This window comes from Panthera leo, chromosome B4 (assembly GCF_018350215.1).
Source record: "Panthera leo isolate Ple1 chromosome B4, P.leo_Ple1_pat1.1, whole genome shotgun sequence".
NCBI classification, from domain to species: domain Eukaryota; kingdom Metazoa; phylum Chordata; class Mammalia; order Carnivora; family Felidae; genus Panthera; species Panthera leo.
The window spans coordinates 33556346-33628227 of NC_056685.1; the positions used below are offsets into that span (position 1 = coordinate 33556346).

At 39.4% G+C, this 71882-nt stretch overlaps 1 protein-coding gene and 1 pseudogene across 1 annotated transcript; one reads left to right on the forward strand and one right to left on the reverse strand.

Annotated features, from left to right (window-relative positions):
- Window positions 1-7234: 7234 nt before the first annotated feature.
- USP18 (ubiquitin specific peptidase 18) lies at window positions 7235-57846 on the reverse strand. The gene is made up of 10 exons (XM_042948383.1): window positions 57591-57846; window positions 56418-56514; window positions 43346-43491; window positions 17129-17208; window positions 16688-16834; window positions 16207-16302; window positions 15589-15756; window positions 9982-10113; window positions 9106-9155; window positions 7235-7822 (listed from the first exon to the last, which is right to left on the reverse strand). Exons 1-10 carry the CDS (start codon window positions 57646-57648, stop codon window positions 7777-7779), a joined length of 1020 nt encoding a protein of 339 aa, XP_042804317.1. The 5' UTR covers window positions 57649-57846; the 3' UTR covers window positions 7235-7776.
- LOC122225531 lies at window positions 19978-20524 on the forward strand (annotated as a pseudogene).
- Window positions 57847-71882: the final 14036 nt, after the last annotated feature.

Consider the following 71882-nt stretch of genomic DNA (forward strand, 5'->3'; position numbering starts at 1 on the left):
CCTAAAGGAACTAGAAGCAGAACAGCAAAGACACCCCAGACCCAGCAGAAGAAGAGAAATAAGAAAGATAAGAGCAGAAATAAACAAGATAGAATCTAAAAAACTGTAGAGCAGATCAATGAAACCAAGAGTTGTTTTTTTTGAAAAAAATAAACAAAATTGATAAACCTCTAGCCAGGCTTCTCAAAAAAAAAAACAAAAAACAAAAAACAAAAAACAAACAAAAAAAAAAAAAACAAAGGAGAGGACCCAAATAGATAAAACCATGAATGAAAATAGAATTATTACAACCAATCCCTCAGAAATACAAGCAATTATCAGGGAATACTATGAAAAATTATACGCCAACACACTGAACAACTTGGAAGAAGTGGACAAATTCCTAAGCACCCACACACTTCCAAACCTCAAACAAGAAGAAATAGAAAACTTGAAGAGACCCATAACCAGTGAAGAAATTGAATCAGTTATCAAAAATCTCCCAACAAATAAGAGTCCAGGACCAGATGGCTTCCCTGGGGAATTCTACCAGACATTTAAAGCAGAGATAATACCTATCCTTCTCAAGCTGTTCCAAAAAATAGAAAGGGAAGGAAAACTTCCAGACTCATTCTATGAAGCCAGCATTACTTTGATTCCTAAACCAGAGACCCAGCAAAAAAAAGAGAACTACAGGCCAATATCCCTGATGAATATGTATGCAAAATTTCTCAATAAACTACTAGCAAATCGAATTCAACAGCATATAAAAAGAATTATTCACCATGATCAAGTGGGATTCATTCTTGGGCTGCAGGGCTCGTTCAATATTCGCAATCAGTCAATGTGACATATCACATTAATAAAAGATAAGACCCATATGATCCTGTCAATTGATGCAGAAAAAGCATTTGACAAAATTCAGCATCCTTTCTTAATAAAAACCCTCGAGAAAGGCGGGATAGAAGGAACATACTTAAACATCATAAAAGCCATTTATGAAAAGCCCACAGCTAAAATCATCCTCAATGGGGAAAAACTGACAGCTTTACCCCTGAGATCAGGAACATGACAGGGATGTCCACTCTCACCGCTGTTGTTTAACATAGTGTTGGAAGATCTAGCATCAGCAATCAGAGAACAAAAGCAAATCAAAGGCATCAAAATTGGCAAAGATGAAGTCAAGCTTTCACTTTTTGCAGATGACATGATATTATACATGGAAAACCCGATAGACTCCACCAAAATTCTACTAGTACTGATACATGAATTCAGCAAAGTCGCATGATACAAAAATCAATGTACAGAAATCAGTTGCATTCCTATACACTAATAAGCAACAGAAAGACAAATGAAGAAACTTATCCCATTCACAATTGCACCAAGAATCATAAAATACCTAGGAATCAACCTAACCAAAATGTAAAAGATCTGTATGCTGAAAACTATAGAAAGCTGATGAAGGAAATTGAAGAAGGTACAAAGAAATGGAAAAGCATTCTACGCTCATGGATTGGAAGAATACATATTAAAATGTCAATACTACCCAAAGCTATCTACACATTCAATGCAATCCCAATCAAAATTGCACCAGCATTCTTCTCGAAGCTAGAACAAGCAATCCTAAATTTTGTATGGAACCACAAAAGACCCTGAATAGCCAAAGTAATTTTGAAGAAGACCAAGTGGGAGGCATCACAACCCCAGAGTTTAGCCTCCACTACAAAGCTGTAATCATCAAGACAGCATGGTATTGGCACAAAAACAGACACATAGACCAATGGAATAGAATAGAGAACCCAGAATTGGACCCAAAAATGTATGGCCAACTAATCTTTGACAAAGCAGGAAAGAATATCCAATGGAAAAAAGTCTCTTTAACAAATGGTGCTGGGAGAACTGGACAGCAACATGCAGAAGAATGAAACTAGACCACTTTCTTACACCATTCACAAAAATAAACTCAAAATGGATAAAGGACCTGAATATGAGACAGGAAACCATCAAAACCCTAGAGGAGAAAGCAGGAAAAAAACCTCTCTGACTTCAGCTGCAGCAATCTCTTACTCGACACATCCCCAAAGGCAAGGGAATTAAAAGCAAAAATGAACTATTGGCACCTCATGAAGATAAAAGCTTCCGCACAGCAAAGGAAACAATCAACAAAACTAAAAGGCAACTGACGGAATGGGAAAAGATATTTGCAAATGACATATGGGACAAAGGGCTAGTATCCAAAATCTATAAAGAACTCACCAAACTCCACACCCGAAAAAAATAATCCAGTGAAGAAATGGCCAGAAAACATGAATAGATACTTCTCTAAAGAAGACATCCAGATGGCCAAGAGGCACATGAAAAGATCCTCAACGTCACTCCTTATCAGGGAAATACAAATCAAAACCACACTGAGATACCACCTCACACCAGTAAGAGTGGCTAAAATGTACAAATCAGGGACTATACATGCTGGAGAGGATGTGGAGAAATGGGAACCCTCTTGCACTATTGGTGGGAATGCAAACTGGTGCAGCCACTCTGGAAAACAATGTGGAGGTGCCTCAAAAAATTAATAGATCTACCCTATAACCCAGCAATAGCACTGCTAGGAATTTACCCAAGGGATACAGGAGTACTGATGCCTAGGGGCACTTATACCCCAATGTCTATAGCAGCACTTTCAACAATAGCCAAATTATGGAAAGAGCCTAAATGTCCATCAACTGATGAAAGGATAAAGAAATTGTGGTTTATGTACACAATGGAATACTACGTGGCAATGAGAAAGAATGAAATATGACCTTTTGTAGAAACATGGATGGAACTGGAGTGTTATGCTAAGTGAAATAAGTCATACAGAGAAAGACAGATACCATGTTTTCACTCTTATGTGGATCCTGAGAAACTTAACAGAAGACCATGGGGAGTGGAAGGAAAAAAAAATTAGGAGAGGGAGGGAGCCAAACCATAAAAGACTCTTAAAAACTGAGAACATCTGAGGGTTGATGGGGGGTGGGATGGAGGAGTGAGTGGGTGATGGGTACTGAGGAGGGCACCTGTTGGGATGAGCACTGGGTGTTGTATGGAAACCAATTTGACAATAAATTTCATATTTAAAAAATAATAATAATAAATAAAATTAAGTTAATAAATAAATTAATTAATTAAAAGAAAACCAAAATAAAAGACATCACAAATCTGGACTTCAAGCTATACTACAGAGCTGTAATCATCAAGACAGTATGTGGTACTCACACAAAACGGACACTCAGATCAATGGAACAGAATAGAAAACCCAGAAATGGACCCACAAACGTATGGCCAACTAATCTTTGACAAAGCAGGAAAGAATATCCAATGGAATAAAGACAGTCTTTTCAGCAAGTGGTGTGGGAAAACTGAACAGCAACATGCAGAAGAATGAACCTGGACCACTTTCTTACACCCTATACAAAAATAAACTCAAAATGGATGAAAGACCTAAATGTAAGACAGGAAGTCATCAAAATCCTTGAGAAAGCAGGCAAAAACCTCTTTGACCTTGGCTGCAGCAACTTCTTACTCAACACGTCTCCAGAGGTAAGGGAAACCCAAGCAAAAATGAATTATTGGGACCTCATCAAAATAAAAAGCTTCTGCACAGCAAAGGAAACAATCAGCAACACTAAAAGGCAGTTGACAGAATGGGAAAAGATATTTGTAAACGACATATCAGATAAAGGGTTAGTATCCAAAATCTATAAAGAACTTATCAAACTCAACACCCAAAAAACAAATAATCCAGTGAAGAAATGGGCAAAAGACATAAATAGATACTTCACCAAAGAAGACATCCAGATGGCCCACAGACACATGAAAAAATGCTCAACATCACTTATCATCAGGGAAATAAAAATCAAAACCACAATGACATACCACCTCATACCTGTCAGAACGGCTAACATTAACAACTCAAGCAACAACAGATGTCGGCGAGGATGCAGAGAAAGAGGATTTCTTTTGCATTACTGGTGGGAATGCAAGCTGGTGTAGCCACTCTGGAAAACAGTATGAACCAAAAACAGTATGAACAGAAAAAATAGAACCACCCTATGACCCAGCAATTGCACTACTAGGTATTTATCCAAGGGATACAGGTATGCTGTTTCAAAGGGGCACATGCACCCCCATGTTTATAGCAGCACTATCAACAATAGCCAAAGTATGGGAAGAGCCCAAATGTCCATTGATGGGTGAATGGATAAAGATGTGGTGTGTGTGTATACACACACACATACATACGATGGAGTACTACTCGGCAGTCAAAAAGAATGATATCTTGCCATTTGCAACTATGTGCTTGGAACTAGAGGGTATTATGCTAAGTGAAATTAGTCAGAGAAAGAAAAATATCATATGACTTCACTCATTTGAGGACTTTAAGACACAGAACAGATGAACATAAGGGAAGGGAAGCAAAAATAATATAAAAACAGGAGGGGGGAAAAACATAAGAGACTCTTAAATATGGAGAACAAACAGAGGGCTACTGGAGGCGTTCGGCGGGGGGTTAAGATAAATGGGTAACAGGCATTAAGGAATCTACTCCTGAAATCATTGTTGCACTATATGGTAACTAATTTGGATATAAATTTAAAATATAATAAAAATAAAATAAAATAAAATAAAATAAAATAAAATAAAATAAAATAAAATAAAATAAAATAAAATAAAATAAAATAAAGTAAAATAAAAAAGATGTGGTATACAGAGATACAGATAGGCAGAGACAGGGATATAGATTATGGATCTAGATATATGTACGTATACATATGCAATAGAATATTACTCAGCCATCAAAAAGAATGAAATCTTGCCATTTGCAGTGAGGTGGATGGAGCTAGAGAGTGTTATGCTAAGCAAAATAAGTCAGAGAAAGACAAAATACCATATGATTTCACTCATATGTGGAATTTAAGAAACAAAACAGGGGCACCTGGGTGGCTGTCAGTTGAACATCTAACTTTGGCTACTGTGGTAATCTCATGGTTCATGAGTTCGAATCCCAAGACAGGCTCACTGCTATCAGCACGTAGCCTTCTTAGAATCCTCTATATCCCTCCTCCCCCTTGTGCTCTCTCTCAAAAACAAAAAAGAAACATTAAAAAAAAGAAACATCTTTTTTAAAAAAACCGATGAACATAGAGGAAAAAAAGAAAAAAGTGTGGCAAACCAGAAAACACTCTTAATGATAGAGAACAAACAGGGTTATTGGAAGGGAGATAAGGGACATGAGGATTGGGTTACATGGGTGCTGGGTATTAAGGAGGGCACTTGCGATGAGCACTGGGAGTTGTACATGAGTGATGAATCACTAAATTCTATACTAGAAACTAATATTACAATGTATGTTAACTAACTGGAATTTAAATTTAAACTTGAGGGGGGTGAGAGAGAGGGTATTGAGGAGGGCACCTGTTGGGATGAGAACTGGGTGTTGTATGGAAAACAATTTGACAATAAATTTCATATTAAAAAATAAAATTAAATAAGTAAATTAAAACTTGAAGCTGAAGAAGCCTAAAAACAAGTAATTGGTGTTAACTGGAGTCAATTTAGCAGTATCTACGACAATTTTTAGATACCCATCCCCTTGGCTTAATAATTTCACTTCTCAGTACCTACAAAAATATTTATACATGCACAAAAATACATCTAAAGGTGGTCATTCAATGCATTTTTTAAATATTGAAGAAAAGGAAATGCCCTAAACATTCACCATTAAGGGGATCAAAAAAATATAGTGTATCTGTCTATGGAATTAAATGCAACAACTTTTCCAAGGAGATTTTCTAAGACATTGTTAAGTAAATAACTTATTGTGTTATTATGTAAAACTTATATATGTGATATTACGTAAAAATTATGTGATGTATATGAATGCAAAAGCATAAAAATGGCCTAGTGAGATACACACTTTTACTGCATTTAGTGTCCCACAAAAATTCATGTTTTCCTGGAACCCTAGAATGTGAACTTATTTAGAAATGGAGTCTTCACAGATATAATTAGCCAAGTAAAAATGACATCACAGTACATTAGCATGGGCCCTAAATCCAATGACTGGTGTACCTAAACAAAAGCCATGTAAAGACATACAGGGAAGAAAGCCATGTGAAGATGGAGGACAAGACTGTGTGACATTAGCTACAGGTCAATGAACAATAAGGACTGCTGGTAACCACTAGAAACTAGAAGAGAATCATTGGAACAGATTCTCCTTCAGAGGCTCCAAAAGGAACCAACCTTGCCAATACCTTGACTTTGAACTTCTGGCCTCCTAAACTGTGAGAGAGAAAATTTTCTGTTATTTTAAGTCATCCATTTTGTGATAGTTTGTTATGGCAGTGCTAGGAAGCTAGTTATACACTTATTTAACAATGGCTAGCTACAAGGAAGGGACTCTATGTATTTCTATATTGTTTGAATATTTACAGTGAGAATTTATTACTGCATGGCTAATTTTTTGCCAAAAAAATAAAATAATAAAGAAATTATCCATATTTTATGCTGGAAGTTTTGGCTCTGCCACTTATCAAGTATGAAATCTTGAGCAAGTCATTAAACATATGAATGTCTCAATTGCTTCATCTGTAAAAATAGGGATAGTAACATCTACCCTGCTCACCTTGCAGGTTGGTATTAAAGTCTCCTTGGACCCTTTCTTTCACTGTCCATATCCATTCTTCCTCCAAAGTGGCTCTAGTGACTATGAATACCTTTCCTTTCATACTACCATCTCTGTCTCTAATTCATGTTGCCAGCCCCCAGGAGATTTATTGTATCAAAACGCCACTAAATGTTCTTTTCCTTTCTGAACCCCTTCAACAATTCCTCATTACCTGTTAAATTAGAGCCAGTAGTTCTTAGTAGTTCAAGACCTTCTACATTTTGAGCCCCACTGACCATCCATCCTTATCAATCATCGCTGCTTCCTTGGTAGAGGAAAACCAGGTTTGTGGTTTTGAACCTTGAGCCTCACCTTTTCCAGCCATGCCATTGTGTATATTTATCCCTGTAAATGGACTGTCCTCCATCCTAACCTCCTTTCCAGCCTTATGGCTTATCACATGGTCCTAAAATAGAAATATTGCACTTTACTTTGAACTCCTGTAGCACAAGCCCTCAGTATCTTATGCATTTTAATTACCCCCCCCCCATTAAACTGAAAACTCCTTTGGAGAAAAAGAACTTTATTCATTATGGTGTCTAGCACACTACCTTTCAGAGAGTAGGTGATCAATACATATTTGTCAAATAAATGAATAACAATTATAAAACACTTCACTTTTATTAAAGTAGTATGGGTTCTAAAATTGTTTTAAATTATAAACAAAAATAATATTCTGCCAGTACATACCAGTACAGTCAAACTAGCTGTAAAATACTGAAATACTTCCCTACCACTGCCCCTTGCCACCTGAATGCCTCCCATTACAATTGTTGGCCTGGTTTCCCCTCCCCTGTGAACACTTCAACCCCTCTACTCTCCTAACTAAAGGATTCATGCCTTCCACAGCAGGAAGCACTCAGGTCCTGGCTCTAGCCAGTGGAAGTGTCTATTCTGACTGATCAAGACCCATGCAGAGTTACTGGTAAATATTTTGATAATCAACCCTGATTATAAATAAAATTTAACTATACAATTTGAAAATGATCCTTCTTCTCACTGCAAAATCTCTTGAGAGAGTCAGCAGATCCAGGGATAGAAAAGGAAAATGAAACTTTGTCAGTCTCTGACAGTTTAGGGTACATCCATTAGGATTCAATCTTCATGTAAACCAGAAGATATGCAGTTTCCCGCCTAGAAAGAAAAAAAAAAAATGCAACATAACAGAAATGGAACATTCATAGTTAAGTGATATGTTTTTAACTCATGATAGGACAAGCATCAGAAAAGTTTCTAGTTATTGGATAAAGTCTTCATTTATCCATTACCTCAGAGGAGAAGAAAATGGGTAACCTGAGAAAATAGCCATTAAGCTCCTATTAGTTAACATCTGTATCATGGGTTGACAAACTACCTGTCCACAAGCCAAATATAGCCCTGTTTTTTAAAATAAATTTAACTGGAACACAGCCACACTCATTCATTCATGTGTCATCTGTGGCTGCTTTTGTGCTACAAGGGCAGAGTTGAGTGGTTGCAACAGAGACTGTGTGGCCCACAAAGCCTAAAATATTTACACTTTGGCCCTTTACAGAGAAAGTTTGTCAAACCCTGATATAAATAATGGGACAATCACTGACGACCAGAAAGTGACAAAGAGTATGTATCTAAGAGGGATGTTCAGAAGAAAAGATAAAAAGTAGAAGATTGTAAGAGAATTTAAAACACAAATTTCACCTAATTCATTATTTTTCAAGTGATCAGTCCTACTTAGCTGAAATAATTTCAAATATCACCTTTGGTGTACAATGTCACTGCAACCCAGAAACTCATCTGAAAAAACTTACAAAGTCTCTGCTTTAACTTCATCCAGCTCTTTTTTTTCTCTCTAGCTTCCCCTCTGTAGTTGTTGATTTTTTTAAAATATATTTATTACTATTTACTAAATGCAAGCCACTGTACCGGACAAAGAAAAAAGAATGATCCTTGCTCACAAAAAGTTCATGGTCTAATGTAAAAAAAAAAGTTATATATGCAAACAATTACAAAACAGGGAGGTCGTTTCTATAAATGAGGTATGCTTAAAGTGCAGAGCAAGCATATGAGAAGTCCCTACAAATCTGCTGGGGTCAATCAGTGAAGGCTTTATAGAGTAGGAAAAGCCATGAGCAGAGACATTAAAGCATGGTGGGAGTTTGCCTTAATAATAAATTAGGAGAGGGAAAGACAGATCAGGAACTGCATGTGTAAAACCATGGAGGATATGATGTTTGGGGAGCTACTTATAGTTTAGTATTGTTGGAATCTAAATTGTGAAAAAAGCATGGTATGGTAATATGGGTATTCAGAGATGAGGCTTAAAAGTCACTGGGGAGTTACCCAAATATAAGCAGCAGCTGAATTCATGAGAGTTTCATACAGCGCTAAGAAACCTGTGTAAACTCACTGGGTTTCCACCACTCAAACACTTCTCTTACCAGCGGTAGTTATGATTTCCATAAGTACACTGGATGTCTTCCCAGGATACCTGGAAGTACATAAACAGATGAAGTGAAGTATCCAGCTCACATATGTTAAGCATCCAGAGTATAGGGTGCTACAATTTACCCTCTGTCACTTATCCAGACAAACCCCTCCCTGGTACCTCCCAAGACCTGAATCATCCAGTGATAGGATGCCATGTATATGAAGCCTCTTTTAGTACACTGGTCCTTCTATTTTTGGTTATGCTTGGTTCTAACTTACATATATCTAACTCTTCTCGCTCTCTATAAGTTTCCCACAAGCATGAACCTGCAGGGCACTGAGCCTAGAACACCAAAAACCTAGACAATGAGCTAAGTGGATTCTTATAGGGCTATACACCAGATGGGGACTTGATGCAGGAAAGGACTTTAAGCAGGATCAGACCTATAAATACAGAGGACGAACTTATGGTTGGTAGAGGGAGTGGGTGGGGGATGGGAAAAATGGGTGAAGAGGAATGGGAGATACAAGCTTCCAGTTATGTAATGAATAAGTCACAGGAATAAAAGGCACAGCATAAGGAATATAGTCAGTGATACTCTGATAGTGTTTTATGGTGACAGATGGTAGGTAGCTATACTTGTGGTTAGCACAGTATAATGTATAAACTCATTGAATCACTATACTATACACCTGAAACTAACATTGTGTTAACTATACCTGAATTTAAAAAATGTTTTTTTAAAGAAAAGGACTTGTTTAAGGGCTGCACACACAGAGAAAACAGGCCCACAATGTGTCCTGACCTTAAGGACCCATCTAGTCTTGGGTTCATAATTTATTAGAAGTGGCTAATCCAGGACAACATTTTGGACAATGTTCCTCACCCAACAAACATTGGAGTCGTTGAAGCAGAACCATTTTCCATCCACAGAATTCTGGATATAGGCACAGTAATGACCAAAGTCAGCTGCCCCAACATGGGCAACCACAGCAAAGAGCTCATACTGTCTTCCAAGCTGGAGGGACATAAAGCACAAAATTATTCACCTATCATCCCTTTTTTTCTAACCATAGAATAAAGAAACATTATTTCATAATATATTTTACTGCCTACTCTGTGCCAGGCACTGGTACTTCAAGGGGACTAGAAAATAGTCTTTGAACTCAAGAATCTCATGATTAGTTTAGCCAGAATTAAAATGCCATATTTTATACTAGGTATATTTACAGGTAAATTTGGGAAGACTCAACTTTTGCCCCAAAAGAGAAAAAGGAACAATCATCTAAGAAAAGCTCCCCAAAGAAGACATTCTTGAATTGATCTTGAATTGATTCTTGAATGAATAAGATTAGGAGACAAGTTATGGGAAGGAGGTATACTCAACGGACCCAGAAATTGCAAAGGCTTTGCAGTGTAACAGAACAGAGCATGCTGAGGAAATGGAAGTCAGAGAGGTTTCTGGGAAGTCACAAGAGATGAGGCTACAAAAATCAAGGCAGGAACTAGAACTTTATCTAATTTTTTTCAAGTTTTTATTTAAATTCCAGCTAGTTAACATACAGGGTAATATTAGTTTCAGGTGTAAAATTTAGTGATTTTTTTTTATAATAAGAATTAGAATTATTGGGACCCATCAAAAGTTTAAGCAGAGAAAAAGCATCATCAGATGTGTTTGAGAAAAATACTGAAATAATGTGGTTTGAAAAATGGAATGAGAGTTCAAGTGAGGCAGAGGCCAATGAGATCAGTTTGGGCACCACTACAATGCAAGAAAAATGGCTATAGTCTAGACAGTGACTATCAGTAGTAGTCACCAAAATGATAATAATCATTCTTAACATAATAATTATTAGCTAACCTTTGGCATTTGCTATGCACTTAGCTATGTCTTTACATGAGTTATTTCATTTAATATTCATAAAAATCATGTTAAGCTTGGTGGTGATATAAATCCTATTTCACAAAGGTGGAATCTAAGCTCAGGGAGGTAAAGTAATTTACCCAAAGGTCAGAGCTTATAACTAGAAAAGGCAGAATTCCAACCCAGACCTGTCTGGCCTCAAAGCCTAAGCTCTTAATCCCTATGCTACACTAAGAAAGTGAGACTAAAGGTGAGACTGAGGGGGCATATTTGCACAAAATTAGGCATAAATAACCAAGGACTGGATATTGGGGTATTGGGGAAGGGGCAAGTAGGAGGTATCTCTGGCTTGGAAATTAAGAAAATATTGGTACTATAAAGTTAAATATGGAACAGAGCTGTTTGGGAAAAAAGATAATGAATTTGGGGACTATGTGACAACATTCAGTAGAGGTGAATACACTGGTTTGGAGCTCAAGTGTAAGACCTGGACAGGAGATACAAATTTGGAAGTCTTAAGTTTGAGGTGATTACCAAAATCATGAGAGTTAATGAGATGAAATTTGAAAAATGGATAGGAGAAATAATGGAAAACTATATGCTAATAAAATCATGGGCAGGAAAGGATCCACCAATAAAGAAAGAAGTTGTATGAGGAAAGCTTATGGTAGATTCTGAAGGAGAGTAGGATCAATAACAGAATATTACAAAAAGATCAAGTAAGGGAAGGACCAAAAAGCATCCCTTAGATTTGGCAGTAAGTCATTCTACTCTCTCAAATCTTAGAAACTGAAGATAAGAAAGAATTTTCTGTGAAAAGAGAATAGTGGTAGGGGTACCTGGGTAGTTCAGTCGGTTAAGCAGCCGACTTCAGATCAGGTCATGATCTCACGGCTCATGAGTTTGGGCCCCACGTTGGGCTCTGCACTGAAAGCTCAGAGCCTGGAGCCTGCTTTGGATTCTGTGTCTCCTTCTCTCTCTGCCCCTCCCCCACTCAAGTGCGCTCTCTCGCTCTCTCAAAAAAACAAAAAAAAATTTAAAAAAATTTTTTTAAAGAAATGGGAATAGTGGTGGGAGAGATGGAGTTTGGATTGATTGTGAGAAGGATCTCAACATTAGTCATAAATACCTTATTCTTTTATATTAACACAGTCAAATAATATCCCTAATCTGAGACTTTGAAAAACTATCAATATGGGAGATAGGGGTGAGGGTAGTGCAAATGAAGCTAAGTCACCCAAAAGGGAGAACTCAAATTATTCTCTATTTTCATTTGGGAATTTACACTAGACTTTAAAAATGCAGAGCAATACCTAGCTGTAATTGTTTATAAGAAATACAAAGGATAAAGGAACATGTTAAATAACACCAACCAGCAAATTCTGGATATTTATTTTTGAAAACCTTCAACCAAATGAAACACAAGGACAAGAAAAAGAGGGGAAAGAAATTTAAAAGAAACTTAACCTAGGGGCACCTGGGTGGTTCAGTTGGTTAAGTGTCTGACTTAGGCTCAGGTCATGATCTTGCAGTTAATGAGTTCGAGCCCCATGTCAGGCTCTGTGCTGACAGCTAGGAACTCTGAGCCTTCTTTGGATTCTGTGTCTCCCTCTCTCTCTGCCCCTCCTCTGTTGGCACTCTCTTTCTCAAAAATAAACATTAAAAAAATTATAAAAAAAAAAAAAAAGAAACTTAACCTAAAAGAAAGAAAGGCAGGAAGAAGTAGAGGGAAGGAGGGAAAGAGAAGAGGAAGGAAGGATGGAAACTTAGGCAAATGCAAGTGTAGCCTTTGTTGGGATCTAGGTTCGAACAAACCAATGTATAGGTCACAGAAACCTAAATATTGACTGGGCATTAGTGACAATAGGAAATTATGAGATATGCTATTGGTGGGAGTGAAAACTGGTGCAGCCACTATGGAAAACAGTATGGAGTTTCCCCCAAAAAAGTAAAAAATGGAACTACCCTATGATCTAGTAATCATAGTACTCAGTATTTACCCAAAAAATGCAAAAACACTAATTAAAAGGAATACATGAACCCTATGTTTATTGTAGCATTATTTACAATAGCCAAGATATGGAAGCAGTCCAAGTGTCCATCAATAGATGAATGGATACACTTGAGTTAAGGTGGTGGAGCAGTGGGGGGTCCCTATACTTGCCTCAGCCCTCAAAAACAGCTAGATAAATACCAAATCATTCCAACACACCCAATAAGTCAATCTGAATGCTGAGAGAATGACCTGCAGAACCAGAGGGAAAAAAGAAGACACATCATGAAAGGTAGGAGCTGCAGAGATGTGATTCCAGGGATAAAACAACTGCGGGTGGTATGGAGGGGAGAGAGCCTTGATCTTGTAGCGATCAGAGGGAGAAACAGAAAGCAGTGCACAAGGGTCTGCACAAGGGAAACATCTTCACTAAAACCATTGACTAGAAAACTAGAGTGGCTGATTATTGCAGGTTTTTACAAAGAGTGGAGCTCAAAGTCTGAAGTTTTAGAAGTCTGCACCACTGCTAGGCTCCACCTGGTGGGCATAGTAGTGCTCCTATAGGGAAGAAGCCAGAGGCCCAGGAGCAGAAAGCATGGTTTGAGAATCTCCTGGGTCACTGGGAGAGGCAGTTCCCCTTCTTGGAGTGCATTTGGGAGAGGTGGCATGGCATCTCTGGGGACAAAAAGTTGGTGGGCCCAAATGTGCTGCTCCATTCATTAACATAGTGACAGAGACACCTGGCTGAGGGCAGCAAACCTTGGTGCCAGCTTTTTGCTGCACTTTACCATAAATTCCAAGCCTTTGCATGATTCTGTGACTGCTTTTCTGAAACAAACCAGCACAAGCTGCAGTGTGGTGAGACCCTCCTCCATAGGATCAGTGCCATGTCTGTACCACACCGGGTCCCTAAAATTTGGAGTTTTGAAACCCAGCCACATGCCTGAAATAAAACAGAACTATGCTGCCTGGCAGGTAGACAGCTCAGACACGGGGTGAAGACAGGAATTTGACAGAAGCCAGGGACACAAGAGGGGAGACTGTTCGCTCTTCTGTGAGGGATTCCTGGACAGTGGCAAGCACGAACTTCCTGCTCCAGGGAGGAGAGAGCAGGGTGACACCATTTTCGCCCTGCCTATCAGCGCTGACAGACTTCAATGAGCAACACAGTGCCCCCAGTGGAAGCTGGAGCTGCTTACACCTAGCCCAGCATTCTTTTCTAGCTCCGTGGCTAGCTCCTTACACCTTCTGCCCTTTTTCCTTCTCTTCTTCTGGGATTCCTATGGTATTACATTTTATGGAGTCACTGAGTTTCCTAAGTCTACATTTGTGATCCAATATTTTTCTTTTCTTCTTTAGAATGACATAATGAAATACTTTAAATGAAATGGCATGGTGTCTGGGACGTGCTTCAAAATAATCCAGTAGAGGGCTGGAGAAAGAAGAGGATGAGGATGTTGGTAAAGCAAGATTGGGCATGAATCTTGATAAATTTTAAGCTGCTTGAAAGACATGGGGATTCATTGTATAATTCCCCATTACTTTGCTACATATTCAAGATTTTCTATAACAATGTCTTGTTAAGTGGAATAAAATTTTAATATATTATTTCATTAAGATATACTTCATAGTACACAAACAGAAATAAGGAAAATTCAAAGGACAGAAAATAATAATCTTACAAAATGTATATACACTAAATAGGCAAAGAAACCATGTTATATAGGAGCTACTATATTATCAGGCCTCAATTTTTAAAATACCAGGGTTCTAGAACATGAATAGCAAACAAAGCATGAACAAAACAGTCCATAAAAGGATATATAAAGGATATATCCTTTTATGGACTATATATATATATATATATATATATATATATATATATATATACACACATATATACATATATAATTATATACATATCATTTACTAAATGTAGCATTTCAAACCTAAGAAAAGATATTTATGTCATATCTTTTCCTCAGAATTTCCCAATAAGTTACCAGCTCAGGACAACTGAATTCAACTTCACTTTGATTAAATTTGACCTAAATGAACTGGCTCTCTTGTTACTATCCTCAAAGTAGGCATAAACTGTTTCAGGAAGAAAGTTAGGTTGATATTATATTTAGAACCCAAGATGTTGTGTTTACCTATGTATATGTATTACATACCATATTTAAGTGGAAAGAGAGTTATGGGTTCTTTCCCTCTCTCAGTGCTGTGGAGTACATAAACCAAAGCTCAATATTTAGAAATAAAGTCTCTGGATTCTTAAAAGAAAAGCAACCATAAACAGCAAATGTTGTTGATAGTAGTATGGTAGTAACAACCTATCATTGTTATTCAGGAATCATTAAAATACTGTTTTAAAAAGAATATTTCTTGAATGTATGAATATGTTTCTATGAATCACACCAAGTAGCTGCCGATGAGTTTCCCTCCCTTTGTGTACCCCAAGCACAGCCAGCAGAGGCCATGATTTCTGAGATGATACAATGACACAGATGAGATGCCCAAAAGTGCCATCTCTGTTGAGTGGGTGACTTCAAGCACCTTAGGGGAGGAGAAGCAAAATCAAGCAGACAAGGGGTCTGAAGAGAAGGAGAATGGAAGGGAACTGAGGAGCTTCTCACCTGTTCCTCAGCACTGCAGAGGTCTTCCTCAATCAGAAGGACCTGACTTAAATCCAAACTCTGGGGGAAATAAAGTGAGTGGCAGATTTTTTCTGTCTGCGAATTCCTGATGGAGAACCGTAAGAGGTGGATTGTCAAGGTCTGGGGCAAATGGGTCAGCTTCGAGACCTGAAAAACCAAAATTACTGTGGAGATGAAGTCCTAAGGCCCTTGAAATGGGTAGATTCAGAGAAATACCAGAGCTGATCATATATTCTTCCCAAAAAGAGAGGTAAGAATGATATAATACAGAATTAAGGGCCCCCATTTGCTGAATCTGTTGAGCTCTCTCACAGGAACCAGAGCTCAGGGAAACTACAGAGGCTGCTCTAGAGAGCTAGTCTAACCCTGTGGGGGGAACTCTGCATGCTTCCCTTGGATATTCTCCTCTTATCTTTTAAAAGGCTCTGCTCCTCTCAGTGATGGGCCTCTGATAATCAGAAGCCCCAGATCCCGGGCTGCTAGCCTGATATGGATTCCCTCCCTCAACCATCACAAGTTACCCTCAAGGTCTCCATTAGGAAATCCACCAAGGACAACCCCAGAGTAGGGAAGCTTCTGGTTTTAGGGAGCAAGTACCTGCTTCCCACAAGTCTTCTTCCCACAGTTCTCACAGAAGCATTTGCTTTTGCCTGATAACTCCCTGGGTTGGAAGAAACAGCGAAGGGCATCCTCCTGTCCCAGGAGAACAAAGAAAAAGCAGAGTTGGTATTTACCATATACAGTATAACATATCACCCTACAGATGAGGATTTAAGCTTTCCTTCTGATTCTCTCCTTGTTCCCCTTACCATCTGGCCCACTGTGATGCATGTGGCAGGATTTCCAAAAGTACCTACTGACTTGAAGGAAAAACAGGAGGGAGCATTTGTTAAGGTAGCAGCATGAGGAAAGGAAGTAAAAGGAAAGAAAGGTTTTCACCAAATCAAAGGAGAACTTAGAATTGTGCAAAGGAAATAGAAATTATTTTTTAAAAGCCAAAGGTGGATTAAAGAAGCAAGAGCACACTGGCAGCACTGGGTTTATGGGAACAGCAAATTCACCAAGAGGAATTCCTCACCAGGGTTTTCAGGGGCTTTGAGTCCATATCAAAAAGAGGAAGGGGGAGGGTCAGCATGCTACTATTTCTGCTCCTTTCCGTTGTACATTCAAGGCAAACCAAGGACTCCTTCATCCGGATTGTATAAAGGGCCTGCAGCCTCTCTACCTGCAAGAGAGAGGAAGTGAGAGGAAAGAAGGGTACAAAGCCATAAACAAAACAGGTGAGGTGAATTTCCAGAAATTATATCCACCAGACAGAAGCTCCAGAAATGGCAGCCACTGATTCTCTTTGCTCTTCAAAAAGGTACAAAATAATAACAGTAATAATATTATGGAATTGTGATAAGTATTTATGTGGATTTTCTCTTTTAATCTTCTCTATACATTATATTGATGATAGCTGAATGAGCTAAATGAGCAGCATCTTAAACTTCTGAGTTCTTTAGTTCTAACATCTTACCAAGTCCACATCTGTGATTTGGTCCTTAATTAGGTTCCAGACTGTGAGGTAGAGTTGAGCAGCATCATGCTGGACAAACACTGGCCAAAGAGAAAAGTAACAGCTTGATCAGTGAGGTCACCAAGGACATTTCCCATGCCCTTGTGCCCTAGCTACCTAGATACACATAAACACTCATCACTTTGTCCTCTTCTAGCCTTCACTCCCTCCACCCCAGCTTTTCAGGCTACATTTACACTCGATGGTAGGCATTAATTAAAAATGAAAAATAAACTTGTTATTTATTTTTAAGAACTCCTCTTAAAACTTAAAATCCAGTCTGACTGCATCACAGAAGTTTCCCTTCCCCTGACTGGCCACTCACACCTACTGACCTCTACTGTGGGACCCAGCTAGATAAAACCAATATGCAATAGTGCATTCTCTCCTCTCCTATTTTTAAGCCAAGCCAATACCTTAATTGGACTCTAATGGCCACTAATTTCTCTGTACCTTTATTTAATTTCTTTTCTCATTCCCCAGAAATTTAGCAGTTTCCTAATGCTCATATCTGACCCAGGTCTTCCCCAAAGGTATCTAGGAGAACAAAAAAGGAAAGAACCATCTCAGTGTTAGATGATGCTAGCTAAGAGGAGATGGGAACTAAGCACTGAATTCTCCATATGTTATATAAGTAAATGTAAGGCTAAAATATTCTGTACATATATAAATGAATTTCTGTTGTTCAAAAGAAACCTAGGAAAACAACGAATATGAAAAACACACTGAGTATTATTTTACAAAAGGATAGATGTCTGCCAACATGCAAAGAAGACATTGCAAGAAAACATAACATGCAAGTTATTGTAAATGTAGTAAATATTCATGTCAGCTATCTCAACACCAATACTTACTACAATTTGTACTTAATGTTTTTGGATTTCATTTTGTTTTGGTCTGTCTCTTCTCTAAACCGTAAGCACCATGGAGGAGTCTTTACTCTTATCAGTCTTATTCTCTTATCTACAGCACCAGCACAATACCTGCACATAACAGGTGAACACTATATATGAGTTGAATGAATTAATTTAATCATTGGGTAATAATCCCTAACCTAAAGACAGAGTGGAACTAGGGCTGAACCTATGCTGTCCCCAGGGAATTATGGAGGCAACTCTGAACACAAAGGAAGTTAGATCACCTTGCCATTTGGAGACATTTTGCTTTATCTGACCATAGCAAAGCTAAGAGTCCTGATACATCTAAAAAATACAGGGATATTTGCTCAATCCATATTTACTGAAAACCTTCTATGTGCAAGGCATTGTACATGCTAGATAAAGTTACTATCCTCAATAAACCTAAATTCTAGTGGAAGACAAGTATCCATAAAATCATAATTCAAAGAAGAATAAGAAAAATTCCTTAAGGTGTACAAAATATTATGAAAAGCTATATGAAGGTGAGAATACAATTGGAATGGTGGAGTGAGGGTCTCTATAAATCTACTCCTCCATAAAAGCAATTAAAATGCTGGCAAAAAAAAGTGAAAATTGTTTTTTTCAGAACTCTGAAAATTAACCAAAAGTATACAAAAATCTTAGGCATATTTATTCAACAAACACTGCAGAACCTAAGAAGAATAGGATTTGAGACTTTTCAACTTGGCCTATTCCCATTTCCTTCTTCTCAGCTCTGTAGTAGACTTGGAAACAAGAAAACCTGCAAACATGGAAACTGTGGAAACCAGAAGCCTAGCAATGAGAAGAAGGGGCAGACTTTTTGGGTCTGAGGAGACCCTCTCCTTGAGGAGAAGGAGCTCCTCAAAAAGTTCCATACCAAAGCATTTTTATTATCTGACCTGCTTGCAGCTTCACTGAAAAAGCAATGAAAGGGGGAAATTTAAAGTTAAAAGCACAATATTGTTTACATTAGCACCCATGAAAATGAAATACTTAGGTATAAATCTAAACAAATACATACAAGATCTATATGAGAAAAACTATAAATTTTGATGACAGAAATCAGAAGAATTATATAAGTGGAAAGATATACCATGTTTATGGATAGGAGGACTCAATATTGTCAAGATGCCAGTTCTTCCCAACTTGATCTATAGACTCAATGCAATTCCAGTCAAGATCCCAGCAAGTTATTTTATGGATACTGAAAAAGTGATTCCAAAGTCTATTTGGAAAGGCAAAGACCCAGAATAGCCAACACAACATTGAGGGAAAAAATAAAATCAAAGACCTAATTCTGAAACTAATAAAATATCAATAATCAAAACAATGTAATATTGCATAAGAACAGAAAACAGATCAATGGAATGAAACAGAGATCCCAGGAATACACCAACATAAACAATATTACTGCTCTTTGACAAAGAAGCAAAGGCAATACGATGGAACAAAGATAGTCTTTTCACTCAATGGTGCTGCTTAACACCTGCATATCCATATGAAAACAAATGAAACCATACACAGACTTTATATCTCTTAAGAAAACGAATTCAAAATATATAACAGACCTCCTAAATATAATATAGAAGAAAACCTAGACCTTGTGTTTGGTGATTACTTTTTAGATACAACTGCAAAGTACAAACAATAAAAAAAGAAGTGATATACTGGACTTCATTAAAATTAAAATTTTCTGGAACGTCTGCGGGTAGCACATGTTGTGGAGAGGTGTGCTGGGTGAAGCAGAACAATTGGAAGTGCCTGCCAGGGCAGTGGTGGCATCAGAGACCCAGCCTCGAGGCTCAGCCCCTGCATCCTTGCTGAACCCAACTGTGGACACCGCCCCTGGCTGGCATGAGCTGGGCACTTTGGCCCAGGCTGCCACTGCCACAATGCCTTCTTGAAATCATGAATCCTGTTTATAGCCCTGGTTTTGTTGGGGTTCCCCTCTGCAAATGCCAAATAAATTGGTTATTCAGCTGGTTTCCCTGTGGGCTATGCAGCCATAGGTCCTGCCTATTCCACCAACATGTACCCTGGAGCAAATCCTACCTTCCAAAAAGGTTACAATCCTGTCACACCTTACACAGTATTCTGTCCCCCCACCAATGGGGCAGTGCCACCATACTCCTCTTCCCCTACCAAAATGCCTACCCCCAAGAGAGCCCCTATGCACACACAGCCCCAGTAGGCAGTGCCCCCTCAAATCATCCACCACACCACAATTGTGCAGCCCAACTGCATGCTGGTGGCGATTTACCCCGATCCCATCCCTCCACTTAGAGGCAATGGCGTCACCATGGGTATGGTGTCTGGGACCACTGTGGCCATGTCAGCAGGTACTCTCCTGACCTCCCACACCTCAACTCCTGTTGCCCCCATGCACTGTGCCCACGTATCTGGCCCCAGGGGCCCCACTTATAGCTAGGTTCCCCCTCAGTGGTGATCACCCAACAAATGTCTGAGGATAGAGCTGTGCAGTCACATCATGGAGGTTCCACAGCTGTGCTGCAGGCCTGGTGCCTCGAACCCAGACTTTCTTCTTAATGCTCTTGACACTTAGCTAAACACTACTATGGCCCAGCCCAGCAGGTCCCAATGCCATCAGTCTCCAACTGACTCTGTAGGTTGATCTTAAAGCAAATCCTGTTTTGTGGGCTGCCTGGCAATTTTTTAGCTAACTGTAATGATAAAAAATGGAAAATTAATCTAAATAATTTTTTAAAGTTCTGCTCTGTGAAAGATATGTTAAGAGCATAAAAAGGTAAGCCATAAACTGAGAGAAAATATTTGCAAAAAGCATATCTGATAAAGAACTGTTATCCAAAATATACAAAACACTCTTAAACTCAACAATAAGACATACACACAGACACACACACACACACACACAAAACCTGATTAAAAATGTGTGAGAGATTAGAAGGAAGATGGCGGCGTAGGAGGACGCTGGGTTCACCATGCGTCCTGCTGATCACTTAGATTCCACCTACACCTGCCTAAATAACCCAGAAAACTGCCAGAAGACTAGCAGAACAGAGTCTCCAGAGCCAAGCACAGACGAGAAGCCCACAGAAGAGGGTAGGAAGGGCGGAGAGGCAGTGCGCACTACACGTACTGGCGGGAGGGAGCCGGGGTGGAGGGGCGGCCCACCGACCAAGCAGAGCCCCCAAGTCTGGCTTGCAAAAGTGGAAGGGCCAGACGGAGTGTGTTCCGACAGCAAGCAGAACTTAGCATCTGGGAGGTCATAAGTTAACAGCTCTGCTCGGAGAGCGGGAGGGCTGGAGGACAACGGGAGGGAGAGTTGTTGAGCCCTGGACGACAGAGCTCAGCTTGGCGGGGAACAAAGACGCTCGCCAGCGCCATCTCCCTCGCCCATCCCCCAGCCAAAATCCCATAGAGAACCAGTTCCTGCCAGGGAACTTGCTTGCTCCTCAAAAACACCCAAGGCTGTGCTTCTGCGGAGCCACCCCTCCAGCAGGTCTGACTCCCTCCCGCTGCCACAGGGCCCCTTCTGAAGTGGATCACCGAAGGAGAAGCGAGCTAAGCCTGCCCCTCCTGCCCCCGTGCACCTTGCCTACCCACCCCAGCTAATACACCAGATCCCCAGCACGACAAGCCTGGGAGTGTGCAAGTAGCCCAGACTGGCCACACCACCCCACAGTGAATCCCGCCCCTAGGAGAGGGGAAGAGAAGGCACACGCCAGTCTGACTGTGGCCCCAGCGGTGGGCTGGGGGCAGACATCAGGTCTGACTGTGGCCCCGCCCACCAACTCCAGTTATACACCACAGCACAGGGGAGGTGCCCTGCAGGTCCCCACCACTCCAGGCACTATCCAAAATGACCAAACGGAAGAATTCCCCTCAAAAGAATCTCCAGGAAATAACAACAGCTAATTAACTGATCAAAAAGGATTTAAATAATATAACAGAAAGTGAATTTAGAGTAATAGTCATAAAATTAATCGCTGGGCTTGAAAACAGTATAGAGGACAGCAGAGAATCTATTGCTACAGAGATCAAGGAACTAAGGAATAGTTAGGAGGAGCTGAAAAACGCTATAAACGAGATGCAAAATAAAGTGGAAATGACCACGGCTTGGATTGAAGAGGCAGAGGAGAGAACAGGTGAACTAGAAGATAAAATTATGGAAAAAGAGGAAGCTGAGAAAAAGAGAGATAAAAAAATCCAGGAGTATGAGGGAAAAATTAGAGAACTAAGTGATGAACGAAAAAGAAATAATATACGCATTATTGGTATTCCAGAGGAGGAAGAGAGAGGGAAAGGTGCTGAAGGGGTACTTGAAGAAATTATAGCTGAGAACTTCCCTGAACTGGGGAAGGAAAAAGACATTGAAATCCAAGAGGCACAGAGAACTCCCTTCAGACGTGACTTGAATCGATCTTTTGCACGACATATCATAGTGAAACTGGCAAAATGCAAGGATAAAGAGAAAATTCTGAAAGCAGCTAAGGATAAACGTCCTCTAACATATAAAGGGAGACGGATAAGACTAGTGACGGCTCTGTCTTCTGAAACTTGGCAGGCCAAAAAGGAATGGCAGGAAATCTTCAATGTGATGAACAGAAAAAAATACGCAGCCGAGAATCCTCTACCCAGCAAATCTGTCATTTAGAATAGAAGGAGAGATAAACGTTTTCCCAAACAAACAAAAACTGAAGGAATTCATCACCACTAAACCAGCCCTACAAGAGATCCTAAGGGGGATCCTGTGAGACAAAGTACCAGAGACATCTCTACAAGCATAAAACATACAGACATCACAATGACTCTAAACCCACATCTTTCTATAATAACACTGAATGTAAAGGGACTAAATGCACCAAACAAAAGACATAGGGTATCAGAATGGACAAAAAAACAAGACCCATCTATTTGCTGTCTACAAGAGACTCATTTTAGACATGAGGACACCTTCAGATTGAGAGTGAGGGGATGGAGAACTATTTATCATGCTACTGGAAGCCAAAAGAAAGCTGGAGTAGCCATACTTATATCAGACAAACTAGACTTTAAATTAAAGGATGTAACAAGAGATGAAGAAGGGCATTATATAATAATTACAGGGTCTAACCATCAGGAAGAGCTAACAATTATAAATGTCTGTGCACCGAATACAGGAGCCCCCAAATATATAAACAATTACTCATAAACATAAGCAAACTTATTGATAAGAATGTGGTAATTGCAGGGGACTTTAACACTCCACTTACAGAAATGGATACATCATCTAGACACACGGCCAATAAAGAAACAAGGGCCCTGAACGATACATTGGATCAGATGGACTTGACAGATATATTTAGAACTCTGCATCTCAAAGCAACAGAATATACTTTCTTCTCGAGTGCACATGGAACATTCTCCAAGATAGATCATATACTGGGTCACAAAACAGCCCTTCATAAGTATACAAGAATTGAAATTATACCATGCATACGTTCAGACCACAATGCTATGAAGCTTGACATCAACCACAGGAAAAAGTCTGGAAAACCTCCAAAAGCATGGAGGTTAAAGAACACCCTACTAAAGAATGAGTGGGTCAACCAGGCAATTAGAGAAGAAATTAAAATATATATGGAAACAAACGAAAATGAAAATACAACAATCCAAACACTTTGGGATGCAGCAAAGGCAGTCCTGAGAGGAAAATACATTGCAATCCAGGCTTATCTCAAGAAACAAGAAAAATCCCAAATATAAAATGTAACAGCACACCTAAAGGAAATAGAAGCAGAACAGCAAAGGCAGCCTAAACCCAGCAGAAGAAGAGAAATAATAAAGATCAGAGCAGAAATAAACAAGATAGAATCTAAAAAAAATGTAGAGCAGATCAATGAAACCAAGAGTTGGTTTTTTGAAAAAATAAACAAAATTGATAAACCTCTAGCCAGGCTTCTCAAAAAGAAAAGGGAGATGACCCAAATAGATAAAATCAGGAATGAAAATGTAATTATTACAACCAATCCCTCAGAGATACAAACAATTATCAGGGAATACTATGAAAAATTATATGCCATCAAATTGGACAACCTGGAAGAAATGGACAAATTCCTAAACACCCACACTCTTCCAAAATTCAATCAGGAGGAAATAGAAAGCTTGAACAGATCCATAACCAGCGAAGAAATTGAATCAGTTATCAAAAATCTCCCAACAAATAAGAGTCCAGGACCAGATGGCTTCCCTGGGGAATTCTACCAGACGTTTAAAGCAGAGATAATACCTATCCTTCTCAAGCTGTTCCAAGAAATAGAAAGGGATGGAAAACTTCCAGACTCATTCTATGAAGCCAGTATTACTTTGATTCCTAAACCAGACAGAGACCCAGTAAAAAGAGAGAACTACAGGCCAATATCCCTGATGAATATGGATGCAAAAATTCTCAATAAGATACTAGCAAATCGAATTCAACAGCATATAAAAAGAATTATTCATCATGATCAAGTGGGATTCATTCCTGGGATGCAGGTCTGGTTCAACATTCGCAAATCGATCAACGTGATACATCACATTAATAAAAGAAAAGATAAGAACCATATGATCCTGTCAATCGATGCAGAGAAGGCATTTGACAAAATTCAGCACCCTTTCTTAATAAAAACCCTCGAGAAAGGCGGGATAGAAGGAACATACATAAAGATCATAAAAGCCATTTATGAAAAGCCCACAACTAACATCATCCTCAATGGGGAAAAACTGAGAGCTTTTTCCCTGAGATCAGGAACACAACAGGGATGCCCACTCTCACCGCTGTTGTTTAACACAGTGTTGGAAGTTCTAGCATCAGCAATCAGACAACAAAAGGAAATCAAAGCATCAAAATTGGCAAAGATGAAGTCAAGCTTTCACTTTTTGCAGATGACATGATACTATACATGGAAAATCTGATAGACTCCACCAAAAGTCTGCTAGAACTGATACATGAATTCAGCAAAGTTGCAGGATACAAAATCAATGTACAGATCAGTTGCATTCTTATACACTAATAATGAAGCAACAGAAAGACAAATAAAGAAACTGATCCCATTCACAATTGCACCAAGAAGCATAAAATCCCTAGGAATAAATCTAACCAAAGATGTAACAGATCTGTATGCTGAAAACTAGAAAGCTTATGAAGGTAATTGAAGAAGATATAAAGAAATGGAAAGACATTCCCTGCTCATGGATTGGAAGAATAAATATTGTCAAAATGTCAGTACTACCCAAAGCTATCTACACATTCAATGCAATCCCAATCAAAATTGCACCAGCATTCTTCTTGAAACTAGAACAAGCAATCCTAAAATTCATATGGAACCACAAAAGACCCCGAATAGCCAAAGTAATTTTGAAGAAGAAGACCAAAGCGGGAGTCATCACAATCCCAGACTTTAGCCTCTACTACAAAGCTGTAATCATCAAGACAGCATGGTATTGGCACAAAATCAGACACATAGACCAATGGAATAGAATAGAAACCCCAGAACTAGACCCACAAACGTATGGTCAACTAATCTTTGACAAAGCAGGAAAGAATATCCAATGGAAAAATGACAGTCTCTTTAACAAATGCTGGGAGAACTGGACAGCAACATGCAGAAGGTTGAAACTAGACCACATTCTCACACCATTCACAAAAATAAACTCAAAATGGATAAAGGACCTGAATGTGAGACAGGAAACCATCAAAACCCTAGAGGAGAAAGCAGGAAAAGACCTCTCTGACCTCAGCCGTAGCAATCTCTTACTCGACACATCCCCAAAGGCAAGGGAATTAAAAGCAAAAATGAATTACTGGGACCTTATGAAGATAAAAAGCTCCTGCACAGCAAAGGAAACAACCAACAAAACAAAAAGGCAACCAACGGAATGGGAAAAGATATTTGCAAATGACATATGGGACAAAGGGCTAGTATCCAAAATCTATAAAGAGCTCACCAAACTCCACACCCAAAAAACAAATAACCCAGTGAATAAATGGGCAGAAAACATGAATAGACACTTCTCTAAAGAAGACATCCGGATGGCCAACAGGCACATGAAAAGATGCTCAACGTCGCTCCTTATCAGGGAAATACAAATCAAAACCACACTCAGATATCACCTCACACCAGTCAGAGTGGCCAAAATGAACAAATCAGGAGACTATAGATGCTGGAGAGGATGTGGAGAAATGGGAACCCTCTTGCACTGTTGGTGGAAATCGAAATTGGTGCAGCCACTCTTGAAAACAGTGTGGAGGTTCCTCAGAAAATTAAAAATAGACCTACCCTATGACCCAGCAATAGCACTGCTAGGAATTTACTCAAGGGATACAGGAGTACTGATGCCTAGGGGCACTTGTACCCCAATGTTTATAGCAGCACTCTCAACAATAGCCAAATTATGGAAAGAGCCTAAATGTCCATCAACTAATGAATGGATAAAGAAATTGTGGTTTATATACACAATGGAGTACTACGTGGCATTGAGAAAGAATGAAATATGGTCCTTTGTAGCAAGATGGATGGAACTGGAGAGTGTGATGCTAAGTGAAATAAGCCATACAGAGAAAGACAGATACCATATGTTTTCACTCTTATGTGGATCCTGAGAAACTTAACAGAAACCCATGGGGAAGGGGTAGGAAAAAAAAAAAAAAAGGAGGTTAGAGTGGGAGAGAGCCAAAACATAAGAGACTCTAAAAAACTGAGAACAAACTGAGGGTTGATGGGGGGTGGGAGGGAGGGGAGGGTGGGTGATGGGTATTGAGGAGGTCACCGTTTGTGATGAGCACTGGGTGTTGTATGGAAACCAATTTGACAATAAATTTCATATATTGAAAAAAAAATAAAAAATAAAAAATAAATGGGTGAGAAACCTGAATAGACATCTCACCAAAGAAGATACACAGATGGCAAATAAGCATATGAAGCAGTGCTCAGCATATGTCAATAGAAATTGCAAATTAAAATAATGAGATACCTCTACATACCTATCAGTATGGCCAAAAATTTTAAATGCTAACATCAAATGCTGGTGAGAACACAGAGAACAGCAACTCTCATTCACAGCTAGTGAGAAAGCAAAATGGTACAACCACTTTGGAAGACAGTATGGTGGTTTCTTACAAAACTAAACTTACTCTTTACATAGGACTCAGCAATCATGGTGCTTGGTATTTACTCAAAGGAGTTGAAAACATATGTATACTAAAACCTGATATGTTCATAGCAGCTTTATTCATAATTGTCAAAATTGGAAGCAACAAAGATGTCTTTCAGTAGGTAAATAGATAAATAAACTATGGTACACCCAGACAATAGAATATTCAGTGTCAAAAAGAAATGAGCTAGGGAGGATTCTAGGAATATGGAGGAGTAGGAAGCACCAGGAATCTGTCTCCCCATGTAGACAATAATTGCGCTGGCAGAATCTGTCTGATATTAATATTTTTGAACTCTAGAGTTCATTGAAGGTTCGCAACTTCTAGGGGAAGACTAGGGATAAACAATGGTTAATTTCAGTCAATTTCATCTCTTTGCACAGTAGCAACAACCCATCCCCCACCCCTAGCCATGTGGCCAGCAGCTTGTGCATGGTGTGTCAAAACTGGGATGGGCGTAAAGGACTCTGTCTTCCAAATATTGAGATCTGTGCTCTGATTATTGATGTTTCTGATCACAGATGTGCAAACAAAGAGGCAGGCAGCCATGGTAATTTTATGTCTCTCCAGTGTTTCAAGCCCCTCTCCTTCAGGCTCAAATGACTTCCAAGAGGAATTTAAAGAACTAGATCCCTGATTTCCTCTCCCTTCATTTTTTGCTTTTCCCCTTTTAGGAGTCAAATGCTAAAGACTAGGACACCCCAAAACAATGGTATAAACAGAGAAAATTAAAAAGTGACCATAAACACAAAGGGAAAGGTGCAAAATTACCAGAGGAGATATTAAGTTTATACTTTACTCTGATCCTTGGCACAGAGATAACTACCATAATAAAAAAACCAAAAGCAATAAACAAAAATAATAATAAATAAAAATAACAAATAAAATAATAATAATAAACAGAAAATCCTGGAGAAGAATCTGATTTCCAGAGTTGCCACATTACTAAATTCAAATGCCAGCGTTCAACAAGGCATACACAAGGCATACAAAGAAATAGGAAGTATGGCCCAATCATTGAAAAACCAAAAAGAACTCAAGTCAACAACCTAACTTATAATTTAAGGAAACAAAAGAACAAACTAACCAAAAGCTAACAGAAAAAAGTGAAATAACAAACATTAGAGCAGAGATAAAGTAAATAGAGAATAATAATGGAGAAAATCAATGAAACTAAAAGTTGGTTTTTTTAAAAGATTAACAAAATTGACAAGTCTTTAATTGGCTAAATGGACTAAGAAAAAAGGGCCTCAAATTACTAAAATCAAACATTAAAGTAGAATTTAATATCAATTCTACAAAAACTTTTAAAGTATTTTAAGAGATCACTATGAACAAAAAATGGAATAACCTAGATGAAATGGACAAATTTGGAGAAAAACAAACCTACCAAAACTAAATCATGACAATATAGAAAATCTGAATATGCCCATAATGAGTTAGATTGAGTCAGTAATCTTAATATCTGGACAAAGAAAAATCATAGTGCTTATGGCTTCAGTAATTAATTCTACCAAACATTTAAAAGGATCTAATACCAATCTTTCCCAAACATTTCCTAAAAACTGAATTTGAGAAAACACTTCTCAACTTGTTTTAGAAGACCAGCATAACCCTGATACTAACGCCAGACAAAGTCACTACAAGAAAAGACCAAAATCCCTTATTAACATTTATGCAAAAATCACCAACAAAATATTAGGAAACAATTCAGCAGCATATTGAAAAGACTATACATTATTACCAAATGAAATTTATTCCTAGAATGCAAGAATGGGTCAACATATGAAAATCAATCAATGTAATATGCCACATCAACAAATCCAAAAACATGTGATCATCTGAATTGATGCAGAGTAAGTATTTCACAAAATTCAACATCCTTTTGTGATAAAAATAAATATGAATTGAAGAAAATATAACATATAAAAGCCACATATGACAAACCCTCACCAAACACCACTCAATTGTGAAAGACAGAAAATTTTTCCTCTAAGATCAGGAACAAGGCAAGGATGCCCACATTAACCACTTCTCTTCAACACATCACTGAAAGTTCTGACCAGAGCAATTAAGAACAAGAAACAACGCTACGGTAAATCAAGGATTTAGATGATAATGATGTATCAATGCAGATTCATCTATTTTAATGAATCTACCATTCCGGTGCAGAAGATTGATAATGGAGGAAAATGGGTGTGCAGTGGCAGGGAATCTATGGGAAATGTCTGGGCTTTCTGCTCAATTTTTCTGTGAAGCTAAAGCTGCTCTAAAAAAAAAAACAAACAATCTACTAAAAAAAAATGAACAGAAATTCAGAATCTGTGGGATACCATCAACTACACCAACATACATATAATGTAAGTCCCAGAAGGAGCAGCAAGAGAAAAGGCCAGAAGGAATATTTTTAAAGAAATAATGAACCCAAACCTTATAAACATGAAAAATCAGTTCTGGAGGCTGTGGAGTCAAAGTTCAAGATATCAGCAGATTCTAGGCCACTTTCTTGGGTATCTTCACATGGTGTAAGAATCAAAGGAGATTTTTCAGGCCACTTTCATAAGGACATTAATTCCATTAATGAGAGCTCTGCTTTCATGAACTAATCACCTCTGAAAGGCCCCTTCTCCTAATACTATCACTCTGGGGGTTACATTTCAAAATATGGATTTTGATGGGACACAAACATACACAACAGGTCCTCAATAAGATCACACCTTCCTTCTCATCAGAAAATGAGAACAGAAGATGGTGGGATAACATATTCAAAATGCTGGGTAGAAAAGCTGTCAACTAAAAGTTCTATATCCAGCAAAACTTCTCTTCAAAAATGAAGCAGAAATTTAGACACTGAAATAAACAAAAACTGAGACCATTCATCACTAAAGACTTGTCCTACAAGAAATACTAAAGGAAGTTCTCCTGGATAAAATGAAACTGTACAGTAACAACATGGTAACACAAATCCAAATGAGGAAATAAGAAGCACCAGGATTCAGGAGGAGTTAAGATTGTGGAGGAGTGGGAGACTCTAGGCTTGTCTCATTCTTTGAACACAGCTAGATAAATATCAAATCATTTTGAACACCCAAGAAGTTGATCTGAGGACTGAGAGAACAAAAAAGCACAACTAGACTTAGAAGGTAGGAGCTGTGGAGAGTTGATTTAGTGGGGAGAAGAGCTGTGGGTGTTGTGATGGTGAGGGAGCCCTGATCATGGAGAAAGGAAGAGAGAGAGAGAGAGAGAGAGAGAGAGAGAGAGAAAGCAAGCAAGCGAGCATGTAGGGAATTGCACAAGAAAAAACTCTTCCCCAAAAATATTGACAGAGAAGAGGAGAGAGACTGAATATGACAAGTTTTTATAAACAATGGAGCACAGGGTCTGAAGTTTCAGAGTCACACATGCTGAGCTTAATAGTGCTCTGGTGGGGAGGGAGGACAGAGACCTAGGAGTAGGCAGCATAGGCTGAAGATGCCCTGCTTGGAACGCATTTAGGAGAAGGGACACAGCTTCTCCAGGAGCAAGAGACATAGTGGGTGCTACTGAGCTGCCCCATTCACTAACATAAGAAAAGGAACACGGGCTGAGGACAGCATGCCTTGGCGCTGGCTTTCTGCTGTGCTTTACCACCAGCTCTGAATTGCTGCATGGTCATGAAACTGATTTCTGGGGCAAGCTGGCACCAGGCCATAGTGCAGGAAGACACGACCGTAGAGGATCAGCACATGTCCATGCCACTCAGATCTCTAAAATTTGGAGTTCTGTGCACCTGAGGTAAAACACACAAGCGCTACGCCACCTGGAAAGCAGACAGCTCAGACACAGGCAGGGAGAAAGCAGGGATCTTGTGGAAGAAGGGGACACATGACAGGTGGTTGTTTGCTCTTCTTTGAGGGTTTCCTGAAGAATGGCAGGCGTGAGGTCCCCACTCTGGGGATGAAGGAATGGAGTGACACCATTTGCACCCTGCCATAGCACTGACAGACTTCAGTGAGCAAAAGAGCACCACCAAGTGGAGGCCAGAGCCACTTATACAAAGCCCCACCACCCTGCACCCTGCAGGTGCATCTCCACTAGGGCAAGTCCACCTGAGAATCACCACAGCAGACCCCACCCCCAGAAGGCCAGCACAAACTCCTCACCTGCACCAAGTGTACTGATTATAGAGTGCTGCAAAGCTATAGCTCTAGGGGAAATACGATCTAGCTTCCTTTGGTTTTCTTCCCCTGCTTGGGATACAGAGAAAGCAATTTTTATTTATTTATTATTAAAAAAATTTAATGTTTATTTATTTTTGAGAGATAGACAGAATACAAACAGGGGAGGGACAGAGAGAGAGGGAGACATAGAATCTGAAGCAGGCTCCAGGCTCTGAGCTGTTAGCACAGAACCTGGTGGAGGGCTTGAACTCACAAACCACAAGACCATGACCTGAGTTGAAGTCATATGCTTAATTGACTGAGCCATCCAGGTGCCCCAGAGAAAGCAATTTTTTATTTTTTTTCATTTTTATTTTTATGTTTTTAATTTTTTTTTAATCTAGCTTCTTCTAACAAGCAGACCTAAACACATCTAGGATCTAGCTTCCTTTTTTTCTTGACCTTAGAAAGACAGTATGAAAAGACACAGGAATTCACCCCAGAAAAAGAACAAGAGGTCACAGCCAGGGATTTAATCAAAAGATAGATAGATAGATAGATAGATAGATAGATAATATGCCTGAACTAGAATTTAAAACAATTATAAGGATACTAGATGGGCTTGATAAAAACATAGAAAACAGTAGAGAATCCCTTACTGTTGACATAAAAGAACTAAACTCTAGGCCAAATTAAAAATGCTATAACCAAGATGCAAATCCAAATGGATTCCATGACAATGAGGATAGATGAAGCAGAAGAACAAATCAGTGATAGAGAAGATAAAATTATGGTAAATAATGAAGCTGAAAAAAGGGAAAGAAAGGTATTGGATCACAAGTGTAGACTTAGGGAATTCAGCAACTCCTTAAAGGATAATTATATTCCTATAATAGGAGTCCCAAAAGATGAAGAGAGAGAAAAAAGGGCAGAAAGTTTATTCGAACAAATTATAGCTGAAAACTTCCTAACCTGGGAAAGAAAACAGACATTGAAATCCAAGAAGCACAGAGAACTGCCATTAAATTTAACAAAAGCCGGCCATCATCAAGACATATACTCAAATTCACAAAACACACAGACAAGGAAAGAATCCTGAAAGCAGCAAGGGAAAAACGTCCTTAACCTATAAGGGAAGACAAATCAGATTCCCAGCAGATCTGTCCATAGAAACTTGGCAGGCGGGAAGAGAGTGAATGGCATGATATATTCAATATGCTGAATGGGGAAAATATGCAGCTAAGAATATTTTATCCAACAAGGCTGTTACTCAGAATAGAAGGAGAGGTAAAGTGTTTCCCAGATAAACAAAACTAAGCGAGCTTGTGACCACTAAACCAGCCCTTCAAGAATTATTAAAGGGGACTCTTTGAATGGGGGGGGGGGGAAGGACCAAAAGCAACAAAGACTAGAAAGGAACAGAGGACAACCAGAAACATCAACCTTACAGATAACACAAAAGCACTAAATTCATATCTATCAATAATCACTCCGAATGTAAATGGACTAAATACTCCACTAAAAAGACACAGTGTATCAGAATGGATAAAAAAAAAAAAAAAAAAAAAAAAACAAGACCACATATGCTCCCTACAGGAGACTCATTTTATTTATTTTTTTTAAAGTTTTATTTATTTTTGAGACAGGGAAAGACAGAGCATGAACAGGGGAGGGTCAGAGAGAGGGAAACACAGATTCTGAAACAGGCTTAGGCTCTGAGCTGTCAGCACAGAGCCCGACGCGGGGGCTCGAACTCACAGACTGCGAGATCATGACCTGATCCGAAGTCGGCCGCTTAACTGACTGAGCCACCCAGGCGCTCCTAAGAGACTCATTTTAGACCTAAAGACACCTGCAGATTGAAAGTGAGGGGATGGAGAACCATCTATCATGCTAATGGATGCCAAAAGAAAGCTGGAGTAGCCATTCTTATATCAGACAAACTAGATTTTAAACCAAATACTGTAACAAGAAATGAATAAAGGCATTACATCATAATTAAGGAGTCTATCCGTCAAAAAGATCCAACAATTATAAATATTTATGCCCCCAACTTGAAGCACCCAAATATTTAAAACAATTAATAACAAATATAAAGAAACTCACTGATAGTAATACAATAACAGTAAGGGACTTTAACACTCCACTTACAACAATGGACAGATCATAAAAGCATAAAATCAACAAGGAAACAATGGATTTGAATGACACACTGGATGGACTTAATAGATACATTCAGAACATTTCATCCTAAAGCAGCAGAACACACATTCTTCTTGAGTGCACATGGAACATTTTCCAGTACAGATCACATCCTGGGTTACAAATCAGCCCTCAACAGGTACAAAAAAACTGAGATCATACCATGCATATTATCAAACCACAATGCTATGAAACTTGAGGCCAAACACAAGAAAAAGATTTGGAAAGACCACAAATAGATGGAGGTTAAAGAACATCCTACTGAATAATGAATGAGTCAACTACAAAATTAAAGAAGAAATTAAAAAATGCGTGGAAGCAAATGAAAAAGAAAAGATGGAGGCATCACAATTCCAGACTTCAAACTACAAGCTGTAGTCATCAAGACAGTACGGTACTGGCGCAAAAACAGATACATAGATCAATGGACAGAATAGAAAACCCAAAAATGGACCCACAACTATATGGTCAACTAATCTTCAACAAAGTAGGAAAGAATATCCAATGGAAAAAAGATAGTCTCTTCAGCAAATGGTGTTGGGAAAACTGGATGGCAACATGCAAAAGAATGAAACTAGAACACTTTCTTACACCATTGTGGGGGATAAACTTAGGAATCCCCCAGGCTTACACCAATGGGTTAACAGGCATAAAGAAATAACAAAGTCATAAAATTCTCACACCCCAGTTTGGGTAACCAGATTGGCACGCCAAGAATAGGGAAGCACAAAGGTGCCAAGAATAGGGAGGTGCAAATGCACCCCAAAATAGGGAGGGGGTGCTGAGCCCCCAAAAATAGAGAGGGAGAGGCAAAGGCCTGAAATAGAAACAGTGCAAAGGTGCCCAATACATAGGAATAACAAGATTAGATATTCAGGGTGAAAGCACCCCAAATTTAGTACTACAGCATACAGCTGCTTTCATAGGAGAATAGGGCCAGGTTAGGCAAACTGGTGAACTGGACTTTGGACCACTGTGCTGCAGGCACAGCAGCCCAGAGCAGAGATGGTTAACAAAAGAAAAGGTGCCTTATTAACCCTGAGGTTATTCCCCCTATCTGTCTCATCCCCTAGGCTGACAAAGATAAACAGGGAAGGTACCTCCTGTCTGCTGTTGACAACCATCTACCCATCTGCCCAGCGCCTGGATTTTGTTTTATATTGACCAAAACCCCAAACACTGTATATCTTCAAAATTCCCTTTTCCACCTCACATCCACAAATTAATGTTCCCAGTTTCTTTGTCTCTTTGTACATACCCATCACGTTTGCAAGCCTTCTGATCTGAATAAATACAGGGCAAGGACCCTCATTTGGGGCTCTTGTCTTTTTCCTGGACATTAGCCATTTCTCATTTTAATCCTGTATCCGCTCATTTGCTAGACAAAGAGAACTTTAGACTTAGAGTCTACGACACACCATACACAAAAATAAATTTAAAATGAATGAAAAACCTAATTGTGAGACAGGAAACCATCAGAATACTAGAGGAGAACACAGTCAGCAACCCATTTGGCCTTGTCATAACTTCTTACTAGCAAAATGAACTGTTAGGACTTCATCAAGATAAAAAGTTTCTGCACAGTGAAGGAAACAATCAATAAAACTAAAATGCAGCCTATGGAACAGAAGATATTTGCAAATGACATATCTGATAAAGGATTAGTATCCAGAATTTATCAAACTCAACACCCCAATAATAAATAATCCAGTGAAGAAAGAATAGACACTTTCCCAAAGAAGACATCCAGATGGCTAACAGACACATGAAAATATATTCAGCATCACTCATCATCAGGGAAATACAAATCAAAACCATGATGAGGGGAACCTGGATGGCGCAGTCACTTGAGCATCCAACTCTTGATTTCGATTCAGGTCATTTTCCCAGGGTTATGGTATCAAGCCCTGGGTTGGGCTCTGCATTGAGCGTGGAGTCTGCTTACGATTCTCTCCCTTTGCCCCTCTCCCCAGCTTGCTCACTCTCTCCCTCTCTCAAAAGAAAAAAAAAAAAAAAAAAACATGATGAGATACCACATCACACCTGTCAGAATGGCTAAAATTAACAACACAGGAAACAACAGGGGTTGGTGAGGATGCAGAAAAAGAAAAAGGGGAACCCTTCTGCACTGTTGGTGGAAATGCAAACTGGTGCAGCCACTCTGGAAACAGTATGGAGGTCCCTCAAAAAATTTAAAATAGGGGCATGTGGGTGGCTCAGTCAGTTGATCATCCAACTTCAGCTCAGGTCATGATCTCATGGTTCGTGAGTTCTAGCCCTGCATTGGGCTTGCTCTTGTCAGCACAGAGCCCGCTTTGGATCCTCTCTGTGCCCCCCTCTCTCTGCCCTTCCCCACACATGCTTTTTCTATCAAAATAAATAAATATTTAAAAAAATTAAAAATAGAACTACCCTATGATCCAGCAATGGCACTACTAGGTTATTTACCCAAAGGATACAAAAAATACAGATTCAAAGGGGTACATGCACCCTGATGTTTATAACAGTCTTATCAACAATGGCCAAACCATGGAAAGAACCCAAGTGGCCATTGACTAATGAATGGATAAAGATGTGGTATATACATACAATGGAATATTACTCAGCCATCAAAAAGAATGAAATCTTGCTATTTGCAATGAGGTGGATGGAGCCAGAGAGTATTATGCTAAGTGAAATAAGTCAGTCAGAGAAAAAACAAATACCATTGATTTCACTCATATGTGGAATTTAAGAAACAAAACAGATGAATATATGGGAGTATGGGGAAAGACAGAGGAAAACAAACCATAAGAGACTCAAAGACAGAGAACAAACTGAGGGCTGATGGAGGGAGGTGTGTGGGGGATGGGCTGGATGGGTTATGGGCATTAAGGAGGGCACTTGTTATGATGAGCATTGGGTGTTGTATGTAAGTGATGAATCACTAATTATACTCTTGAAAACATTACACTATATGTTAACTAACTGAAATTTAAATAAACTTTTTAAAAAAGCATTGGGATTCAGAGTGACATCACCAAGATGGCAAAGTAGAAGACCCCAGTCTCCAAGCCCCCACAAAAGATCAACGATTCCATAGCTATCCATAAATAAAAACAGGAGAGTCCACTTAAAAAACTTCAGGAACAGGGGTTCCTGGGTGGCTTAGGTGGTTGAGTGTCCAACTCTTGATTACAGCTCAGGTCATGATCACAGGGTTGTGGGATCGAGCCCCACATCAGGCTCTGTATTGAGCATAGGGCCTGCTTAAAAATCTCTCTCTCTCTCCCTCTGACCCTCTCCCGATCTCATGCATGCCTTTTCTCACTCTCTTTCTCTCTAAAATAAAATTTAAAAAAAGAAACTTCAGCAACAGGAAAAAAAAAAACCTTGAGCAACACAATGGTAAAAACCTGAGGATAACCACACAAAAAGGATAGGAAAAAGAGCTTCATTTTGCCTATATCATCCCACCCTCCAGGCCAGCACTTCCCAGTGCCAAGAGGGAACTCCCCAGCTCGAAAGAACTCCTTTTAGCCCTGAATGATACATTGGAACAGAGGGACTTGACAGATATATTTAGAACTCTGCATCTCAAAGCAACAGAATATACTTTCTTCTCGAGTGCACATGGAACATTCTCCAAGATAGATCACATACTGGGTCACAAAACAGCCCTTCATTAGTATACAAGAATTGAGATGATACCATGCACACTTTCAGACCACAATGCTATGAAGCTTGAAATCAACCACAGGAAAAAGTCTGGAAAACTTCCAAAAGCATGGAGGTTAAAGAACACCCTACTAAAGAATGAATGGGTCAACCAGGCAATTAGAGAAGAAATTTAAAAATATATGGAAACAAACGAAAATGAAAATACAACAATCCAAATGCTTTGGGATGCAGTGAAGGCAGTCCTGAGAGGAAAATACATTGCAATCCAGGCCTATCTCAAGAAACAAGAAAAATCCCAAATACAAAATCTAACAGCACACCTAAAGGAAATAGAAGCAGAACAGCAAAGACACCCCAAAACCCAGCAGAAGAAGAGAAATAAGAAAGATCAGAGCAGAAATAAACAAGATAGAATCTAAAAAAACTGTAGAGGAGATCAATGAAACCAAGAGTTGGTTTTTGAAAAAATAAACAAAATTGATAAACCTCTAGCCAGCCTTCTCAAAAAGAAAAGAGAGAGGACCCAAATAGATAAAACCATGAATGAAAATAGAATTATTACAACCAATTCCTCAGAAATACAAGCAATTATCAGGGAATACTGTGAAAAATTATATGCCAACAAACTGGACAAACCTGGAAGAAATGGACAAATTCCTAAACACCCACACACTTCCAAAACTCAAACGCGAAGAAATACAAAATTTGAACAGACCTATAACCAGCGAAGAAATTGAATCAGTTATCAAAAATCTCCCAACAAATAAGAGTCCAGGACCAGATGGCTTCCCTGGGGAATTCTACCAGACGTTTAAAGCAGAGATAATACCTATCCTTCTCAAGCTGTTCCAAGAAATAGAAAGGGAAGGAAAACTTCCAGACTCATTCTATGAAGCGAGCATTACTTTGATTCCCAAACCAGACAGAGACCCAGTAAAAAAAGAGAACTACAGGCCAATATCCCTGATGAATATGGATGTAAAAATTCTCAATAAGACACTAGCAAATCGAATTCAACAGCATATAAAAAGAATTATTCACCATGATCAAGTGGGATTCATTCCTGGGATGCAGGTCTGGTTCAACATTCGCAAATCAATCAATGTGATACATCACATTAATAAAAGAAAAGAAAAGACCCATATGATCCTGCCAATTGATGCAGAAAAAGCATTTGACAAAATTCAGCATCATTTCTTAATAAAAACCCTCGAGAAAGGCGGGATAGAAGGAGCATACTTAAACATCATAAAAGCCATTTATGAAAAGCCCACAGCTAAAATCATCCTCAATGGGGAAAAACTGACAGCTTTACCCCTGAGATCAGGAACACGACAGAGATGTCCACTCTCACCGCTGTTGTTTAACATAGTGTTGGAAGATCTAGCATCAGCAATCAGACAACAAAAGGAAATCAAAGGCATCAAAATTGGCAAAGATTCAGTCAAGCTTTCGCTTTTTGCAGATGACATGATATTATACATGGAAAATCTGATAGACTCCACCAAAAGTTTGCTAGAACTGATACATGAATTCAGCAAAGTTGCAGGATACAAAATCAATGTACAGAAATCAGTTGCATTCTTATACACTAACAATGAAGCAACAGAAAGACAAATAAAGAAACTGATCCCATTCACAATTGCACCAAGAAGCATAAAATACCTAGGAATCAACCTAACCAAAGATGTAAAAGATCTGTATGCTGAAAACTACAGAAAGCTTATGAAGGTAATTGAAGAAGAGACAAAGAAATGGAAAAGCATTCCGCACTCATGGATTGGAAGAATAAATATTGTTAAAATGTCAATACTACCCAAAGCTATCTACACATTCAATGCAATCCCAATCAAAATTGCACCAGCATTCTTCTCGAAGCTAGAATAAGCCATCCTAAAATTTGTATGGAACCACAAAAGACCCCGAATAGCCAAAGTAATTTTGAAGAAGACCAAAGCAGGAGGCATCACAATCCCAGACTTTAGCCTCTACTACAAAGCTATAATCATCAAGACAGCATGGTATTGGCACAAAATCAGACACATAGACCAATGGAATAGAATAGAAACCCCAGAATTAGACCCACAAAAGTATGGCCAACTAATCTTTGACAAAGCAGGAAAGAATATCCAATGGAAAAAAGACAGTCTCTTTAACAAATGGTGCTGGGAGAACTGGACAGCAACATGCAGAAGGATGAAACTAGACCACTTTCTTACACCATTCACAAAAATAAACTCAAAATGGATAAAGGACCTGAATGTGAGACAGGAAACCATCAAAACCCTAGAGGAGAAAGCAGGAAAAAACCTCTGACCTCTGCTGCAGCAATTTCTTACTTGACACATCCCCAAAGGCAAGGGAATTAAAAGCAAAAATGAACTATTGGCACCTCATGAAGATAAAAAGCTCCTGCACAGCAAAGGAAACAACCAACAAAACGAAAAGGCAACCAACGGAATGGGAAAAGATATTTGCAAACGACATATCGGACAAAGGCCTAGTATCCAAAATCTATAAAGAACTCACCAAACTCCACACCCAAAAAACAAATAATCCAGTGAAGAAATGGCCAGAAGACATGAATAGACACTTCTCCTAAGAAGACATCCGCATGACCAACAGGCACATGAAAAGATGCTCAACATCGCTCCTCATCAGGGAAATACAAATCAAAACCACAATGAGACACCAGCTCATGCCAGTCAGAGTGGCCAAAATGAACAGATCAGGAGACTATAGATGCTGGCAAGGATGTGGAGAAATGGGAACCCTTTTGCACTGTTGGTGGGAATGCAAACTGGTGCAGCCACTCTGGAAAACAATGTGGAGGTTCCTCAAAAAATTAAAAATAGACCTACCCTATGACCCAGCAATAACACTGCTAGCAATTTACCCAAGGGATACAGGAGTGCTGATGCATAGGGGCACTTGTACCCCAGTGTTTATAGCAGCACTTTCAACAATAGCCAAATTATGGAAAGAGCCTAAATGTCCATCAACTGATGAATGGATAAAGATGTGGTTTATATACACAATGGAATACTACATGGCAATGAGAAAGAATGAAATATGGCCTTCTGTAGCAACGTGGATGGAACTGAAGAGTGTTATGCTAAGTGAAATAAGTCATACAGAGAAAGACAGATACGATATGTTTTCACTCTTATGTGGATCCTGAGAAACTTAACAGAAGACCATAGGGGAGGGGAAGGAAAAAGAGAAAAAGGTTAGAGAGGGAGGGAGCCAAAATATAAGAGACTCTTAAAAACTGAGAACAAACTGAGGGTTGATGGGGGGGGTGGGAGGGAGGGGTGGGTGGGTGATGGGTATTGAGGAGGGTACCTGTTGGGATGAGCACTGGGTGTTGTATGGAAACCAATTTGACAATAAATTTCATATTTAAAAAAAAAAAGCTCCTTTCACCCGGAAAAGGAGAACAGGATGAATGACCAACTTCCCCACCCTTTCAGCACACTGGATGAAGGATCTAGTTTCGTTTCACCCCACCTGGAAATCAGTAAAGCTGAGATGTCTGTAAATGTCTAGGAACAAGGAATAAGGGAAGCAACTGCTAGTATCATCCATGTAACAGAAGCCACCACAGTTCCCTGTGACCCACCCAACTAAGGACCCCATTAGCTTCTACCACTGAAAAAAAACTAATGGACAGTACAACTACCATGGATACCCTGCAGATTTCACCACTGAGATGGTCACCCACAGATTTTTGTTTACAGGCACCATTACCAGAGTCCCTCCCCACTACATTCCCCTCCACCCACCAGTGCTCAGAAAATCACAACAGCAGACATTCCTGGCCTCTGTGGCTGCACACATAAAAAGTGTCAGCCTACATCCTCATAGCTGACCCCCACCCCCATTTACACACTTGTAGCTAAACCCTGTGGCTGTGCACCTACACCTGCCAGCCTGAATCCTGTCGCCATTCTCTACTGCCTTTTGTACATCCAGAGTGAGCCCCTATAGCCACATAACTGCTTCTCAACAGCTAAGACCCACCCCCCCCCAAGCTGCCTATGAGCCTGGGTCCAACCCTGACACTTGTCACTGGCCTGCACCTCTGGGGTTGCCTACAAGTAACCTCTGCATCTGTGCAACCTATACACTGCCAGCCTGAATCCCATCACCAACCTCTGTTGCCCTACACATTCCAGGGGCAAGATTTTTCAGCCAAAGGAGTGCACTATGCCCTCACAGCTGCTTGTGGGCCCACATCTGGCCCCAACTACTGTCTCTGTCCTATGCCCTGGGCTCATCTACAGCTAGCCTCCACAGCTGTGCATGTGTATACTCCTGGCTTGACCTTTGTCACCAGCCTTCAATGTAATGTGTGCACCCATAGTGATCTCTGCAACCACAGAACTGCAAACCAATAGCAAAAGCCCCCACAGCTGCTAATGCACCCTCAGTAAGACCCAGCACCTGCTGCTGGCCACAGCCTTCACCACTATGTGTGTGTCTACAACCAGACCCTGCCACCAAGCAGCCACCTGCAACCAGCCCCCACAGACAAGCATGCACACCACCAGTGGCAACCACCACTCCCTGCCCTGGTCCTAGCTGCTGCACCAAAAGGTCCACTGAGGACTCTAACAGCTCTTGTAGCTATTTCAGATACCCTACATCTCTCTCCAAGGATCACACAGTTATCTAGGTCATGGACCCCAGAAGCCTAAGCCACTAAGACATTATAACCCCTGGACCCAGAGCCACCATACACCACACCTGGTGCCCCCACACCACTAGACCTAGACCACAGCACACTCTAGCTGTAGGTGAAGGTCTTTCTCTAAAGAAGTCAATGCATAAAGTCTGTAATAAGTAACTACTTCTTCAAATGTGGAGACACCTACACAAGGCTACAGGGATCACAAAGAATCAGGGAAACACGATATCACCAAAAGAACAGAATATACTTTCAAAAACTGATCCCAAAGAAATGGAGATATACAAATTGCTTAGAAAATAATTATAAATAATTGTTCTAAAGATACTCAGAGCTGTCACAGAACATAATCAATTTCAATAAATCAGGAAAACAATGGAAGAAAAACAGAAGTTCAACAAAGAAAGAAAACATAAAAAAAAGAACCAAATAGAAATTTTGGAACTAAATAACACAGTGATTCAGCTGAAGAATTCAATAGTTTCGACAGCAGACTGGATGGAGTCTCAAAAGAGAAAGGAAAGTGACAGAAAACTTACTTAAGAAACAGTAGCTGAGACTTCCCAAATCTGGGGAGATTAGACATCTAAGTTAATAAAGCTCATAGGTCCCCAAGCATATTTAATTCAAACAGATATTCTCCAAGACATATCAGTGTTAAAACTTCAAAAAATCAAAGACAAAGAGAGATCTTAAAATCAATAATAGAAAGGAAGCTTATCACTTACAAGGGAACCCCCTATAAGGCTATCAGAGGATTTCTCTGCACAAACCTTACATGCCAGGAGACAGTGGAATGACATATTCAAAGTGATGAAAGAAAAAAACCGCCATCAAGAAAACTTTACTTCAGAAATGAAGGAGAGATAAAGGCTTTCCCAGACAAATGCTGAGGGAGTTCATCATAACTACACTTGCCTTACAAGAAATGCTAAAGGTAGTTCAGTTCTTCAACCTGAAAAGAAAGAACACTAACTGTAAAAAGGAAAGAGACTGAATCAGTCATTTTATTGATTTTGATTTTTATTTTTATTTTAGAGAAAGCACGAGTGGGGGAGAGGGGCAGAGGAAGAGAGAGAGAGAAAAAATCTTAAGCAGGCTCCACACAAAGTGCAGAGCCTGACACAGGACTTGATCCCACAACCCCGGCATCATGACCTTAGCCAAAATAAAGAGTTGGACACTCAACTGACTGAGCCACCCAGCCACCCCTGAATCAACCATTTTAAAGCTTCCCACAAAGAAAATCCCAGGCCCAGAGGGCTTAATTCTGCCAAAAATTTAAAGAATTAACACCTATCTCTTCACAAACTCTCCAAAAACAAAGAAGAGAAGGGGACAGTTCCTGACTCATTTTTGAGGCCCTCACCCTCCCTCTACCCCCTTACCATCCCCCCTCCCTCTCTCTCAGAGATGAGAGGGCTGTCTTACTTGGAACATTGTACTTCTGGAGACAGTAGGCAAGTTCCAAGGGTTGCACTGCTTTCTGCCGGCTGTCCCGCATCCTCTCTAGTAGCAAGAGCAACTGGAAGGGGACACTTCTCCTTTGCTCTTCTGTTCCCCTTGGTACTGTTATCCTGCCAAATAAGAACATCCATTATTATCCTGCCAAATAAGAACCTCCTTATCGCCACAGTTCTCAATGCTAGATGCATACTGGAATCACTTGGGGGAACTTTCAAAAATATCCATGTCCGGGCCACTTTACAGATACCTAAATCAGAATTTCTAATAGTCGGGCCCAGTTATCAGAACTTTAAGTTTCCCAGATGACTTAAATGTACAAACGACTTGAAAAATACCATGTTAGCACATTGGCTATAGAGAGTACCCTCTCAAGAGGGGATCAGACAACTGTTGTCTCACCCCTCTCCCAACTCTGCCCAACAGTCAAACTTAAATGAAGGGCAGATGCAGAAGGTCCTGGGTCCATAGCAAAATGGCCATACAGTAAAATGTCCAGGCTGAAGTACTCCAAAGTGAAAAGGCAAATACTTATCTAGGTCCTGGGAAGAAAGGCTCATGCCAATGGAAGGGAAAAAAAAGAAAGCACTGGGCAGAAAAAAATATATGATAGGCAGAAAGGAAGATGTAAGCAAAGTAGGAGGACCAGAGGCTCACCTCATCCCAGGAACACAACTGCATAACTATCAAATTGTCCTAAATACCCCAGAAATTGACCTAAAGACTGATAAAACAAACTCCACAATGAAAGGAAGAGAAGAGGCCACATAGAAAAATGTAAGAAGTATGGAGGTGAGGTTTTGGGGAGAAACAGATCACAGCTGCTGTGGAGGGGAGGGAACCATGACTGTGGAGAAGGGGGAGAGAGAGAGAGAAACGCACAGCAGAGTGCACAAGGAGAACGTTTCCCAAAAGCCATTGGTTTGGGAAAAAAAGAGGGGCAGACTTTTATGACTTCTTGCAACCAGCAAGGCTTAAACCTTGGAGTTTTAAAGGTCAGAGGTCTTGGCAGGGATAGAGTGTAGAGGGTCCTATACTGCTCCTGGAAAGAAGGCAGGGAAACAACTGGGGGCAGATAGCATGGAAACGACCATCTAAAAAGCACCTAGGGAATCAAGATCATCCAGAGGTAGGAAGATGGCAGCGTAGGAGGATGCTGGGCTCACAGCGTCCTGCAGATCACTTAGATTCCACCCACACCTGCCTAAATAACCCAGAAAACCACCAGAAGACTAGCAGAACAGATTCTCCAGAGCCAAATGTAGACGAGAGGCCCACGGAAGAGGGTAGAAAGGGTAGAGAGGCGGTGCATGCTACATGGACTGGCAGGAGGGAGCCGGGGCAGAGGGGCAGCCCGCCGGCAAAGCAGAGTCCCCGAGTCTGGCTTGCAAAAGTGGAGGGGCCAGACAAAGTGTGTTCGGACAGCAAGCGGGACTTAACATCTGGAAGGTTATAAGTTAACAGCTCTGCTCAGAGAGCGGGAGGGCTGGAGGACAATGGGAGGGAGAGTTGTTGAGCCCCGGACAACAGAGCGCAGCTTGGCGGGGAACAAAGGCACTTGCCAGTGCCATCTCCCTCGCCCAACCCCAGCCAAAATCCCAAAGGGATCCAGTTCCTGTCAGGGAACTTGCTTGCACCGGGCAAACACCCAACGCTGTGCTTCTGCAGATCCATCCCTCTGGTGGCAGGTCTGACTCCTCCCGGTGCCACAGAGCCCCTCCCGAAGCAGATCACCAAAGGAAAAGCAAACTGAGCCTGCCCCACCCACCCCTGTGCAACTTGCCAATCCACCCCAACTAATATGCCAGATCCCCAGCACCACAAGCCTGGCAATGTACAAGTAGCCCAGACAGGCCACGCCAACCCACAGTGAATCCCGCCCCTAGGAGAGGGGAAGAGAAGGTATACACCAGTCTGACTGTGGCCCCAGCGGTGGGCTGGGGGCAGACATCAGGTCTGACTGTGGCCCCACCCACCAATACAAGTTATTCAAGACAGCACAGGAGAAGTGCCCTGCAGTTCCGCACCATTCCAGGGACTATCCAAAATGATGAAACGAAGAATTCCCCTCAAAAAAACCTCCAGGAAATAACGACAGCTAATGAACTGATCAAAAACGATTTAAACAATATAACAGAAAATGAATTTAGAGTAATAGTCATAAAATTAATCGCTGGGCTTGAAAACAGTATAGAGGACAGCAGAGAATCTATTGCTACAGAGATCAAGGGACTAAGGAACAGCCAGGAGGAGCTTAAAAATGCTATTAATGAGCTGCAAAATAAAATGGAGACGACCACACCTCGGATTGAAGAGGTAGAGGAGAGAATAGGTGAACTACAAGATAAAATTATGGAAAAAGAAGAAGCTGAGAAAAAGAGAGATAAAAAAATCTAGGAGTATGACAGGAAAATTAGAGAACTAAGTGATGCAGTAAAGAGAAATAATCTATGCATAATTGGTATTCCAGAGGAGGAAGAGAGAGGGAAAGGTGCTGAAGGTGTACTTGAAGAAATAATAGCTGAGAACTTCCCTGAACTGGGGAAGGAAAAAGGCATTGAAATCCAAGAGGCACAGAGAACTCCCTTCAGACGTGACTTGAATCGATCTTCTGCACGACATGTCATAGTGAAACTGGCAAAATACAAGGATAAAGAGAAAATTCTGAAAGCAGCTAGGGATAAACGTGCTCTAACATATAAAGGGAGACCGATAAGACTAGTGACGGATCTCTCTTCTGAAACTTGGCAGGCCAGAAAGGAATGGCAGGAAATCTTCAATGTGATGAACAGAAAAAAATATGCAGCCGAGAATCCTCTACCCAGCAAATCTGTCATTTAGAATAGAAGGAGAGATAAACGTTTTCCCAAACAAACAAAAACTGAAGGAATTCATCACCACTAAACCAGCCCTACAAGAGATCCTAAGGGGGATCCTGTGAGACAAAGTACCAGACATCGCTATAAGCATGAAACCTACAGACATCACAATGACTCTAAACCCACATCTTTCTGTAACACTGAATGTAAATGGACTAAATGAACCAAACAAAAGACATAGGGTATCAGAATGGATAAAAAAACAAGACCCATCTATTTGCTGTCTACAAGAGACTCATTTTAGACCTGAGGACACTTTCAGATTGAAAGTGAGGGGATGGTGAACTATTTATCATGCTACTGAAAGTCGAAAGAAAGCTGGAGTAGCCATACTTACATAAGACAAACTAGACTTTAAATTAAAGGCTGTAACAAGAGATGAAGAAGGGCATTATATAATAATTACAGGGTCTATCCATCAAGAAGAACTAACAATTATAAATGTCTATGCGCTGAATACGGGAGTCCCCAAATATATAAAACAATTACTTACAAACATAATCAACCTTATTGACAAGAATGTGGTAATTGCAGGGGACTTTAATACCCCACTTACAACAATGGATAGATCATCTAGACACATGGTCAATAAAGAAACAAGACCCCTGAATGCTACATTGGATCAGATGGACTTGACAGATATACTTAGAACTCTGTACCCCAAGGCAACAGAATATACTTTCTTCTCGAGTGCACATGGAACATTCTCCAAGATAGATCACATACTGGGTCACAAAACAGCCTTCAAAAGTATACAAGAATTGAGATCATGCATACTTTTGGACCACAATCGTATGAAGCTTGAAATCAACCACAGGAAAAAGTCTGGAAAACCTCCAAAAGCATGGAGGTTAAAAAACACCCAACTAAAGAATGAATGGGTCAACCAGGCAATTAGAGAAGAAATTTAAAATATATGGAAACAAATGAAAATGAAAATACAACAATCCAAATGCTTTGGGATGCGGCGAAGGCAGTCCTGAGAGGAAAATACATTGCAATCCAGGCCTATCTCAAGAAACAAGAAAAATCCCAAATACAAAATCTAACAGCACACCTAAAGGAAATAGAAGCAGAACAGCAAAGACACCCCAAAACCCAGCAGAAGAAGAGAAATAAGAAAGATCAGAGCAGAAATAAACAAGATAGAATCTAAAAAACTGTAGAGCAGATCAATGAAACCAAGAGTTGGTTTTTGAAAAAATAAACAAAAAAGATAAACCTCTAGCCAGCCTTCTCAAAAAGAAAAGGGAGAGGACCCAAATAAATAAAACCATGAATGAAAATAGAATTATTACAACCAATCCCTCAGAAATACAAGCAATTATCAGGGAATACTATGAAAAATTATATGCCAACAAACTGGACAAACCTGGAAGAAATGGACAAATTCCTAAACACCCACACACTTCCAAAACTCAAACTGGAGGAAATAGAAAGCTTGAACAGACCCATAACCAGCGAAGAAATTGAATCAGTTATCAAAAATCTCCCAACAAATAAGAGTCCAGGACCAGATGGCTTCCCTGGGGAATTCTACCAGACGTTTAAAGCAGAGATAATACCTATCCTTCTCAAGCTATTCCAAGAAATAGAAAGGGAAGGAAAACTTCCAGACTCATTCTATGAAGCCAGTATTACTTTGATTCCCAAACCAGACAGAGACCCAGTAAAAAAAGAGAACTACAGGCCAATATCCCTGAAGAATATGGATGCAAAAAATCTCAATAAGACACTAGCAAATCGAATTCAACAGCATATAAAAAGAATTATTCACCATGATCAAGTGGGATTCATTCCTGGGATGCAGGTAGGGTTCAACATTCACAAATCAATCAACGTGACACATCACATTAATAAAAGAAAAGAAAAGACCCATATGATCCTGTCAATCGATGCAGAGAAGGCATTTGACAAAATTCAGCATCATTTCTTAATAAAAACCCTCGAGAAAGGCGGGATAGAAGGAACATACTTAAACATCATAAAAGCCATTTATGAAAAGCCCACAGCTAATATCATCCTCAATGGGGAAAAACTGACAGCTTTACCCCTGAGATCAGGAACACGACAGGGATGTCCACTCTCACAGCTGTTGTTTAACATAGTGTTGGAAGATCTAGCATCAGCAATCAGACAACAAAAGGAAATCAAAGGCATCAAAATTGGCAAAGATTCAGTCAAGCTTTCACTTTTTGCAGATGACATGATATTATACATGGAAAACCCGATAGACTCCACCAAAATTCTGCTAGTACTGATACATGAATTCAGCAAAGTTGCAGGATACAAAATCAATGTACAGAAATCAGTTGCATTCTTATACACTAATAATGAAGCAACAGAAAGACAAATAAAGAAACTGATCCCATTCACAATTGCACCAAGAAGCATAAAATCCCTAGGAATAAACCTAACCAAAGATGTAACAGATCTGTATGCTGAAAACTATAGAAAGCTTATGAAGGTAATTGAAGAAGATAAAAAGAAACAGAAAAACATTCCGTGCTCATGGGTTAGAAGAATAAATATTGTTAAAATGTCAATACTACCCAAAGCAATCTACACATTCAATGCAATCCCAATCAAAATTGCACCAGCATTCTTCTCGAAGCTAGAATAAGCCATCCTAAAATTCATAAGTAACCACAAAAGGCCCTGAATAGCCAAAGTAATTTTGAAGAAGACCAAAGCAGGAGGCATCACAATCCCAGACTTTAGCCTCTACTACAAAGCTGTAATCATCAAGACAGCATGGTATTGGCACAAAATCAGACACATAGACCAATGGAATAGAATAGAAACCCCAGAACTAGACCCACAAAAGTATGGCCAACTAATCTTTGACAAAGCAGGAAAGAACATCCAATGGAAAAAAGACAGTCTCTTTAACAAATGGTGCTGGGAGAACTGGACAGCAACATGCAGAAGGTTGAAACTAGACCACTTTCTTACACCATTCACAAAAATAAACTCAAAATGGATAAAGGACCTGAATGTGAGACAGGAAACCATCAAAACCCTAGAGGAGAAAGCAGGAAAAAACCTCTGACCTCTGCTGCAGCAATTTCTTACTTGACACATCCCCAAAGGCAAGGGAATTAAAAGCAAAAATGAACTATTGGCACCTCATGAAGATAAAAAGCTCCTGCACAGCAAAGGAAACAACCAACAAAACGAAAAGGCAACCAACGGAATGGGAAAAGATATTTGCAAATGACATATGGGACAAAGGCCTAGTATCCAAAATCTATAAAGAACACACCAAACTCCACACCCCAAAAACAAATAATCCAGTGAAGAAATGGGCAGAAAACATGAATAGACACTTCTCCTAAGAAGACATCCAGATGGCCAACAGGCACATGAAAAGATGCTCAATGTCGCTCCTAATCAGGGAAATACAAATCAAAACCACACTCAGATATCACCTCATGCCAGTCAGAGTGGCCAAAATGAACAAATCAGGAGACTATAGATGCTGGAGAGGATGTGGAGAAACGGGAACACTCTTGCACTGTTGGTGGGAATGCAAACTGGTGCAGCCACTCTGGAAAACAGTGTGGAGGTTCCTCAAAAAATTAAAAATTGACCTACCCTATGACCCAGCAATAGCACTGCTAGGAATTTACCCAAGGGATACAGGGGTACTGATGCATAGGGGCACTTGTACCCCAATGTTTATAGCAGCAGTCTCAACAATAGCCAAATTGTGGAAAGAGCCTAAATGTCCATCAACTGATGAATGGATAAAGAAATTGTGGTTTGTATACACAATGGAATACTATGTGGCAATGAGAAAGAATGAAATCTGGCCCTTCGTAGCAACGCGGATGGAACTAGAAAGTGTGATGCTAAGTGAAATAAGCCATACAGAGAAAGACAGATACCATATGTTTTCACTCTTATGTGGATCCTGAGAAACCTAACAGAAACCCATGGGGAAGGGGAAGGAAAAAAAAAAAGAAGTTAGAGTGGGAGAGAGCCAAAGCTTAAGACACTCTTAAAAACTGAGAACAAACTGAGGGTTGATGGGGGGTGGGAGGGAGGGGTGGGGAGGTGATGGGTATTGAAGAGGGTATCTTTTGGGATGAGCACTGGGTGTTGTATGGAAACCAATGTGACAATAAATATCATATACTAATAAATAAATAAATAAATAAATAAATAAATAAATAGCACCTAGGGCACACAATGGGGTGATTATTCACTCTTCTCAGAGAGCATCTCCGAGAGGCAGCATTCACAGGGACACTTCTCTGGGAGTAAAAGGACCAGCTTGTGCCATTTCCCTCCCCCACTCCTCAGCAGAAATACAGAACCACCTATGGGGGGGCAGCACAGCACCAACACTAGCTGCCTAACTTGCATACACCATGCCCCACACCCCCAATCTCCAGTAACACAACTCTTTTCAGTCATTCTTGCCTCAGTCCCAATGTGGTGGGCCCCTCCTCCAGAAGACCAGCACAAACTTCTGCCCACACCACACCTCTTGACCAGAGAGTCCTGCAGGACCTCAGTTCCAGTGCAGTTGGTGACAGGCCTCACTTCACAAGCAGACCAGAGCATAACTAGCTAAAACTCAACATTCAGGGAATAACATTGCCCATAGCAGGCAAGGAGAGTCTTTTTAGACAACTGGCCTGAAAGACAGAGCAGCTGAAACACAACAGCAGGTGGCATGCAGCATACACTAGAGACACTCCCTGAAGTGGCAGGCCCTGGTCACTACATGACGTCTCTTCATTAGGACATTACTTTCAGGAAGAGGAGACACAACTGGCTTTTCTATCACAGAGAAGTAGGCAGAGATTTAGACACAATTGGAAGACAGAGGAATTTATCCCAAATGAAATAACAAGATAAGGCCACAGCCAGAGACCTAAGTGAAACAGATATAAGTAACATGCCTGAGGGAGAATTTAAAGCAATAATCATAAGGATATTCACTAGGTTTGAGAAAAAAATGACAGACATCAGTGAGACCCTTATTACAGAGATAAAAGAGTTAAAAAAGAATCAATCAGAGATGAAGAGTGCAATAAATGAAATTAGAAACATGTCTGATGCAACGAACAGCAGGCTGCAAGAAACAGAGGAACAATTAATGACCTAGATGACAAAGTAAAGGAAAGCAATGAAACTGAACAAAAGCAAAATTATGCAACATGAGAATAGATATAGAACTCGAAGACTCCATCAAATGTAATACCATTTTATTATAGGAGTCCCAGAAGAAGAGAGAGAAAGGGTGACAGAACATGTATGTGAAAAATAGCTAAAAACTTCCCTAATCTGGGGAAGGAAGCAGACATCCATATCCAGGAGGCACAGAGAACTCCCAACAAAATAAACAAAAGGGGGCCAATACCAAGACATACTGGAATTAAATTTGCAAAATATGATTAAAAAGAAAAACCTTGAAAACAGCAAGACCAAAGAGGTCATTAACTTACAAGGGGAAACTCATGAGATTTTTCAACATAAACTTGGCAAGCCAGAAGGGAGGGGCATGATATATTCAAAGTGCTGAATGGGAAATATCTGCAGTCAAGAATACTCTATCCAGCAAGGCTACCATTCAGAATATAAGGAGAGATAAAGAGTTTCCCCAACAAACAAAAACTAAAGTAGTTTGTGACCGCTAAACCAGCCCTGCAAGAAATATTAAAGACAATTCTTTGAGTAGAAAGAAGAGGCCAAAGTGACAAAGACAAGATCAGAGAAAATCTTCCAGAAACAATGACAAAACAAGTCATAAAATGGCAATAAATAATACCTATCAATAATTACTTTGAATGTAAATGGACTAAATGTCCCAATCAAAAGACCTAAGATATTAGAATAGATTAAAAAACAACAACAACAAGACCAATCTATAAGCTACCTACAAGAGACTCATTTTAGACCTAAAGACACCTACAGATTGAAAGTGAGGGGGTGGAGAAACATTTATCATGCAAATAAATGTCAAAAGAAAGCTGGAGTGGCAATACCTGTATCAGATAAACTGGATTATAAAACAAAGACTGTAACAAAAGGCAAATGGGGGTGGGGGGTGGCTGGGTGGCTCAGTAGGTTAAATGTCCAACTCTTGATTTCAGCTCAGGTCATGATCTCATGGTTCATGAGATGGAGCCCTGTTCAGGCTCTGCACTGACAGCAAGGAGCCTGCTTGGGATTCTCTCTTTTTCTCTCTCTCTGTCCTCCCCCCAGACCAATAACCTGCAAAGAAATTGAATAAATAATCAAAAAACTCCCAAGAAACAAAAATCTAGAATCAGATGGCTTCATAAGTGAATTCTATGAAACATTTAAAGAAGAGTTAATACCTATTCTTCTCAAACAATCCCAGAAAATAGAAAAAGAAGGAAAACTTCCAAATTCATTCTATGAGGCCAGCACTACTGTGACACTAAAAACACCACTAAAAAAAGCAAACTACAGGCTATTAACCCTGATGAACATGGATACAAATAAAATAAATACTAGCAAACTGAATCCAAACCTCAATAAAATACTAGCAAATGAAATCCAACAATACATTAAAAGAATTATTCACTGTGAGCAAGTGGGATTTATGCTTGGGTGGCAAGGGTGATTCAATATTTACAAATCAATCATTGTGATAAATAACGCTAATAAAAGAAAGGATAAGAACCATATGATCCTCTCAATAGATGCAGAAAAAGCATTTGACAAAGTACAACATCCATTCATGATAAAAACCCTCAACAAAGTAGGGATAGAGGGAGCATACTTCAACATAATAAAGGTCATATATGAAAACCTCACAGCTAGCATCATCCTCAGTGAGGAAAAGCTCTCAGTCAGGAAGAAGGTCAGGAACAACAGGGATGTCCACTCTCACCACTGTTATTCAATGTAGTACTGGAAGTCCTAGCCATAGCAATCAGACAACACAAAGAAATAAAAGGCATCCAAAGTGGCATGGGAGAATTCAAACGTTTACCATTTGCAGATGATATGACACTCTACATAGAAAACCCTGAAGATTCCACAAAAAAAAAAAAATGCTAGAACTGATACACGAATTCAGTAAAGTCACAGGATATAAAATCAACATACAGAAATCTTTTACATTTCTATACACCAATAATAAAGCAGAAGAAAGAGAAACAGGGGTGCTTGTGTGGCTCAGTTGGTTAAGTGTCTGAATCTTGGTTTCAGCTCAGGTCTTGATCTCGTGATTTTGTGAGTTCAAGTTCTACATCAGGCTCTGTGCTGATAGCATGGAGCCTGCTTGGGATTTTCTCTCTCTCTCTCTCTCTCTCTCTCTCTCTCTCTCTCTCTCTTTCTCTCTCTCTCTCTCTCTCTCCCCCCCCTTCCCCCACTCACACTGTCTCTGTCTCTCTCAAAATAAATAAATAAACTTAAAAAAAAACTAAAGAGAAATGAAGGACTCAATCTCATTTACAATTGCACCTAGATTCCTAGATACCTAGGAATAAACCTAGGCACCAAAGAGGTGCAAGACCTATACTCTGTACTCTGAAAACTATACAACACTGGCAAAAGAAATTGAAAAGAACACAAAGAAATGGAAAAACGTTCCATGTTCATGGATTGGAAGAACAAATATTGTGAAAATGTCTACACTACCCAATGCAATATACACATTTAATGCAATCCCTATCAAAATACCAACAGCATTTTTCACAGAGCCAGAACAAACAATCCTAAAATTTGTATGTAACCACAAAAAGACTCTGAATATCCAAAGCAACCCTGGAAAACTCTTGGAGTTTTCCCTGGAAAAGAAAAGCAATGCTGGAGGCATCACAATTCTGGACTTCAACTTATATTACAAAGCTGTAGTGGTCAAGACAATAGGGTAATAGCACAAAAATGGACACATAGATCAGTGGAACAGAGTAGAAAACCCAAAAATAAACCCACAACTATATGGTTAATTAATCTTTGACAAAGCAGGAAAGACTATCCAATGGAAAAAAGACAATCTCTTCAACAAATGCTGTTGGGAAAACTGGACACCAACATGTGGAAGAATGAAACTGGACCACTTTCTTACACCACACACAAAAATAAATTCAAAGTGGTAAAAATGTAAACGTGAGACCTGAAGCCATTAAAATCCTAGGGGATAACACAAGCAGTAATCTCTTTCACATCAGCCATAGCAACTTCATACTATAGGTCTACTTGAGTCAAAGGAAATAAAAGCAAAAATAAACTGTTGGGACTTCATCAAAATAAAAAGCTTCCACACAGTGAAGGAAACAATCAACAAAACTAAAAGGCATTCTATGAAATGGGAAAAGATATTTGCAAATGACATATCTAATAAAGGGTTAGAATCCAAAACCTATAAAGAACTTATAAAATTCAACATCCAAAAAACAAATAATCCAATTTAAAAACGGGCAGAAGACATGAATTGACATTTTTCCAAAGAAGACATCCATATGGCCAACAGACACATGAAAAAATGCTCAATATCACTCATAACCAGGGAAATATAAATCAAAACTATGAGATATCACTTCACACCTATCAGAATGGCTAAAATCAACAACAACAACAACACAACAGGTGTTGGCAAGGATGTGGAGAAAGAGGAGCCCTCCTGCACTATTGGTGGAAATGCAAACTGACACAGTTACTGTGGAAATCAATGGAGGTTCCTCAAAAGAGGGGCGCCTGGGTGGCTCAGTCAGTTGAGTGTCTGACTTTGGCTCAGGTCATGATCTCACAGTCTGTGGGTTTGAGCCCCACGTCGGGCTCTGTGCTAACAGCTCAGAGCCTGGAGCCTGCTTCGGATTCTGTGTCGCCCTCTCTCGCTGCCCCTCCCCCGCTCATGCCCTGTGTCTCTCTCTCTCTCTCTCTCTCTCTCTCTCTCTCTCTCTCTCTCTCTGTCAAAAATAAACATTAAAAAAAAAGTTAAAAAAGAACTTCCAGCTATTGCACTACTAGGTATTTACCCAAAAGATACAAAAATACTAATTCAAAGGGATATATACACCCCAATATTTATAGCAATATTAACTACAATAGCCAAACTATGGAAACACTCCCCTGGTGTCTGACTGATGAATGGATAAAGAAGATATGGTATACATACAGGATGGAATATCACTCAGCCATAAAAAATAATTAAATCTTCCCATTTGCAACACGGAGCTACAGAGTATTATGCTACGTGAAAATAAGTCAAAGACAAATACCATATGATTTCACTCATATGTGGTATTTAAGAAACAAAACAAACAATCATAGGGGAAAAAAGAGAGGGGAAACTAAGAAACAGACTCTTAACTACATAGAACAAACTGATGGTTACTAGATGGGAGGTGGGGACCGGGGAATGGGTGAAACAAGTGAGGGGATTAAGGAGTGTATTTGTGATAAGCACAGGGTGTTGTATGGAAGTGTTGAATCACTATATTGTATACCTAAAACTAATATTACACTGTATGTTAACTAACTAGAATTTAAACTTTAAAAAAAGAGTCTAGGGACAAGAGAAAACCTTATTAAAAAACTAATTACAGGGGGCCTGGGGTGGCTCAGTCGGTTAAGTGTCCAACTCTTGATTTTGGCGCAGGTCATGATGTCACAGTTCGTGAGTCTGAGCCCTGCATTTGGCTCCACGCTGCTTGGGATTCTCTCTCTCACCCTCTCTCTCTCTGCCCCTACCCTGCTCACGCTCTCTGTCAAAATTAATTAGTAAATAAACATCTTTTAAAATAATGTGTGATAAAGTACATACATATGTAAATATATATACACATATATATACACTTTGTGTGTGTTCATGTTCTGTTTGAGAGGGCTCAATGGAGAGACTCAAGGACCTATTCATTGATTTACTCCTCTGAATTTGGTCTAGTCCCAACACTGTTTTAACCAAATCAGTGGCTGTCAATCCTGGCTGCACTTTACAATCACCTGGGGAGTCTAATGCCTAAGCCCCACCCCAGACCATCTGAAACCAAGTATCTGGTGGTGGGAACAGGCATTTATATTTCTTTTTAAACATCTTAGGTGATTATAGTGTGTATTCTAGAATGTGCAGAACAAGTTCTTTTCTCTGGCAACTTTCAAAAGAAGACTTAAAGTCACTGTGAAAAATTGAGAATTTGAAAATGTAAAATACACATGTTTATCAGCCTTACCTCTTCAATATCCTGGTGAAGCCCACATTCATAATTAATACCTGAATAAGGGAGTTAAGACAGCAGGTCTGTCCAATGTTGTGTAAACCAACCGGGCCTATATAAGAAAGAGGGAAAAAAATACTGAGGACAAGGGCAAGCTACGGGATTTAACAAAAATCAAATGTTTTTCTAAGATCTAAGGACATAAAATCCTGAAAAATACTCTCAGAGGTACAAATATTTCACTAAGGAGCATCCAAACAAATTGGAGAGGAGAGATAAAGCATTGGACTCTGAAAAGCGAAACAGGAGTAAAACTCTTAATAGGAAAAGAGAGCTGTCACAAGAAAGAGTATTACTCAATGTCAAATGAGTAGTACAAGCAATTGTTATAAGAGCAAAGGCAAAGAAAGAAACATTATAGGAAGCATAACTGGAAGCATTATGAGTTCCTCCCACTCAAGTTGTTCCTTACAGAGTCAGAATGGGCACCTATGGAGCTCAGAGATAAGAGTAATTTCTTAGCTAGTCTATTTCAGACTCCACTGGAAAGTCCCCTGCTCAGTCCCTACCATGTGGTTGAAGGAAATCAGAAAAAAAAATCTCTGGGGGAGATTCACTAATCTAGGCTGATCTCCAGAGGCTAGAAGCCAAAAGGAACTTAAAAAGATAAGAAAAACAAAAAACAGCACTTTCCTAACAACCTACCAACCTCTCTTATCCCAACCCATCTTGGGCTCAGCAGACTACACAGGTGAGTAATTTAAGAGGGAGGGAATACCACTAATCTCAGCATTCCTGGGGAAAGGGTTTTTGTGTATATGAGATAGGGCATTAAGAAAAAAATCCAGGGACAGCAAGTAATCACAGATTTCAGCTCCTGAATTGGCAGGAGCACCTTGCCTCAAGACAGGCTAGCACATAGGTGTAACGGCAAAGGCAGGAACTAATGCTGACTGCTACTATATGCTAAGCATTAGTTTGAAGCAGTTTCCACAGATTATATCATTTACCCCTCCCAACAACCTTATGCACTCAGTACTATGATTATTCCTATTTTACAGATGCAGAAATGAAGGCACAAGAAATCAGGAGTCATTAAACACAAAGCTTTACTGCTTCAGGGTACAGTAGATGAGCAAAGCATTTCTATGCAGTGAAAAAGAGAAAAAATATGAGAGATCTAATGACCATGAGGGCAGTCCAAGGCACTGAGGCGCTCCCTTAGCTCTTCCTTCTTCCTCTTCATATTGTTTTCTTCCTTCTTCTCAACGAGTTCTGCTGAGAAATGCTGAGACTCAGCCAGGATGCACTGGCAAATTTCCTCAGGAACCCCAACACCTGACCCTTTACTGATCACTCCAAAATTCCCAGGCCATGAGCTGTCTGGCCTGTCTTCAGGACTGCACACTTCCAGGAAGAGCTCTTATGAGTCAGCTTTGGTGGGAGCTCTGTGAAAACACACCATAGATAGGTAAGAGAAGAGGGAAAGCATATTCATGTGATCAGTTCTGATTCCAAACAGCCAAGTCTTAGAGGGAAAGAAACATTTGGCTTATAAAGTTCTAGGGCTAGCAATGACAGCTAGGCTAGACACTCCTTGCCTCTGTCCCCCACATTTCCATTTTTTCTTCTTCAGACCAGACTGCCATATACTCTTTCCCCCAGGTTCTCTATTCTGGAAAAGAGCACAACGTTCACCAAGGGGGTCCAGACCAGAAACCTAGGTGTCTCCTTGCTCCTCACCACCAGCCCAAACAATCATTGAGGACTGTCAATTCTACCACCTGAAGGCTGCTCATAAGGACTCTCCTTGCTATACATACCCTTGACTTCCTGGGAAGCCTGTCCTGGCTCCTCCAACAGGCCTACATGCTGTCTAGGTGTCCATGCACTTTGTACTCAGAGCTATTCAAATAATTGGTTCATTATGTTCTATTGTGGGGAATAGCTATCTCTCCACTTGTACTCTACAGTGGTGCACCACTCAGACTCCTCCTACAGGAGAGACACCATTTCTCAGGCTGAGGGGAGCACTGGTTGACAGCTCCCCAATGAGTCCCTGTCCATTAATTTACTGAAAGAAGAAATTTATCCCTATCCAATGACTGGACAATAGGGAGTATATATAAAAGCCTTACCACCTTGCCTCATGGTGAAATAGCTCTGAAGAGTCATCTAGCCCCAGAGCTCCCCTTAAGATCAACTGAGTTCTCTGTTGCAACTATTTGGCAGCTCAACTCCTCCCTCACCTTTCCCAGGTGTTGTTCCCAATGATACTCCCCAGTAAACCTCCCACATGCACATCTCAGAGTTTCAGCATCTGACCTGAGACCCTAAACTGTGAGCATCTGGAAGTCAGGGAGTGTGTACTTTTAACTGATTCCCTTTCACTTTGCACAGAACACAGCGGGCATTCAATAAATAACCACTGAACAAATGAATGAATTAACAAATGGGGACTTGCAGGGAACAAAAGAAATGTTTTCAAATAGCTAAAAGGCTATCATGTGGAAGAGACATAATTAGATTTAATTAGATTTCTTGTCTTTGGGGCATGGGGGTGGAAGAGATCAAAATACCTAATGTGTGAAAACTACAAAGAAATAGACTTCACTTCAAAATAAATAAGAACTTTCTCACAGCCAGCAAGCCAACTCCAGAAGCAGTAATTTGTTCCTCATATAGATATTTAAGCAGAGGCTGGGCTAGCCCTTGAAAGAAATAGAGTGTAGAAAGGAATTGAACAGTAGGTGGAGGGTGAGATCTCTTGTTTCCTTCCAAATATGAAGCCTTTGATTCTTTCTAAATATTCACATTAATTCACATTAATTCACATTAATTTGACTGTGTCCCACTGAATTATGTGTTCTGGAGAATTAACATGGCAGATGGAATAAGAAATCACTGCTGTTTCTAGAGAAAAGAAAAACCCTTATACATACACAAATACCCACTAAGGAATATATATATACATGTATATATATATATATATATATATACATATATATATATATGTATATATATATGTATATATATACATGTATATATATATATATATACATATATATATACACGTATATATATATATACATATATATATATATAATAATTTTAATACTGTTATTTTTCAAATAATGCTAACTTATGACAAATATTTATAAAATGCAGAAACGTAAAACAAAGAAAATATAAATCACTCATAATCCCAGGACCTAGGGATAACCACTACCTGGTATGTATCAATTTTTTTCCCATATATTTTTGAAATGGTTGATATTGTATTTTTCTCATTTCACATCATAACAATAATTTTCCCAAGTTCTTTATAAATACTTTTATCAAAGCTTATTTATTTATTTATTTATTTATTTATTTATTTATTTATTTATTTTTGAGAGAGAGAGAGAGAGAGAGAGAGAGCATTGGAGGGGCAGAGAGAGACAGAGAGACAGAATCCTAAGCAGGCTCTGCACTGTCAGCACAGAGCTCGATGTGGAGCTTGAACTCACGAACCATGAGATCATCACCTGAGCTGAAATCAAGAGTTGAATGTTTAACCAACTGAGCCAGCCATGCACCCCTCTTTATAAATACTTTTTGATGACTAATATAGCAATAAAACATTGCTAAGTATTCTGGATGTTTTTTGTTTCAATTTTTTACAACTATAACAAATACTACACTGAACATTTTAAGGCAAAAACCTCTTCTCTACCTTTTCGATGTTTCTCATGCAAACTAAAGGTCCAGGGACACAATAAAACTCAGCTATAAATGAGATTACATTAACCACAGAACCCAAATTCCCCCTAGTCTTTTACTTTCTCCTGACAACACAGACATCAGCCACCTATAAATGTTCCCCAAGCATATTTTGGAATCTCAAGAAGAGTCTCTCATATGTTTTAGAATAAGATGACAACCACTGTACCCTGCCTCTACCCACCCCAGAGTATCCACCAAGTATCTGCAGGACACTGCTGGATGAAACAATCAAGGTTTCCTCCTATCTCCAAGTTGGGGTAAGTGAGGCATGGCCAGCTCCTCCCACTGCCTTGTGCCCTTCGATTTCATCAAGTTCCTTCTGCAAGGATTTCAACTTCTGCCCGCAGCTGCTCTCTGCCCAGGTTTCTCAATCCTGTGCCCAGGTCTAAGCTGGGGAGCATAGACTACACTGTCTTCTCTATGTCTCCCTGCTCTCCACTCAGGGGCATATATGCAAGATTTCCTCAGTTGTTCCCTTGTCCCCAAGCAAATAAATCTGTGGCCCTCTAAGTTATCTGACCATCAGCAACAACCAGACATAAAATCAAGGTTTAGGACAGACTCTTAAACAAGGTCAAAGTGTACAAAGTTTAAGGTTCTTAATATATGTTGCTAAATGCCTTGCACCAGTTTATACTCTGACCAGCAGGCTATGAGCGATCCATCAGAACTCAATGGCTAAATGAAATAACCTAAGTTCATTTACACTCACAAGGACATATTTTCATGGAAAAAAAGCAAGTTAGGAATTGGGTTTATTAAAGAAAAAAGGGTATGGTTTGAAATAAGGGGCATCTTGAGGCAAGGCAGGTAACGTGCAAAAAAGATCAGTGGTTTTAGAGGAGGAGAATGTGAAGAAAAGTGTACAAAGGATTATATAAGCAGATTTGCATAGGTGCGTCCAAACCAGGACTGGAATAAAGTGTAAAAGTTCCAACATTTTAATTTTTCGAAAAAGTAACTAGTCACTAGTAGTCAGGGAAATGCAAATCATGACCGCATTTGACTATTCAATTGGCAACAATTAAGAATTCTGATGGAACCAAATGTTAGAAGGAACATAGATAAATAGGATTGTTTATACACTACCAGGGGAGGAGTGTAAAATGGTATAATCACTTGAGAAAACAATTTATACACTACCAGGGGAGGAGTGTAAAATGGTATAATCACTTGAGAAAACAATTTGGCATCATCTTATAAAGTTAAACATTCACTTAACCTCAACCCAAAAATTCCAAAAGAAATTCTTACATGTCCCTGGAGATGTATACAAGAATGTTCACAGCAGCACTGTTTACAACAGCAAAAACATGGGGAAAAAATCCAAGCACTCAACCCAATGGACAGAAGAATGGGTGCATAAGCTGTAATCAATGTATACAATGAAATAATATTCATCAGTTGTATATGAACAAACTATAGCATGTCACAATATGGTGACTCTTAGAAACATAATGTTGAGTCAAAATATATTCAAACTCAAGGAAAATGGAACATTGTGTTGCTTAGGCATCAATATATATGTGTGTAATAAAGCTTTTAGATATCTATATATGTGTGTAATGAAAACCACAAGGATCAGGTGATGACCTCTGATTCAGAGACACAGGGATGAGACAAGTGGAGAGCATGTTATTGTGTTATTGTACTATAGTAATAGTCTAGTTTGGGGATGAAGGGGTTTCATAAGTGTTTTATTATTAATTAGTTAAATAATTAATTGGAACTTGGAGTCAAGGCTAATGGTCGGAGGAAAACATGGTCTAACATAGGCCTAAAAAAATTTATTCTCAGGGTGCCTGGTTGGCTCAGTCGGTGTAGCATCCAACTTCGGCTCAGGTGGTAATCTTGCCACCACAACAGCCTTTGAGCTGGTAGCACGGAGCCTGCTTCAGATTCTGTGTCTCCCTCTCTCTCTCTGCTCCTCCCCAGCTAGTGCCCTCTCTCTCTCTTTCTCTCTCTCTCTCTCTCAAAATTAACTAAACATTTTAAAAGATTTTTAATTCATTCTCTCTGCACAGAGCTCATGGCACAGCTCAAGGAGGTAAGGCAGAACACAACTGATGACAAATCTGAACTGCTGACAAATCACTCTGTGGATTTTCCCCAACAACACTCAGTTTTAACTGACTGTGATGAGGAGTCTTTAAAGGCAGAAGTGCTGCCACAAAGCTCTGTCTTCTCTTCTAGTGGAAAAAAATTAAGAAGTCAAACTAAGTTTGGGCATGCAAGCACTGTCCCCAAATATAGGAAGAATATCCAAATAGAAATGAGCTGAAGAAAGTCTGCCAAGCAGTGTACCAAATAAATAAAAATGAGCACACATTAAACAACAAATAATAAAAGACATAATGTAAAAATCCTAAACTTAGCATATGGAAAGATCATTCCTATTTATTCCTATTTTTTTTTATGAAAGTGGCACTGTATCCAGAAGAATTCTAAACATTATATGAAGACTTAAATTTTTCAGATGAAGTAGAAAAGCCCCAAAGTGTGGCTTCAATGTCATTATTCAACCAAGATCTGCTCTTTGGCTTAAACTCTGGCCTCAGCCTTTGAAAGTCCAATTAATAAAACACCCACTTTGGTGGCATTTCTGGTGCCCTTGGACTTGTGCATGATCAAGTGATTACTTTGGTAACCACCATATGTAATCAGTGTAACAAAAAAGGAGGTCATTTTAATTAGCTGTTAATATCTGAATATGCAGTTGCAAATACTACATGCATAATTGAGGGTGGAAAATCATATACTTTATATGTTTATATGTCACCTGCAAAGGTAAGATGCTGAAATAATGGGTGGTTTAGGCCATTACCTTTATGTATAAAACTAGTATTTTAAAATCTTAAAAAAGGAAAAGAAATTGAAAATTAATACATATATTAAAAAGAATAAATTTGCTAAATAGTTTATGAACAATATTATATCTTTTGGGGCTTACAATTATTTATTAAATTTAAAAAGTAATTTCAACTGTGCTTGCTTTGGCAGCACATATACTAAAAAGTAATTTCAATTAATAAAGTTAAGATTACATTACTTCTATGCTTTATAAAATTGTTTGCTACCACAGCATTCATAATACTAAATAAAATAATCTTTAAGAATTGTATTTAGGGGCACCTGGGTGGCTCAGTCGGTTAAGCATCTGACTCTTGATTTCATCTCAGGTCACAATATCATAGTTCGTGAGATGGAGCCCCACGTCATTGGGCTCTGGGCTGGCAGTGTAGAGCCTGCTTGGGATTCACTCTCCCCCCTCTCTCTTCGCCACTCTCCTGCTCGTGTGTGCACACTCTCTCTCTCTCTCTCTCAAAATAAATAAATAAACTTAAAAAAAAAGAATTGTATTTAAGCTTTAATTATTCCCGATGCCATGAGTCTTTCAAGAAAAAAATCCTATTTGCAAATTCTTACATCTTGTAAAGACGAATTAAAAGCAGAATGTCAGCTTTACAACCTGAAATTATCATGAGGAGAAAAACTCCAAATATATATACTAAAAAATCAGTAATAAATCATCCCTCAGCCTAGGTATAATAAAGAATATTTTAAAATCTTTTAAAAGTTTAGAGAAAAACGAGGTACCCAAAACACAGTTTTTTCTCACTAGTCATACTTCAAAAACCACATACTACATAAGCTGGCTCAAGCACCCAGCTCTTTGCAGTGTTTAGTCTATTTATGAAAGCTAAAGACTGTTATCCAAATGACTGGTTAGATTGTCACTCAATTCAATAGTTGGAAATGAAACTTTTAAGACATGTCCAAACTATGAATCTTAGGGACAACATTGTTCTGGAAAATATGCTCCTAAAAATAATTTTCCTGAATTATATTCTGCTGGGCACACACAAACACACACACATAAAACAGTGATAATTTTAAATGTGCCACTTCTATATCATGTACATCAGGTATCTATCTGAACAGGCAGAAAAAAACTAGAATCTCTTTTAAATTTAAAAGTATGGTGGATTGATGGTGAATTCAGCCAGGATTCTCTCCTTGCAAATCTGATTGAAGAGATTTACAGACTGAAAAAACAGTTTTCAAAATGTCAATGCCATTAACAGTGGATCAAGCAAGGTGAAGGCTATGAATGGTTTAGGAATCACATACACAGTCAGGGCTAGCTTCCTGAGTGTGCAAACTGTAGTTGCAGAGACCTGTATTCAAGACAGCCCAGGCCTGGTTTAATGCTTGCCTGTTATGGACTGGAAATTCTTAATATGTTTAACAAAGAGCCCCACATTTTTATTTTACCATAGGACCCACAAGTTAGAAGCCTGTCCTGCATACAGTATTTTGTTCATATCCTTCAGTATGTGTTCAGAAAGTAATCACAGCACAGAAGAATGTAACAGAAATCCTTGGCCAAAGGAGAGAGAGAGCAGGGCAATTTCATGGCTCTTCATTAGTTTGATATTGTCCTGTTGGGTACTCACATAACATGTTCAAACACTATGGAATGACAGACATTAAGTGCTTAGAAGGCTACTCGCTACTCTACCCACAAAAAAAAAGCCTTAATACTATAGTTTGCAGAACTTAGTGCCTGCGGTTTGTTCACTGGAACCTACTGAAGTAACCAAACTAAAAGTCATCTTGAGAATTCAAATACTTCTCATGTGATACCTGCTGTAAGATCCTCCTGACCTTCAATTCCAATGAAGATGCTAAAATTGGTGTGCATTTAAGTAAAGGTGAGGGGCAGATGGACTCAACCGTAACCAAGTATTGATTTTAACACTCAGCCTTTTAGTGTTCTGCCAAAAGGTGCCAAAAAGTAGGCAGACGCTGTCGTGACTACAAAAACACAAACTTGTGTAGAAGTTTTTCTGAATATATAGTAATTTTCAATGTGTTTTTTCAACTAGTGGATACTAAAAGTGCAACTGTTATTTTGAGGAGGGTGGGGTCCTGATTTTTTTTGTTCTGCTAAAATATTGGGAACCACTGATCTTATGTCTTGCTATTTAGAAAAGCAGATCAGCATCACCTGGAAGTCTGTTTAAAAGAATATTAGGGGGCGCCTGGGTGGCTCAGTCAGTTAAGCATCCAACTTCAGCTCAGGTCATGATCTCACAGTTCGTGGGTTCGAGCCCCGCATCGGGCTCTGTGCTGACAGCTCAAAGCCTGGAGCTTGTTTTGGGTTCTGTGTATCCCTCTCTCTCTGCCCCTCCCCTGTTCATGCTCTGTCTCTGTCTCAAGAATAAATAAACATTAAAAAAAAAAAAAAGAATATTAGGCCCAATACAGACCTACTGAATTGGAATCTGCATTTTGACAAGATTCTTGGCTATCTATTTACACATTAAAGTTTGAGAAGATGTTCTAGACAAGTACTAAAGCATAGGATGTCAAGCGTTGACCAGTGACATACAGGTTTCAATGCAGGACAACAACTTTCAATTAGTTTCATGAAGATTGTTCTCAGTGTTAGTTTCCTTAAAGGTTCATGATTTCCTGGTTGCTTTATTTGTATTTAAGGAATCCATTAGTGAAAACCTTATGGTGCTTATTTGTAGAGATACAGAAGATAGAAAGCTCTTGGTCCAGGTATAGCAGCACCAATCAACTTTCCATACTTACCCCCACCGCACAAGCATGACACATTCTGCCACTGGGGGTAAACGCTGCTACACAGCCTGAACACAAATTTGGCAACACGTATCACAATCTCAACAATGATCATAGTGGACATCTGTCATTTCTGCCAGCCCACTTACCCTCCTTTGGGTAGCAGAATCACCTTTTCATTGCAAAAACAATCTCCATTTTCATACTCTGATGATTCAGTACAGCCCTTCCCAACTCCTCACACCCACTCCTTGGCTCAAATAACCCAGGTCTGACCACATAGTGTCATTGGTGGCTGTTTTAGGAATGATCATGTGACGCAATCAGAGCTGATCATAAACTTGTTAGATGGCGCTTTAAGCTGTAAGAACATAAATCAGACCATCCTTTCCACCACAGAAAGGAAACTCAGGGGCAACTGGGTGGCTCAGTCAGTTAAGTGTCTGACTTCTGCTCAGGTCATGATATCGTGGTTCATGAGTTTGAGCCCTGCGTCAGACCCTGTGCTGCAGCCTGCTTCAGGTTCTGTGTCTCCCTCACTCTTTATCAGTCCCCTGCTTGTGCTCTGTCTCTCAAAAATAAATAAACATTTAAAAACAAAAAACAAAAAAAACGAAAACCCATCAGCCAAAGAAGAGTCAGTGACAGGAAACAGAACCAAGTAATGGGAGAAACACTGAGAATCCTGAGGCCAACAGCTTAAGAACTAGATCCAACCAAGCCTCAAGCTGCCTGCCCACCAAACTTCTCCACTCAGGGTCTCCTCTGCTGTTTTTAAAATTAGTTTGAAATGGTTTCCTGTCACTTGTAGCTGAAAGAGTACCAATTAATATTGATTAAGAAAATAATAAATGGGTGAAATAGGTGATGGGGATTAAGGAGTGCACTTGCTGTAATGAGCACTGGGTAATGTATGGAATTGTTGAATCACTATATCATACACCTGAAATTAATATAACACTGTATGTTAACTATACTGGAATTAAAATAAAAGCTTGGGGCACCTGGGTGGCTCAGTAGGTTGAGCATCTAACTTCAGCTTAAGCCACGATCTCACAGTTTGTGAGTTTGAGTCCCACATCAAGCTTGCTACTGTCGGCCCACAGCCCGCTTTGGAACCTCTGTTCCTCTCTCTCTGCCCCTCCCCTGTCACATACTTTATCTCAAAAATAAATAAAACATAATAAAAAGTTAATAAAAAAGAAAATAATAATCAGAGATACACACAAAGATCTACATAAGAAATTCATTTTTATGGCTTGTTTTCTTTATGCTTTACAAAAAAGTAAAGTGAAATACTGATGAGGAAAAGTGCAGCATTTAGGAGACTCTGGTGAAATCATTCCATTACCATTTTGTCTATTCTTTTAAATATCTTTTTGTTCCTCCTTAATTAACACTAGATGATTTGGGGGGCACCTGGGTAGCCCGGTCGGTAGAGCTTCAGACTCTTGCTCTGGCTCAGGTCATGGTCTCACAGTTGGTGGGATGGAGTCCCACATGGGGCTCTGTGCTATTAGCATGGGGATTCTCTCTCTCCTCTCTGCCCCTCCCCCCGTTCACTCATGCATGTTCTCTCTCTCTCAAAATAAACAAACATTTCAAAAAACAAAAACACTATTTTATTTCTCAAAGTGGAATTTTTTGTTGTTGTCAACTGCCAAAAAATAAAAGTATGCTTTCAAATTCAAGAGCTATGGCACTATTTATAATGGCAAAAAAAAAAAAAGGAAATTCAACAATAAAAGTAAATTATGACCCACTCATAAAATGAAATACTATGGTGACTTTAAAATCATTTTAGACTAATAGAGATGGGGAGATGACTATAACGTTTCACTGAATAAAAAAGAAATTATAAAAATATCATATGGTATAAACCTAATTTTTTTTCAATATGAATTAACTACAGAAAGAGAGAGATGGAGGGAGAGAGGAAAGACTAGGATGAAATATACCAAAAATGTCGTTAAAAAGTAACTCTTACTGGTGGAATTACAAAACATTTTTTCCTTTTTTTAAATTACTTCTCTTAACTTCCAAACTTCTTATAATTAGTTAATATGTAATTTTAAAATAAGCAATAATTCGGGGTGCCTGGGTGGCTCAGTCAGATGAACGTCTGACTTCAGCTCAGGTCACAATCTCATGGTTGAGAATTCAAGCTCTGCGTCAGGCTCTGTGCTGACAGCTCGGAGCCTGGAGCCTGCTTCAGATTCTGTGTCTCTCTCTCTCTGCCCCTCCCCTGCTCAATACTCTGTCTAGCTCTGTCTCAAAAATAAATACAAACATTAAAAAAAATTTTTTTTAATTTTAAAATAAGCAATAATTCATTTGGGGGATAGATTAATTATCTCTTAAGGGAATCCTTGGGTGGCAATAGTGTTCCTATTTCAAGATCCAAAAAATTAATGAATTAGGGATGAGAAGCGTTCGAATTTCTTAATTCTTTTACAAAATGTGAAGGAAAGGAGAAAATCTGAAGTTGGGAAACACCTAAATATATAAGCGGCATACATTAATAAATTCATGTTAAATGACTCAGTAAGCTCTTTTACTTAGTGTTTATTCTCAATACTCATAAATAGTCTTAATAGTCTCTTAATAAATTAAATAAATAAATAAAAACAGTCTCATAAATAGTCATGAGGCTCAGCCTGGAGGGTTAAACTGAAAGAGAAATGATGGCAGTTGGCAATCTCATGAGCAAGAAATAGGATTTTAGATCAAATTCAGGGAAATCTGATAAAACAGAGAGTACAAAAGAACCAGGATGTATTTTTTTTTAATTTTTCAAATGTTTATTTATTTTTGAGAGACAGAGTGTGAGTGGGGAGGGGCAGAGAGAGACACAGAATCCAAAGCAGGCTCCAGGCTCTGAGATGTCAGCATAGAACCTGACGAGGGGCTTGAACTCACGAACTGTAAGATTATGACCTGAGCCAAAGTCAGACACTTAACTGACTGAGCCACCCAGGTGCCTCTAGGCTGTATTTTTTAAAGACATTGTTCTGTACTCCGCCAAGACCTCAAAACTACTTATGTCAGCCAAATATGGCAGTAAAACCCAATGGAGAGTATCCTTTGGTCAGGCTGGCAGGCCAGACTCCAAAAAGGGCAATCTTCAGAGTTGATCACAGAGGAGAAACAGGTAGGTGGGGCTACAAAAGGAAGGAAAGTGAAACCTAACTAAGAAGGATGGAGAAAGGCAGAGTGGGCACAGAACATGCAGTTGAGCTAAGCAGGTAATGATAAGCACCCAGCAGAGAAAAAAGGATGGTTTTGTTCCAAGAAAGGTGAATTTTCAAACTTAAGTCCTGACTCAAAAAACTGGCTCCAACAGAGGATTTTTAGTGAAATTATTCTGTATAATACTATAATGGTAGATATATGTCATATATTTGTCAAAACTCATATAATGTACACCAGGAATAAACCCTATTATAAAATATGAACTTTCAATGATAATGATTGTCACTGTAGGTTCATCAGTTGCAGCAAATGCACCACTTTGGTGCCAGATGTTGATAATGGTTGAGATAGGGACAGGGCATGGGGATGGGTATATGGGAACTGTGTACTTCTCACTCAACTTTGTTGTGAACCTAAAATTGCCCTAAACAATAAAGGCTATTTTTTAATGGTTTTTGGTCCCAAAGAAATTAACTTAGCTCCCAACTTTTCCCAAATTTTTTACCCTTAAAATAAGTAGATGTGAATGACAGAAACAGGTGGCTTAAGTACACCATCATTGTAGCCACAGAATCAATCAATCTTCTAAGAAACAGCAAAAAATATGATGCAGGAAACCTAGGTGGTCCCAGTCTCTAACTGGGCTCTTCCCCTACAACTAGACTCTCCACAAGGAAAACTGACTCTCTCTTTAAATGCCCCAAGAGGAACAAAATTAACATGCCTAGAACATGATACAAGCCACCTCAAAGTCTTCCCAATCCAATCCATCACGGCAACAATAAATTTAGAACTCATCCTTAACCATCTGTTGTATGTTTCTCGAGTAATGGTAATGTGCTAGGTACACAAATTATAACACACCAGATGAAATCCCAAATAAGAGGGAATCTTGGAGCTACTCTCTCTCACAGCCCATGTTAAAGGCGTTAGGACTTCTTTAAAGCTGTGTACATGTTAAACATTTTTCCCTTTGCAAGCCCATCATTGTGTAAAAGTGCCAAAAGTGCAATATATTTTTAATAGTGAAAAAGGATAATCAAAACAAAGTCTTTTTTTAAGTTTATTTATTTGAGAGAGAGCACAGAATGGGGGGGGGGGGTGGGAAGAGCGGGGAACACATAGAATATCCCAAGCAGGTCAGTGCAGAGTCCAACCCAGAACTTGAACTCACAAACCAAACAGTGAGATCATGTCCTGAACCAAAATGAAGAGTCCGATGCTTAACCAACTGAGCCACCCAGGTGCCCCAAAACTTTAAGTTCTTTGATAGTGCTCCATAAATCAAGATGGGACTGTATACCCATTGTTACTTTCCTACCCATTTTGTTCCTATGAACACATTAGATGGCCTAAATATCTAGATTTAACACCTCCCCCCACCCCACCCTGCCTCACTCTGCACGTAACACTAAAAAGAAATCTTTTAAAATACATGCCTTGTTCAGGGGCACTTGGGTGGCTCAGTCAGTTAAGCATCCAACTCTTGGTTTGGGCTCAGGTCATGATCTCACAGTTCTTGAGTTTGAGCCCCCATCGGGCTCTCTGCTGTCAGTACAGAGCCTGCTTCACCTTCTCTCCCCATCTCTCTGTCCCTCCCCCCCCCCCAAAATAAATGAACATTAAAAAAAATTAAATATTTGCCTTGTTCAAACCATAAGAGAAATTATATGAAATTTATTGTCAAATTGGTTCCATACAACACCCAGTGCTCATCTCAACAGGTGCCCTCCTCAATGCCCATCACCCACCCTCCCCTCCATCCCACCCCCCATCAACCCTCAGTTTATTTTCAGTTTTTAAGAGTCTCTTATGGTTTGGCTCTCTCCCTAACTTCTTTTTTCCTTCCCCTCTCCCATGGTCTTCTGTTAAATTTCTCAGGCTCTTAAATACAGAAAACAAACTGAGGGTTGCTGGAGGGGAGGCACGTGGGGGGATGGGATAAATGGGTGATGGGCATTAAGGAGGGCACTTTTTTGGGGTGAGCACTGGGTGTTATATGTAAGTGATGAATCACTGGGTTCTTCTGAAATCAATACTGCACTTGTATGTGCAGTATTTAAATATGTATGTTAATTTGCCTTGTTTTCTGAAACAATTTCAAAGTATAACTACCTCAATGCTGTAAAACATGTAGTTAAAGCCATTGCTTGCATTTTCAAACACTTGGAAACCAGATTTGCAAGAGTCATAGAATGAAGTTTTATGTTTAAATATCTAAATTTAAGCTTCTTCCAGGAAAAGAAGGCAAGGTTGGAGGGGGATTAAGACTAAAATACTCTGATTTGCACAGATCTTTCAAATTTCTCAATATGTATGCCCGCTGACCTAGCAATTCCACTTCTAGGAATTTTCTACAAATATATTTGTATATTCACATGAATGTGAACATAAAATGATATTCTCTGCTACATCATCTATACCAGTAAAAACTGGAAAAAACCTAAATGCTCCTGAATTGTTTAAATAAATGATGTACAAGGAGCACCTGGGTGGCTCAGTTGGTTAAGCGTCCAACTTCAGCTCAGCTCATGATCTCACACAGTTCGTGGGTTTGGGCCCCGTGTGGGGCTCTGTGCTGACAGCTCAGAGCCTGGAGCCTGCTTCGGATTCTGTATCTCCCTCTCTCTCTCTGCCCCTCCCCCACTCGCACTATGTCCAAAAATAAATAAAGCATTTTTTAAAAATTTTTTAAATGATGTACTTGCCTTATGTACCAATTGTTTTTAATGAGGTTAACATATCTGTATGTCTTGTCATTAAAAGATGTCCATCATGCTCAACAGATCACTTAACAAAGTGGGAAAAGGTAAATTACAAAACAATTTTAAAGTCTGCTTTATATGAAAATTTCTTGTAAAGTATACACAAAAATGATACTGTGTTGAGGATTAAGAGAAATTTCGGTTTCTACTTTACACATCTGTCTGC

Coding starts and splice junctions, on each gene's coding strand:
- USP18 (XM_042948383.1), bottom strand. CDS start 57,648: ATGAAGAGGAAGAAGGAAGAGCTAAGGGAGCGCCTCAGTGCCTTGGAC. Junction 43,492..56,417: donor TTCACCAGGATATTGAAGAG/GTAAGGCTGATA, acceptor CTTATTTGGCAG/GATAACAGTACCAAGGGGAA. Junction 16,835..17,128: donor AAATCACAGATGTGGACTTG/GTAAGATGTTAG, acceptor TCTCTCTTGCAG/GTAGAGAGGCTGCAGGCCCT.